The following is a 72,089-nucleotide window of genomic DNA, read 5'->3' on the forward strand; positions in this document are numbered from 1 at the left end:
ATCAGTGCCCACTGTTATTTTCCCTCAACCAGGTATAGGTCACAACTCCTAGTGACTGAAGACTGCCAGGAACTTTGTCCTTACAGCGGACCCAAGATCTGGAGTGACTCGACTGCCAAGTGCACAGCATCATTCAGCACTGGTTGGGACTATTCCTGGAATCTCCTTGCCTGGTTTTTTGTTATTATTCCTTGTTACCAGCAAGTGTCCTGGACGTTTATGTTTCTGGTGAATAAACACCTTTTTGCTTTCATCACTGGTCTGTTTGTTGGTGCCTTGCATTACAGTTACAAAGCAAGGGTTAACAGCCAAACAAAATGTAATATTTATGGCCCTGATTCTGTAGTTTACAGAAACACCCCATATGTGGTCGTAAACTTCTGTATGGGCACACAGCAAGAAGGAAAGGAATGTCATACTTTTTTGGAAGGCAGATTTTGCTGGACTGGTTTTTTGACACCATGTCCCATTTGAAGCCCTAGAGTAGAAACTCTAGAGTAGAAACTCCAAAAAAGTGACCCAATTTTAGAAACTACACCCCTCAAGGTATACAAAACTGATTTCACAAACTTTGTTAACCCTTTAGGTGTTGCACAAGAATTAATGGAAAATAGAGATGAAGTTTACAGAAACACCCCATATGTGGTCGTAAACTGCTGTACGGGCACACGGCATTGCGCAGAAGGAAAGGAACGCCATATGGTTTTTGGAAAGCAGATTTCACTGGGTTAATTTTAAGCTGCCATGTCACATTTGAAGACCCCCTGATGCACCCCTACAGTAGAAACCACCCAAAAAAGTGACCCCATTTTAGAAACTACACCCCTCAAGGTATATAAAACTGATATACAAACTTTGTTAACCCTTTATGTTTTCCACAAGAATCATTGGAAAATAAAGATGAAATTTCAGAATTTTACTTTTTTGGCAGATTTTCCATTTTAATCAATTTTTTCCAGTTACAAAGCAAGGGTTAACAGCCAAACAAAACTCAATATTTATGGCCCTGATTCTGTAGTTTACAGAAACACCCCATATGTGGCTGTAAACTACTGCATTGCGCAGAAGAAAAGGAACTCCATACATTTTTTGGAAGGCTGATTTGGCTGGTCTGGTTTTTTGACACCATGTCCCATTTGAAGCCCCCCTGATGCACCCCTAGAGTAGAAACTCCAAAAAAGTTACCCCATTTTGAAAACTACAGAATAAGGTGGCAGTTTTGCTGGTACTATTTTAGGGTACATATGATTTTCGGTTGCTCTATATTACACTTTTTGTGACAAGAAATAGCTGTTTTGGCACCGTTTTTATTTTCTGTTATTTACAACATTCATCTGACAAGTTTAGATCATGTGGTATTTTTATAGAGCAAGTTGTTACAGATGCGACAATACCAAATATGACAAATATGGTTGTTTGTTTCAGTTTTACATAACAAAGCATTTTTGGAAAAAATATGTTTTTTTTTAGTGTCTCCACATTCTGAAAGCCGTAGTTTTATAAATTTTTTGGGCGACTGTCTTGTGTAGGGGCTCATTTTTTTTCGGGATGAGATGATAGCTTGATTGGTACTACAAGTAAGTCTTACACCATGATTTCCTTTTTGAAACAAAAAAAAATCATGTTTTAGTGTCTCCATAGTCTAAGAGCCATAGTTTTTTCAGTTTTTGGGCGATTATCTTAGGTAGGGTATGATTTTTGCAGGATGAGATGACGGTTTAATTGGCACTATTTTAGAGTGCGTATGACTTTTTGATCACTTGCTATTACACTTTTTGTGATGTGAGGTGACAAAAAATTGTTTTTTTCACACTTTTTTTTAACGATATTCACCTGAGGGTTTAGGTCATGTGATAGCGCAGGTTATTACAGACACGGCGATACCTAATATGTCAACTTTTTTTTTATGTAAGTTTTACACAATAATATCATTTTTGAAACAAACAAAAAAATCGTGTTTTAGTGTCTCCATATTCTGAGAGCCATAGTTTTTTCAGTTTTTGGGTGATTATCTTAGGTAGGGTACCATTTTTGCGGGATGAGATGACGGTTTGATTGGCACTATTTTGGGGTGCATATGACTTTTCGATCGGTTGCTATTACACTTTTTGAGATGTTTTCAACTTTTTTTTTCACTTCATTATTTTGTCCCACTTTGGGACTTCAACTTTTGGGGGTCTGATCCTCTTTACAATGCATTCCAATACTTCTGTATTGGAATGCATTGGCTGTATGTGTAATATACTGTTGATTACTCATACAGCTTCCTACCTGTGAGATCCAGGGGGCTGGATCTCACAGGCTCTCCATCAGAAGGCAGCCTTCCATCCTATCGGGTCCCCATCACAGCAGCAGGGGACCCAATGGCAGCTACGATCACAGCCTGAAATTGCATGTGCCGTGGTCAGCACTGACCACGGCACATGAAGGGTTAATGCGCCGGCATCAGTGATTTCACCGATGCCGGCGTATGCAGCAGGGGTCCGGCTATCAGTGACTTCCAGACCCCTGCCGCTGATTGGGCAGGCGCAGCTCTTGCACCCGCCCGATCACCATGAAGTACATGTCTTTAAGTCCCGAAAATAAATGACGTATAGGTACAGTACAGACCAAAAGTTTGGACACACCTTCTCATTCAAAGAGTTTTCTTTATTTTCATAACTATGAAAATAGTAAATTCACACTGAAGGCATCAAAACTATGAATTAACACATGTGGAATTATATACATAACAAAAAAGTGTGAAACAACTGAAAATATGTCATATTCTAGGTTCTTCAAAGTAGCCACCTTTTGCTTTGATTACTGCTTTGCACACGCTTGGCATTCTCTTGATGAGCTTCAAGAGGTAGTCACCTGAAATGGTCTTCGAACAGTCTTGAAGGAGTTCCCAGAGATGCTTAGCACTTGTTGGCCCTTTTGCCTTCACTCTGTGGTCCAGCTCACCCCAAACCATCTCGATTGGGTTCAGGTCCAGTGACTGTGGAGGCCAGGTCATCTGGCGCAGCACCCCATCACTCTCCTTCATGGTCAAATAGCCCTTACACAGCCTGGAGGTGTGTTTGGGGTCATTGTCCTGTTGAAAAATAAATGATGGTCCAACTAAACGCAAACTGGATGGAATAGCATGCCGCTGCAAGATGCTGTGGTAGCCATGCTGGTTCAGTATGCCTTCAATTTTGAATAAATCCCCAACAGTGTCACCAGCAAAGCACCCCCACACCATCACACCTCCTCCTCCATGCTTCACGGTGGGAACCAGGCATGTAGAGTCCATCCGTTCACCTTTTCTGTGTCGCACAAAGACACAGTGATTGGAACCAAAGATCTCAAATTTGGACTCATCAGACCAAAGCACAGAACTGCTGCTAGAACTCTGTGTGGCATTGACCTGGTCTCTAATCTGAGCTGCTGTTAACTTGCGATTTCTGAGGCTGGTGACTCGGATGAACTTATCCTCCGCAGCAGAGGTGACTCTTGGTCTTCCTTTCCTGGGGCGATCCGCATGTGATCCAGTTTCTTTGTAGCACTTGATGTTTTTTGTGACTGCACTTGGGGACACTTTCAAAGTTTTCCCAATTTTTATGACTGACTGACCTTCATTTCTTAAAGTAATGATGGCCACTCGTTTTTCTTTACTTAGCTGCTTTTTTCTTGCCATAATACAAATTCTAACAGTCTATTCAGTAGGACTATCAGCTGTGTATCCACTGACTTCTCCACAAGGCAACTGATGGTCCCAACCTCATTTATAAGGCAAGAAATCTCACTTATCAAACCTGACAGGGCACACCTGTGAAGTGAAAACCATTTCAGGTGACTACCTCTTGAAGCTCAACAAGAGAATGCCAAGAGTGTGAAAAGCAGTAATCAAAGCAAAAGGTGGCTACTTTGAAGAACCTAGACGATGACATATTTTCAGTTGTTTCACACTTTTTTGTTATGTATATAATTCCACATGTGTTAATTCATAGTTTTGATGCCTTCAGTGTGAACCCACAATTTTCATAGTCATGAAAATAAAGAAAACTCTTTGAATGAGAAGGTGTGTCCAAACTTTTGGTCTGTACTGTACGTCATGGGTCCTTAAGGGGTTAGATTTCTTTTTTCTCACTGGTGGTTTACAATTATTCTTCTCCTGCTGTAGTCAAAATCAGCTGTCCACGTACAAACTTCATGGTGAGCCTGTGATAAACTTGTGAACATACATAGCAGCCAATTTGAGGAGACATAGCTGAAGTAGAGAGAGACTAACAGCCTGAGGAAATGATGAGATAGAATACAATTGTTCTAATCACGTGGCTTAATGGTACTTGTGTTTAAAGAGACAGGGGGCACACCAAATACTGACAGGAGTGCAAAGGGTGGAATAATTACATATGACAAATTATCTGACCCGAGAGAGAGTCAAAAAGAGCCACCCCATAAATGCACATCCAACCATAAAGGGATACAAAAATATATATAAAGTTTATTTAGACACAACAACACACACGCATTAAAAAATTGTATACAATATGGAACAAAGTGCGGTATGCAATAAAATATATGTAACCGACACATACAGGTCCACTGAGTTTATCACATCTGAATATATGTGTAATCAACCAGCATATAAAACAATACAATAAATCACATGTAGCAAATGTAAAGTAAGGTAAGACCACTAGAATTGAAAATGCAGGCAGACCAACATAGGGTCCAATATCAAGAGCCAAACCTACATAGCCAGCTGGTGCAGTGGACCTGGAAACATAACAAGCGCCCAACGCGTGTCGCCGGAGCAATCCGGCTTCCTCAGGGGTAAAGGACTGTGTGTTGGGGCGTCAGTTAATATAGGGTGTAGGATAAGGTGTAACTATGTTCACCTGTGCAGCAGGAACTGTTGTCAGTGTGTGAGTATATTAAACTCCGGTCAAAGCAGGAAACCGGAAGTGTGGATCACATGATCGGCTGGTGGAACGCATGGTGGAACGCATATGCGCTCCACCAGCCAAAACACAGCCACAAGTCAAGGAGAACATGAGGGAGACATAAGTGTATGTTGAATAGTGTTAAGTATAATTGTTAAGAGCCACGAGGACCATGCCAGGCGACCTGGTAAGCAATTGGAGCGATACTTCAAAACCGGATGTGTGTGATCGCAAAACCGGAAGTGAGGTGCCGATGTGGAACGCATGGTGGAACGCATAGTGCGCTCCACTGTGACTGGTGGAGCGCACAATGCGTCCAGCACACGTACATGGGCACGGCAGTCTGCTAGAAGGGACAGAGGAGGTCAGAAACAGAGGAGATGGGGGTGATATGATGACAGTAGGCAGGACAGAACCTAATCTATGTAATATGAGGCAGGCAATACTATACAAGGTCAGACAGGGCCCTAACATGCCCCAATGGTATAATGAATATAAACCCAGCCACTGAAATATGTATAAATAGTGGTAATAATGAATAATGAAATAACAAATACATAGCAATGGACACACTGATGGATGATTGGACATATAAGTATATATATATATATATATATATATATACATATATATGCAAAATTCGTGTATACCATACATGAGAAGAACACAAACATAGACTTTATATAATTGCATATGAAAACATATAAACATATATATCAAGCATACCTGACCAAACACCTATGTTCGTGGTGTTGTCAGTAATCCCAATATACATCTCTACAAGAACCTAAACATTAATAAAGGTGAACAATAATGTACATGTAAATTATGCAAAGTCCATGCATAATAGTAGATGACCCTAATAGAAGATCCAAGATCAATAAAGGACCTGAAAAAGTGTGATAAAGTGAAACCAGCGTGGTACTTGTGCTGCTAGTCCCCAAAAGTGAAGTGGGTATATTCACAAAAAAGTGCAATGCGATAGTGGTGGAACCGCGCTGCTCCTCAATCAAAGGGAACGTTATCCTCTGATGCAGTTATCCACGTCGTCAGAACCAAGATGTCGATACTAGAGATGGCCTTGCGGTTCGCCCAGCGGTCGTTTCGCAGCAATCTTTGCTTGTTCGCGGTTCGCCAAACGGGTGAACATATGGCGATGTCCGCCGGCGCCATATTCTTTTACATTGTGAAGAACTTTGACCCATGACACATCCATCAGGTGGTACAGGACAGCCAATTGGGACGTTTCAGCACATGAACAAGCCCCCTACCTAATAAATAAACCTGATCTGGCCGCCATTTTACATTCAGTCTTTTGCCAGTGTAGGGAGAGGTTGCTGTGTGGAGCAGGGACAGACTGTTAGGGACACCAAACGCTAGCTAATAGGGCCACAAAAGTCCTTTTAAGGACTGGTATAGGTGTGCTAACGATAGGTGTGACTTACTGAGGGGTGTAATTTGCTTATAATTTACTTTCTAACATAGAAAGTATATTGTAGTGCATTTGTATTGTGCAGCAGTTGTGTGCATTTTTGCTGTGATACTGCAGCTGTACAGGGGGGCAAACGCTCTTGAAACAAATAATTTCAACTGGAGTGATATAAAAGTTGCACCCTCAAAAAAGTGATTGAGGCAAGGGTGTAACGATATGTAGAGAAAGCCACGGCACTCCAAATGGATGAAGTAAATTTATTTTTATTACACCTAGTGCAGCAACATTTCAACCAAAAGGTCTTTATCAAGCTCACAGTACAAAAAAAATCACATAGTGAACATTTATATACCTTCCTATGGCCTCGCATTGCTTGCGACTTGGCCCTTCCCCTTAACCCCCTGTATACTTCCTAAAGTATTACACACATTTAAACATCATCTAGTCCTTACTCATATGGCCTCATGTTGCATACCGTACCACCATGCTGTGGGAGCCGCCGTCTGTCCCTCATCGCTCAGGTGTAGCCAGGTATTCACTCATTAGTTGGATCATTGCCGGCGTTCTGGACTTCAGTCTGCGCCTACACTATATCGTCACTTCCGCCCTTCTGCTAGTATTTCCGCCAGGTTCTGCTTTGTTGTCATGCGCCGGATTACCCGAACGCATCACTCTATTCACGTGCATTATATCCCCCACGTGAATAGAGTGATATGGTGTCAGGGCTTGATAATGAAATGGCAGTGCTACCACAAATGTCAGGAAGGGATTGGGGAAACATGGAGGGCTCATCCAGTCATAGGAGTGTAGCCCCCCATTCCCCTATATCCCGCATTGAATGAATGTGAACTTAGGACTGGATGAGCATGTGAACTGAGGGCTGACCCCCTCGGAACATATGCTCTATATACTAGCCAGTAGATGAATGATGGGAGACCTGCTAGAAAGCTATTTAAGTAACACCATGAAGTTCACTCCTAGTAAATGTGATAACAAAGTCGATAATAATGTACCCCTAAAAGATGTCACTGGTGATTCCCTTGATACAGCACCCCGAATGTAGCATTGAACGCAAAATATTATGTTTTTTCTTTTGGTGTATGCCTGACGCTCCGCATCTTGATATTGTAAGTCTACACCGATAGTTTGTCCAGGTATGGTAGGGTTCTAGCGTCTGGTAGCATAGCAACGGTCAGGAAAGACCATGTCACTAAAGGAGGAAGGTCAAGTGATCGAAGTAGAATCATGTGATGAGGTCAGGTGACGATAGAGTCATGCGTTTGGGTAATCCGGCGCATGACAACAAAGCAGAACCTGGCGGAAATACTAGCAGAAGGGCGGAAGTGACGATATAGTGTAGGCGTAGACTGAAGTCCAGAACGCCGGCAATGATCCAACTAATGAGTGAATACCTGGCTACACCTGAGCGATGAGGGACAGGGGCGTCTCCCACAGCATGGTGGTACGGTATGCAACATGAGGCCATATGAGTAAGGACTAGATGATGTTTAAATGTGTGTAATACTTTAGGAAATATACAGGGGGTTAAGGGGAAGGGCCAAGTCGCAAGCAATGCGAGGCCATAGGGAGGTATATAAATGTTCACTATGTGATTTTTTTGTACTGTGAGCTTGATAAAGACCTTTTGGTTGAAACGTTGCTGCACTAGGTGTAATAAAAATAAATTTACTTCATCCATTTGGAGTGCCGTGGCTTTCTCTACATATCGTTGGTTACTACGGGAGCCCCTGGACCAGGATCCAACGCTACGGGCACCACCACACACTGGCAAGTACTGCAACAACGGTGAGTAGTGCTGACCTATCTGTTTTACTATGTTCATTGAGGCAAGGGTGTGATATACTAATAATATACATTCTATATAGTGCATTTGGGTATTGCAGCATTTGTTTGCGCTTCTGCTGCAATACCGCAGCTACACAGAGTGACAAATGATGTTGGAACAAATAATTTCAACTGGTGTGATATACCAGTTGCCCACCAAAAAACCGATTGAGGCAGGGCTATGATATACCAATAATATACTTTCTATATAGTGCAGTTGGGTAGTGCATAGGGATGAGCGAACTCGAACTGTATAGTTCGGGTTCGTACCGAATTTTGGGGTGTCCGTGACACGGACCCGAACCCGGACATTTTCGTAAAAGTCCGGGTTCGGGTTCGGTGTTCGTCGCTTTCTTGGCGCTTTTGTGACGCTTTCTTGACGCTTTTTGAAAGGCTGCAAAGCAGCCAATCAACAAGCGTCATACTACTTGCCCCAAGAGGCCGTCACAGCCATGCCTACTATTGGCATGGCTGTGATTGGCCAGAGCACCATGTGACCCAGCCTCTATTTAAGCTGGAGTCACATAGCGCCGCCCGTCACTCTGCTCTGATTAGCGTAGGGAGAGGTTGCGGCTGCGACAGTAGGGCGAGATTAGGCAGATTAACTCCTCCAAAGGACTTGATTAATCGATCGATCTGCAGCTGTGCATCATTGAGCTGCTGAAATTCAATTGCTCACTGTTTTTAGGCTGCCCAGACCGTTTGTCAGTCACTTTTTTCTGGGGTGATCGGCGGCCATTTTGTGTCTTGTGCGGTGCTGCGACCAAGTGCATCCAAGCTGCGACCAAGTGCATTTAACCCTCAATGGTGTGGTTGTTTTTTGGCTAAAGCCTACATCAGGGTGAAGCTGTCACACCAAGTGCATTAACCAGCAATAGTCTGTCATTTTTTTGGCCATACTAAATCAGGGGCAAGCTGCGCCTGTCACCAAGTGCATTTAACCCTCAATGGGTGGGTGTTTTTGGCTAAAGCCTACATCAGGGTGAAGCTGTACACACCAAGTGCATTTAACCAGCAATAGTCTGTTCATTTTTTGCCATATACTACATCAGGGGCAAGCCTGCGCCCGTCACCAAGTGCATTTAACCCTCAGTAGTGTGGTGGTCAAGCTGTGACACCAAGTGCATTTTAACCAGCAATAGTCTGTTCATTTTTTGGCCATATACTAAATCAGGGGCAAGCTGCGCCCGTACACCAAGTGCATTTAACCAGCAATAGTGTGGTTATTTTTTGGCCATATCCCAGTCTAATTCTGCACTAAATCCATACCGGTCACCCAGCGCCTAAATACTAGGCCTCAAATTTATATCCGCTAAATCTCTGTTACCGCTGTACTGTTGTGGCTGGGCAAGTTATTTAGTGTCCGTCAAAGCACATCTTTTTGTTCAGGGTTGAAATACAATTCCCAATTTAGCAATTTCATAATTTAGTGGTTTCTGCTATATCAGAGCTATTTGAAATCTATCCCTAAAAGGGTATATAATATTCAAGGTGCACATAGGGTCATTCAGAATAACTTCACACACACGCTACTGTGCATTTCCAAGTCTAATTCTGTTAGTAAATCCATACCGGTCACCCAGCGCCTAAATACTAGGCCTCAAATTTATATCCCGCTAAATCTGTCGTTACCGCTGTACTGTTGTGGCTGGGCAAGTTATTTAGTGTCCGTCAAAGCACATTTTTTGTTCTGGGTTGAAATACAATTCCCAATTTAGCAATTTCATAATTTAGTGGTTTCTGCTATATCAGAGCTATTTGAAATCTATCCCTAAAAGGGTATATAATATTCAAGGTGCACATAGGGTCATTCAGAATAACTTCACACACACGCTACTGTGCATTTCCAAGTCTAATTCTGTCACTAAATCCATACCGGTCACCCAGCGCCTAAATACTAGGCCTCAAATTTATATCCCGCTAAATCTGTCGTTACCGCTGTCCTGTTGTGGATGGGCAAGTTATTTAGTGTCCGTCAAAGCACATTTTTTGTTCTGGGTTGAAATACAATTCCCAATTTAGCAATTTCATAATTTAGTGGTTTCTGCTATATCAGAGCTATTTGAAATCTATCCCTAAAAGGGTATATAATATTCAAGGTGCACATAGGGTCATTCAGAATAACTTCACACACACGCTACTGTGCATTTCCAAGTCTAATTCTGTCACTAAATCCATACCGGTCACCCAGCGCCTAAATACTAGGCCTCAAATTTATATCACGCTGAATTTGAATACAATACATTGGGCCAAATAATATTTTTGTTGTTGTGGTGAACCATAACAATGAGGAAAACATCTAGTAAGGGACGCGGACGTGGACATGGTCGTGGTGGTGTTAGTGGACCCTCTGGTGCTGGGAGAGGACGTGGCCGTTCTGCCACATCCACACGTCCTAGTGTACCAACTACCTCAGGTCCCAGTAGCCGCCAGAATTTACAGCGATATATGGTGGGGCCCAATGCCGTTCTAAGGATGGTAAGGCCTGAGCAGGTACAGGCATTAGTCAATTGGGTGGCCGACAGTGGATCCAGCACGTTCACATTATCTCCCACCCAGTCTTCTGCAGAAAGCGCACAGATGGCGCCTGAAAACCAACCCCATCAGTCTGTCACATCACCCCCATGCATACCAGGGAAACTGTCTCAGCCTCAAGTTATGCAGCAGTCTCTTATGCTGTTTGAAGACTCCGCTGGCAGGGTTTCCCAAGGGCATCCACCTAGCCCTTCCCCAGCGGTGAAAGACATAGAATGCACTGACGCACAACCACTTATGTTTCCTGATGATGAGGACATGGGAATACCACCTCAGCATGTCTCTGATGATGACGAAACACAGGTGCCAACTGCTGCGTCTTTCTGCAGTGTGCAGACTGAACAGGAGGTCAGGGATCAAGACTGGGTGGAAGACGATGCAGGGGACGATGAGGTCCTAGACCCCACATGGAATGAAGGTCGTGCCACTGACTTTCACAGTTCGGAGGAAGAGGCAGTGGTGAGACCGAGCCAACAGCGTAGCAAAAGAGGGAGCAGTGGGCAAAAGCAGAACACCCGCCGCCAAGAGACTCCGCCTGCTACTGACCGCCGCCATCTGGGACCGAGCACCCCAAAGGCAGCTTCAAGGAGTTCCCTGGCATGGCACTTCTTCAAACAATGTGCTGACGACAAGACCCGAGTGGTTTGCACGCTGTGCCATCAGAGCCTGAAGCGAGGCATTAACGTTCTGAACCTGAGCACAACCTGCATGACCAGGCACCTGCATGCAAAGCATGAACTGCAGTGGAGTAAACACCTTAAAACCAAGGAAGTCACTCAGGCTCCCCCTGCTACCTCTTCTGCTGCTGCCGCCTCGGCCTCTTCCTCTGCCTCTGGAGGAACGTTGGCACCTGCCGCCCAGCAAACAGGGGATGTACCACCAACACCACCACCACCTCCGTCACCAAGCGTCTCAACCATGTCACACGGCAGCGTTCAGCTCTCCATCTCACAAACATTTGAGAGAAAGCGTAAATTCCCACCTAGCCACCCTCGATCCCTGGCCCTGAATGCCAGCATTTCTAAACTACTGGCCTATGAAATGCTGTCATTTAGGCTGGTGGACACAGACAGCTTCAAACAGCTCATGTCGCTTGCTGTCCCACAGTATGTTGTTCCCAGCCGCCACTACTTCTCCAAGAGAGCCGTGCCTTCCCTGCACAACCAAGTATCCGATAAAATCAAGTGTGCACTGCGCAACGCCATCTGTAGCAAGGTCCACCTAACCACAGATACGTGGACCAGTAAGCACGGCCAGGGACGCTATATCTCCCTAACTGCACACTGGGTAAATGTAGTGGCAGCTGGGCCCCAGGCGGAGAGCTGTTTAGCGCACGTCCTTCCGCCGCCAAGGATCGCAGGGCAACATTCTTTGCCTCCTGTTGCCACCTCCTCCTTCTCGGCTTCCTCCTCCTCTTCTTCCACCTGCTCATCCAGTCAGCCACACACCTTCACCACCAACTTCAGCACAGCCCGGGGTAAACGTCAGCAGGCCATTCTGAAACTCATATGTTTGGGGGACAGGCCCCACACCGCACAGGAGTTGTGGCGGGGTATAGAACAACAGACCGACGAGTGGTTGCTGCCGGTGAGCCTCAAGCCCGGCCTGGTGGTGTGTGATAATGGGCGAAATCTCGTTGCAGCTCTGGGACTAGCCAATTTGACGCACATCCCTTGCTTGGCGCATGTGCTGAATTTGGTGGTGCAGAAGTTCATTCACAACTACCCCGACATGTCAGAGCTGCTGCATAAAGTGCGGGCCGTCTGTTCGCGCTTCCGGCGTTCACATCCTGCTGCTGCTCGCCTGTCTGCGCTACAGCGTAACTTCGGCCTTCCCGCTCACCGCCTCATATGCGACGTGCCCACCAGGTGGAACTCCACCTTGCACATGCTGGACAGACTGTGCGAGCAGCAGCAGGCCATAGTGGAGTTTCAGCTGCAGCACGCACGGGTCAGTCGCACTACAGAACAGCACCACTTCACCACCAATGACTGGGCCTCCATGCGAGACCTGTGTGCCCTGTTGCGCTGTTTCGAGTACTCCACCAACATGGCCAGTGGCGATGACGCCGTTATCAGCGTTACAATACCACTTCTATGTCTCCTTGAGAAAACACTTAGGGCGATGATGGAAGAGGAGGTGGCCCAGGAGGAGGAGGAGGAGGAGGAAGAGGGGTCATTTTTAGCACTTTCAGGCCAGTCTCTTCGAAGTGACTCAGAGGGAGGTTTTTGGCAACAGCAGAGGCCAGGTACAAATGTGGCCAGCCAGGGCCCACTACTGGAGGACGAGGAGGACGAGGATGAGGAGGAGGTGGAGGAGGATGAGGATGAAGCATGGTCACAGCGGGGTGGCACCCAACGCAGCTCGGGTCCATCACTGGTGCGTGGCTGGGGGGAAAGGCAGGACGATGACGATACGCCTCCCACAGAGGACAGCTTGTCCTTACCCCTGGGCAGCCTGGCACACATGAGCGACTACATGCTGCAGTGCCTGCGCAACGACAGCAGAGTTGCCCACATTTTAACCTGTGCGGACTACTGGGTTGCCACCCTGCTGGATCCACGCTACAAAGACAATGTGCCCACCTTACTTCCTGCACTGGAGCGTGATAGGAAGATGCGCGAGTACAAGCGCACGTTGGTAGACGCGCTACTGAGAGCATTCCCAAATGTCACAGGGGAACAAGTGGAAGCCCAAGGCCAAGGCAGAGGAGGAGCAAGAGGTCGCCAAGGCAGCTGTGTCACGGCCAGCTCCTCTGAGGGCAGGGTTAGCATGGCAGAGATGTGGAAAACTTTTGTCAACACGCCACAGCTAACTGCACCACCACCTGATACGCAACGTGTTAGCAGGAGGCAACATTTCACTAACATGGTGGAACAGTACGTGTGCACACCCCTCCACGTACTGACTGATGGTTCGGCCCCATTCAACTTCTGGGTCTCTAAATTGTCCACGTGGCCAGAGCTAGCCTTTTATGCCTTGGAGGTGCTGGCCTGCCCGGCGGCCAGCGTTTTGTCTGAACGTGTATTCAGCACGGCAGGGGGCGTCATTACAGACAAACGCAGCCGCCTGTCTACAGCCAATGTGGACAAGCTGACGTTCATAAAAATGAACCAGGCATGGATCCCACAGGACCTGTCCGTCCCTTGTCCAGATTAGACATTAACTACCTCCCCTTAACCATATATTATTGGACTCCAGGGCACTTCCTCATTCAATCCTATTTTTATTTTCATTTTACCATTATATTGCGAGGCTACCCAAAGTTGAATGAACCTCTCCTCTGTCTGGGTGCCGGGGCCTAAATATATGCCAATGGACTGTTCCAATGTTGGGTGACGTGAAGCCTGATTCTCTGCTATGACATGCAGACTAATTCTCTGCTGACATGAAGACAGATTCTCTGTTACGGGACCTCTCTCCTCTGCCTGGGTGCTGGGCCTAAATATCTGACAATGGACTGTTGCAGTGGTGGCTGACGTGAAGCCTAATTCTCTGCTATGACATGCAGACTGATTCTCTGCTGACATGAAGCCAGATCCTCTGTTACGGGACCTCTCTCCTCTGCCTGGGTGCTGGGCCTAAATTTATGAAAATGGACTCTTACAGTGGTGGGTGACGTGAAGCCTGATTCTCTGCTATGACATGCAGACTAATTCTCTGCTGACATGAAGCCAGATTGTCTGTTACGGGACCTCTCTCCTCTGCCTGGGTGCTGGGCCTAAATATATGCCAATGGACTGTTGCAGTGGTGGCTGACGTGAAGCCTCATTCTCTGCTATGACATGCAGACTGATTCTCTGCTGACATGAAGCCAGATTGTCTGTTACGGGACCTCTCTCCTCTGCCTGGGTGCTGGGCCTAAATTTATGACAATGGACTGTTGCAGTGGTGGCTGACGTGAAGCCTGATTCTCTGCTATGACATGCAGACTGATTCTCTGCTGACATGAAGCCAGATTGCTCTGTTACGGGACCTCTCTCCTCTGCCTGGGTGCTGGGCCTAAATTTATGAAAATGGACTGTTGCAGTGGTGGGTGACGTGAAGCCTGATTCTCTGCTATGATATGAAGACTGATTCTCTGCTGACATGAAGCCAGATTGTCTGTTACGGGACCTCTCTCCTCTGCCTGGGTGCTGGGCCTAAATATATGCCAATGGACTGTTGCAGTGGTGGCTGACGTGAAGCCTCATTCTCTGCTATGACATGCAGACTGATTCTCTGCTGACATGAAGCCAGATTGTCTGTTACGGGACCTCTCTCCTCTGCCTGGGTGCTGGGCCTAAATTTATGACAATGGACTGTTGCAGTGGTGGCTGACGTGAAGCCTGATTCTCTGCTATGACATGCAGACTGATTCTCTGCTGACATGAAGCCAGATCCTCTGTTACGGGACCTCTCTCCTCTGCCTGGGTGCTGGGCCTAAATTTATGAAAATGGACTGTTGCAGTGGTGGGTGACGTGAAGCCTGATTCTCTGCTATGATATGAAGACTGATTCTCTGCTGACATGAAGCCAGATTGTCTGTTACGGGACCTCTCTCCTCTGCCTGGGTGCTGGGCCTAAATATCTGACAATGGACTGTTGCAGTGGTGGCTGACGTGAAGCCTGATTCTCTGCTATGACATGCAGACTTATTCTCTGCTGACATGAAGCCAGATCCTCTGTTACGGGACCTCTCTCCTCTGCCTGGGTGCTGGGCCTAAATTTATGAAAATGGACTGTTGCAGTGGTGGGTGACGTGAAGCCTGATTCTCTGCTATGATATGAAGACTGATTCTCTGCTGACATGAAGCCAGATCCTCTGTTACGGGACCTCTCTCCTCTGCCTGGGTGCTGGGCCTAAATTTATGACAATGGACTGTTGCAGTGGTGGCTGACGTGAAGCCTGATTCTCTGCTATGACTATGAAGACTGATTCTCTGCTGACATGAAGCCAGATCCTCTGTTACGGGACCTCTCTCCTCTGCCTGGGTGCTGGGCCTAAATATCTGACAATGGACTGTTGCAGTGGTGGCTGACGTGAAGCCTGATTCTCTGCTATGACATGCAGACTAATTCTCTGCTGACATGAAGCCAGATTGTCTGTTACGGGACCTCTCTCCTCTGCCTGGGTGCTGGGCCTAAATTTATGAAAATGGACTGTTGCAGTGGTGGGTGACGTGAAGCCTGATTCTCTGCTATGACATGAAGACTGATTCTCTGCTGACATGAAGCCAGATTGTCTGTTACGGGACCTCTCTCCTCTGCCTGGGTGCTGGGCCTAAATATATGCCAATGGACTGTTGCAGTGGTGGCTGACGTGAAGCCTCATTCTCTGCTATGACATGCAGACTAATTCTCTGCTGACATGAAGCCAGATTGTCTGTTACGGGACCTCTCTCCTCTGCCTGGGTGCTGGGCCTAAATTTATGAAAATGGACTCTTACAGTGGTGGGTGACGTGAAGCCTGATTCTCTGCTATGACATGAAGACTGATTCTCTGCTGACATGAAGCCAGATTGTCTGTTACGGGACCTCTCTCCTCTGCCTGGGTGCTGGGCCTAAATATATGACAATGGACTGTTGCAGTGGTGGCTGACGTGAAGCCTGATTCTCTGCTATGACATGCAGACTAATTCTCTGCTGACATGAAGCCAGATTGTCTGTTACGGGACCTCTCTCCTCTGCCTGGGTGCTGGGCCTAAATTTATGACAATGGACTGTTGCAGTGGTGGCTGACGTGAAGCCTGATTCTCTGCTATGACATGCAGACTGATTCTCTGCTGACATGAAGCCAGATCCTCTGTTACGGGACCTCTCTCCTCTGCCTGGGTGCTGGGCCTAAATTTATGAAAATGGACTGTTGCAGTGGTGGGTGACGTGAAGCCTGATTCTCTGCTATGATATGAAGACTGATTCTCTGCTGACATGAAGCCAGATTCTCTGTTACGGGACCTCTCTCCTCTGCCTGGGTGCCGGGGCCTAAATATCTGAGAATGGACTGTTCCAGTGGTGGGTGACGGGAAGCCAGATTCTCTGCTATGGGACCTCTCTCCAATTGATTTTGGTTAATTTTTATTTATTTAATTTTTATTTTAATTCATTTCCCTATCCACATTTGTTTGCAGGGGATTTACCTACATGTTGCTGCCTTTTGCAGCCCTCTAGCCCTTTCCTGGGCTGTTTTACAGCCGTTTTAGTGCCGAAAAGTTTGGGTCCCCATTGACTTCAATGGGGTTCGGGTTCGGGACGAAGTTCGGATCGGGTTCGGATCCCGAACCCGAACATTTTCGGGAAGTTCGGCCGAACTTCTCGAACCCGAACATCCAGGTGTTCGCTCAACTCTAGTAGTGCAGCATTTGTTTGCGGTTCTGCTGTGTTACCGCAGCTACACAGAGTGACAAACGCTATTGGAACAAATAATTTCAACTGGTGTGATATATCAGTTGCCCCCCCCCCCCCCCCCCCCCCCCCCAAAAAGCAGATTGAGGCAGGGCTGTGATATACCTATAATATACTTTCTATATAGTGCATTTGGGTAGTGCAGCATTTGTGTGCGGTTCTACTGCGTTGCCACAGCTATACAGAGTGACAAATGCTATTGGAACAAATAATTTAAACTGGTGAAATATACCATTTGCCCCCCCAAAAAACTGATTGAGGCAGGTGTGTTATATACCAATAATATACTTTCTATATAGCGCATTTGGCTAGTGCAGCATTTTTTTGCGGTTCTGCTGCGTTACCGTAGCTACACAGAGTGACAAACGTTATTGGACCAAATAATTTCAACTGGTGTGATATACTAGTTGCCCCCCAAAAAACTGATTGAGGCAGGGGTGTGATATGGCAATAATATACTTTCTATATAGTGCATTTGGGTAGTGCATTTGTTTGCGGCTGTGCTGCGTTACTACAGCTACACAGAGTTACAACCACTATTGGAACAAATAATTTTTTACTAGTGTGATATACTAGTTGCCCCCCAAAAAAATTGATTGAGGTAGGGGTGTGATATACCAATAATATACTTTCTATATAGTGCATTTGGGTAGTGCAGCATTTGTTTGTGGTTCTGCTGCGTTACCGCAGCTACACAGTGTGACAAACACTATTGGAACAAATCATTTCTACTGGTATGATATACCAGTTGCCCCCCACAAAAAGTGATTGAGGCACGGGTGTGATATACCAATAATATACTTTCTATATAGTGTTTTTGGGTAGTGCAGCATTTGTTTGCAGTTCTGCTGCGTTACTACAGCTACACAGAGTGACAAACGCTATTGGAACAAATAATTTCAACTGGTGTAATATACCAGTTGTCCCTCCAAAAAGTGATTGAGGCAGGGGTGTGATATACCTATAATATACTTTCTATATACTACATTTGGGTAGTGCAGCATTTGTGTGTAGTTCTGCTGCATTACTGCAGATACACAAAGTGACAAACGCTATTGGAACAAATCATTTCTACTGGTGTGATATACCAGTTGCCCCCCCAAAAAAACTGATTGAAGCAGGGGTGGGATATACCTTCTTCCACAAATGCTGCTCTTCTATAGGGACTTTGTCACAGGGTCATTTTTAAAATGACAGGCAGAGGAAGAGGCAGGTCATTCCACAGGGGTGGTAGGGGTCGGAAAGGTGCACCAGGCTGGAGCTGAAGTGGGAAGTTGCATAGGGTGCGTGCGATTACGTCAAAGGACGCACCAGAGTTGGTTGAGTGGCTCACTCAGCCTTCCGCTTCTGCACCCTCCTCATCCTCTCTATCTGCACCCTCTTCACTCTCTGCTGTGTGCACCCCCAAAGACACCAACACCACCATATCTCCTCTGCTCGACCTTACTGATGTTTAACCATTCTTTGCATCGAATTAGGAAGAGCAGATATCAACGGTCGCCACCCAGCAGTCTTACAACAGTACCCAGATCAGCCCAAAGGGGGTGGTCCCAGCTGTTGCTGCCTACTCCGAGATCTCTAATGTCAGTGGTGGTGAAGGTGACGATGATGATGTGTCGATGGACGTCACGTGGGTGCCCACAAGAGAGGAAGAGGAGGGGAGTTCAGAGGGAGTGACAGAGCAGCAGATAGGGAGGAGAAAGAGGAGAAGTAGGCAGAAATTACAGTGCACAGGAGGCAAAAAGAAAACTGCTAATGTATCTGGAACGAGCCATCTACCATGCGCGGTCACATCTGGCGCTTCCAGGACGCCAGCACATGGCTCCGCAGTGTGGGCTTTCTTTAACGTGTCCGCTATTGACAATAATGTTGCCTTCTGCAGCATAGGTCGCGGTAATCTCAACACTCACCTAGAGATGAACGCCTTAAGAAGGCACCTGGCCTCCCATAACCGAGCCCATGTGGACGCTATGAGAAGCGAGGAACCCCTGGACTACTGGGTGTGCAGGCTTGACCTGTGGCCAGAGCTGGCACAATTTGCTATGGAACTCTTGGCTTGTCCCTCGTCCAGTGTCCTGTCCGAAAGGACGTTCAGCGCAGCAGGGGGGATCGTAACCTATAAGCGTACCCGCCTAGCTCACGACAGTGTGGACTACCTCACATTTCTAAAAATGAGGCATGGTTCTCGGAGGAATTCAACACCTGTGACGACCACGTTTAATTTAATTTCCTCATGCCAGCCCATACATATCCTACAATACCAAGAACAAAGAATGGTCCCTGTCTTATGTAAATAATGAGGCATAAAAGGCCTTTTTCTGTCCATTGAATTTTGGGCCTCATGGGAATTCAACACCTTGACAACCACGCTTTCAACTATTATCATTAGGCTTTTTTTAAGGGCGAAAAAAGACATTTGTCCATCCAGTTCGGCCTGTTATCCTGCAAGTTGATCCAGAGGAAGGCAAAAAAAACTGTGAGGTACAAGCCAATTTTCCCCACTTTAGGGGGGAAAAATTCCTTCCCGACTCCAATAAGGCAATCAGAATAACTCCCTGGATCAACAACCCCTCTCTAGTAGCTATAGCCTGTAATATTATTACACTCCAGAAATTCATCCCAACCCCTCTTGAATTATTTTATTGTACTCACCATCACCACCTCCTCAGGCAGAGAGTTCCATAGTCTCACTGCTCTTACCATAAAGAATCCTTTTCTATGTTTGTGTACAAACCTTCTTTCCTCCAGGCGCAGAGAGTGTCCCCTCGTCACAGTCACAGTCCTGGGGATAAATAGATTATGGGGGAGATCGCTGTACTGCCCCGTGATATATTTATACATAGTAATTAGATCTCCCCTCAGTCATCTTTTTTCTAAAGTGAATAACCCTAATGTTGATAATCTTTTAGGGCACTGTAGTTGCCCCATTCCAGTTATTACTTTATTTGCCCTCCTCTGAAACCTCTCCAGCTCTGCTATGTCTGCCTTGTTCACAGGAGCCCAGAACTGAACACAGTACTCCATGTGTGGTCTGACTGGTGATTTGTAAAGTGGAAGGACTATGTTCTAATTATGGGCATCTATGCCCCTTTTGATGCAACCTGATATCTTATTGGCCTTGGCAGCAGCTGCCTGACACTGGTTTTTACTACTTAGTTTGCTGTTTATTAAAATTCCTAGGTCCTTTTCCTTGTCAGTGTTACCCAGTGTTTTACCATTTAGTATGTGTCACGACTAGAGTTGAGCGAACACCTGGATGTTCGGGTTCGAGAAGTTCGGCCGAACATCCCGGAAATGTTCGGGTTCGGGATCCGAACCCGATCCGAACTTCGTCCCGAACCCGAACCCCATTGAAGTCAATGGGGACCCGAACTTTTCGGCACTAAAAAGGCTGTAAAACAGCCCAGGAAAGAGCTAGAGGGCTGCAAAAGGCAGCAACATGTAGGTAAATCCCCTGCAAACAAATGTGGATAGGGAAATGAATTAAAATAAAAATTAAATAAATAAAAATTAACCAAAATCAATTGGAGAGAGGTTCCATAGCAGAGAATCTGGCTTCCCGTCACCCACCACTGGAACAGTCCATTCTCAGATATTTAGGCCCCGGCACCCAGGCAGAGGAGAGAGGTCCCGTAACAGAGAATCTGTCTTCATGTCAGCAGAGAATTAGTCTGCATGTCATAGCAGAGAATGAGGCTTCACGTCAGCCACCACTGCAACAGTCCATTGGCATATATTTAGGCCCAGCACCCAGGCAGAGGAGGGAGGTCCCGTAACAGAGAATCTGTCTTCATGTCAGCAGAGAATTAGTCTGCATGTCATAGCAGAGAATGAGGCTTCACGTCAGCCACCACTGCAACAGTCCATTGGCATATATTTAGGCCCAGCACACACACAGGCAGAGGAGAGAGGTCCCGTAACAGAGAATCTGGCTTCATGTCAGCAGAGAATCAGTCTGCATGTCATAGCAGAGAATGAGGCTTCACGTCAGCCACCACTGCAACAGTCCATTGGCATATATTTAGGCCCAGCACACACACAGGCAGAGGAGAGAGGTCCCGTAACAGAGAATCTGGCTTCATGTCAGCAGAGAATCAGTCTGCATGTCATAGCAGAGAATGAGGCTTCACGTCAGCCACCACTGCAACAGTCCATTGGCATATATTTAGGCCCAGCACCCAGGCAGAGGAGGGAGGTCCCGTAACAGAGAATCTGTCTTCATGTCAGCAGAGAATTAGTCTGCATGTCATAGCAGAGAATGAGGCTTCACGTCAGCCACCACTGCAACAGTCCATTGGCATATATTTAGGCCCAGCACACACACAGGCAGAGGAGAGAGGTCCCGTAACAGAGAATCTGGCTTCATGTCAGCAGAGAATCAGTCTGCATGTCATAGCAGAGAATGAGGCTTCACGTCAGCCACCACTGCAACAGTCCATTGGCATATATTTAGGCCCAGCACACACACAGGCAGAGGAGAGAGGTCCCGTAACAGAGAATCTGGCTTCATGTCAGCAGAGAATCAGTCTGCATGTCATAGCAGAGAATGAGGCTTCACGTCAGCCACCACTGCAACAGTCCATTGGCATATATTTAGGCCCAGCACCCAGGCAGAGGAGGGAGGTCCCGTAACAGAGAATCTGTCTTCATGTCAGCAGAGAATTAGTCTGCATGTCATAGCAGAGAATGAGGCTTCACGTCAGCCACCACTGCAACAGTCCATTGGCATATATTTAGGCCCAGCACCCAGGCAGAGGAGGGAGGTCCCGTAACAGAGAATCTGTCTTCATGTCAGCAGAGAATTAGTCTGCATGTCATAGCAGAGAATGAGGCTTCACGTCAGCCACCACTGGAACAGTCCATTCTCAGATATTTAGGCCCCGGCACCCAGGCAGAGGAGAGAGGTCCCGTAACAGAGAATCTGTCTTCATGTCAGCAGAGAATTAGTCTGCATGTCATAGCAGAGAATGAGGCTTCACGTCAGCCACCACTGCAACAGTCCATTGGCATATATTTAGGCCCAGCACCCAGGCAGAGGAGAGAGGTCCCGTAACAGACAATCTGGCTTCATGTCAGCAGAGAATCAGTCTTCATATCATAGCAGAGAATCAGGCTTCACGTCACCCACCACTGTAAGAGTCAATTTTCATAAATTTAGGCCCAGAACCCAGGCAGAGGAGAAAGGTCCCGTAACAGACAATCTGGCTTCATGTCAGCAGAGAATCAGTCTTCATATCATAGCAGAGAATCAGGCTTCACGTCACCCACCACTGTAAGAGTCAATTTTCATAAATTTAGGCCCAGAACCCAGGCAGAGGAGAAAGGTCCCGTAACAGACAATCTGGCTTCATGTCAGCAGAGAATCAGTCTTCATATCATAGCAGAGAATCAGGCTTCACGTCACCCACCACTGTAAGAGTCAATTTTCATAAATTTAGGCCCAGAACCCAGGCAGAGGAGAAAGGTCCCGTAACAGACAATCTGGCTTCATGTCAGCAGAGAATCAGTCTTCATATCATAGCAGAGAATCAGGCTTCACGTCACCCACCACTGTAAGAGTCAATTTTCATAAATTTAGGCCCAGAACCCAGGCAGAGGAGAAAGGTCCCGTAACAGACAATCTGGCTTCATGTCAGCAGAGAATCAGTCTTCATATCATAGCAGAGAATCAGGCTTCACGTCACCCACCACTGTAAGAGTCAATTTTCATAAATTTAGGCCCAGAACCCAGGCAGAGGAGAAAGGTCCCGTAACAGACAATCTGGCTTCATGTCAGCAGAGAATCAGTCTTCATATCATAGCAGAGAATCAGGCTTCACGTCACCCACCACTGTAAGAGTCAATTTTCATAAATTTAGGCCCAGAACCCAGGTAGAGGAGAAAGGTCCCGTAACAGACAATCTGGCTTCATGACAGCAGAGAATCAGTCTGCATGTCATAGCAGAGAATCAGGCTTCACGTCAGCCACCACTGCAACAGTCCATTGTCATAAATTTAGGCCCAGAACCCAGGTAGAGGAGAAAGGTCCCGTAACAGACAATCTGGCTTCATGACAGCAGAGAATCAGTCTGCATGTCATAGCAGAGAATCAGGCTTCACGTCAGCCACCACTGCAACAGTCCATTGTCATAAATTTAGGCCCAGCACCCAGGCAGAGGAGAGAGGTCCCGTAACAGACAATCTGGCTTCATGTCAGCAGAGAATCAGTCTTCATATCATAGCAGAGAATCAGGCTTCACGTCACCCACCACTGTAAGAGTCAATTTTCATAAATTTAGGCCCAGAACCCAGGCAGAGGAGAAAGGTCCCGTAACAGACAATCTGGCTTCATGTCAGCAGAGAATCAGTCTTCATATCATAGCAGAGAATCAGGCTTCACGTCACCCACCACTGTAAGAGTCAATTTTCATAAATTTAGGCCCAGAACCCAGGCAGAGGAGAAAGGTCCCGTAACAGACAATCTGGCTTCATGTCAGCAGAGAATCAGTCTTCATATCATAGCAGAGAATCAGGCTTCACGTCACCCACCACTGTAAGAGTCAATTTTCATAAATTTAGGCCCAGAACCCAGGTAGAGGAGAAAGGTCCCGTAACAGACAATCTGGCTTCATGACAGCAGAGAATCAGTCTGCATGTCATAGCAGAGAATCAGGCTTCACGTCAGCCACCACTGCAACAGTCCATTGTCATAAATTTAGGCCCAGCACCCAGGCAGAGGAGAGAGGTCCCGTAACAGACAATCTGGCTTCATGTCAGCAGAGAATTAGTCTGCATGTCATAGCAGAGAATCAGGCTTCATGTCAGCCACCACTGCAACAGTCCATTGGCATATATTTAGGCCTAGCACACAGGCAGAGGAGAGGTTCATTCAACTTTGGGTAGCATCGCAATATAATGGTAAAATGAAAATAAAAATAGGATTGAATGAGGAAGTGCCCTGGAGTCCAATAATATATGGTTATGGGGAGGTAGTTAATGTCTAATCTGGACAAGGGACGGACAGGTCCTGTGGGATCCATGCCTGGTTCATTTTTATGAACGTCAGCTTGTCCACATTGGCTGTAGACAGGCGGCTGCGTTTGTCTGTAATGACGCCCCCTGCCGTGCTGAATACACGTTCAGACAAAACGCTGGCTGCCGGGCAGGCCAGCACCTCCAAGGCATAAAAGGCTAGCTCTGGCCACGTGGACAATTTAGAGACCCAGAAGTTGAATGGGGCCGAACCATCAGTCAGTACGTGGAGGGGTGTGCACACGTACTGTTCCACCATGTTAGTAAAATGTTGCCTCCTGCTAACACGTTGCGTATCAGGTGGTGGTGCAGTTAGCTGTGGCGTGTTGACAAAAGTTTTCCACATCTCTGCCATGCTAACCCTGCCCTCAGAGGAGCTGGCCGTGACACAGCTGCCTTGGCGACCTCTTGCTCCTCCTCTGCCTTGGCCTTGGGCTTCCACTTGTTCCCCTGTGACATTTGGGAATGCTCTCAGTAGCGCGTCTACCAACGTGCGCTTGTACTCGCGCATCTTCCTATCACGCTCCAGTGCAGGAAGTAAGGTGGGCACATTGTCTTTGTAGCGTGGATCCAGCAGGGTGGCAACCCAGTAGTCCGCACAGGTTAAAATGTGGGCAACTCTGCTGTCGTTGCGCAGGCACTGCAGCATGTAGTCGCTCATGTGTGCCAGGCTGCCCAGGGGTAAGGACAAGCTGTCCTCTGTGGGAGGCGTATCGTCATCGTCCTGCCTTTCCCCCCAGCCACGCACCAGTGATGGACCCGAGCTGCGTTGGGTGCCACCCCGCTGTGACCATGCTTCATCCTCATCCTCCTCCACCTCCTCCTCATCCTCGTCCTCCTCGTCCTCCAGTAGTGGGCCCTGGCTGGCCACATTTGTACCTGGCCTCTGCTGTTGCAAAAAACCTCCCTCTGAGTCACTTCGAAGAGACTGGCCTGAAAGTGCTAAAAATGACCCCTCTTCCTCATCCTCCTCCTCCTCCTCCTGGGCCACCTCCTGTTCCATCATCGCCCTAAGTGTTTTCTCAAGGAGACATAGAAGTGGTATTGTAACGCTGATAACGGTGTCATCGCCACTGGCCATGTTGGTGGAGTACTCGAAACAGCGCAACAGGGCACACAGGTCTCGCATGGAGGCCCAGTCATTGGTGGTGAAGTGGTGCTGTTCTGTAGTGCGACTGACCCGTGCGTGCTGCAGCTGAAACTCCACTATGGCCTGCTGCTGCTCGCACAGTCTGTCCAGCATGTGCAAGGTGGAGTTCCACCTGGTGGGCACGTCGCATATGAGGCGGTGAGCGGGAAGGCCGAAGTTACGCTGTAGCGCAGACAGGCGAGCAGCAGCAGGATGTGAACGCCGGAAGCGCGAACAGACGGCCCGCACTTTATGCAGCAGCTCTGACATGTCGGGGTAGTTGTGAATGAACTTCTGCACCACCAAATTCAGCACATGCGCCAAGCAAGGGATGTGCGTCAAATTGGCTAGTCCCAGAGCTGCAACGAGATTTCGCCCATTATCACACACCACCAGGCCGGGCTTGAGGCTCACCGGCAGCAACCACTCGTCGGTCTGTTGTTCTATACCCCGCCACAACTCCTGTGCGGTGTGGGGCCTGTCCCCCAAACATATGAGTTTCAGAATGGCCTGCTGACGTTTACCCCGGGCTGTGCTGAAGTTGGTGGTGAAGGTGTGTGGCTGACTGGATGAGCAGGTGGAAGAAGAGGAGGAGGAAGCCGAGAAGGAGGAGGTGGCAACAGGAGGCAAAGAATGTTGCCCTGCGATCCTTGGCGGCGGAAGGACGTGCGCCAAACAGCTCTCCGCCTGGGGCCCAGCTGCCACTACATTTACCCAGTGTGCAGTTAGGGAGATATAGCGTCCCTGGCCGTGCTTACTGGTCCACGTATCTGTGGTTAGGTGGACCTTGCTACAGATGGCGTTGCGCAGTGCACACTTGATTTTATCGGATACTTGGTTGTGCAGGGAAGGCACGGCTCTCTTGGAGAAGTAGTGCCGGCTGGGAACAACATACTGTGGGACAGCAAGCGACATGAGCTGTTTGAAGCTGTCTGTGTCCACCAGCCTAAATGACAGCATTTCATAGGCCAGTAGTTTAGAAATGCTGGCATTCAGGGCCAGGGATCGAGGGTGGCTAGGTGGGAATTTACGCTTTCTATCAAATGTTTGTGAGATGGAGAGCTGAACGCTGGCGTGTGACATGGTTGAGACGCTTGGTGACGGAGGTGGTGGTGGTGGTGTTGGTGGTACATCCCCTGTTTGCTGGGCGGCAGGTGCCAACGTTCCTCCAGAGGCGGAGGAAGAGGCCGAGGCGGCAGCAGCAGAATAGGCCGAGGCGGCAGCAGCAGAAGAGGTAGCAGGGGGAGCCTGAGTGACTTCCTTGGTTTTAAGGTGTTTACTCCACTGCAGTTCATGCTTTGCATGCAGGTGCCTGGTCATGCAGGTTGTGCTCAGGTTCAGAACGTTAATGCCTCGCTTCAGGCTCTGATGGCACAGCGTGCAAACCACTCGGGTCTTGTCGTCAGCACATTGTTTGAAGAAGTGCCATGCCAGGGAACTCCTTGAAGCTGCCTTTGGGGTGCTCGGTCCCAGATGGCGGCGGTCAGTAGCAGGCGGAGTCTCTTGGCGGCGGGTGTTCTGCTTTTGCCCACTGCTCCCTCTTTTGCTACGCTGTTGGCTCGGTCTCACCACTGCCTCTTCCTCCGAACTGTGAAAGTCAGTGGCACGACCTTCATTCCATGTGGGGTCTAGGACCTCATCGTCCCCTGCATCGTCTTCCACCCAGTCTTGATCCCTGACCTCCTGTTCAGTCTGCACACTGCAGAAAGACGCAGCAGTTGGCACCTGTGTTTCGTCATCATCAGAGACATGCTGAGGTGGTATTCCCATGTCCTCATCATCAGGAAACATAAGTGGTTGTGCGTCAGTGCATTCTATGTCTTTCACCGCTGGGGAAGGGCTAGGTGGATGCCCTTGGGAAACCCTGCCAGCGGAGTCTTCAAACAGCATAAGAGACTGCTGCATAACTTGAGGCTGAGACAGTTTCCCTGGTATGCATGGGGGTGATGTGACAGACTGATGGGGTTGGTTTTCAGGCGCCATCTGTGCGCTTTCTGCAGAAGACTGGGTGGGAGATAATGTGAACGTGCTGGATCCACTGTCGGCCACCCAATTGACTAATGCCTGTACCTGCTCAGGCCTTACCATCCTTAGAACGGCATTGGGCCCCACCATATATCGCTGTAAATTCTGGCGGCTACTGGGACCTGAAGTAGTTGGTACACTAGGACGTGTGGATGTGGCAGAACGGCCACGTCCTCTCCCAGCACCAGAGGGTCCACTAACACCACCACGACCATGTCCACGTCCGCGTCCCTTACTAGATGTTTTTCTCATTGTTATGGTTCACCACAACAACAAATATATTATTTGGCCCAATGTATTGTATTCAAATTCAGCGGGATATAAATTTGAGGCCTAGTATTTAGGCGCTGGGTGACCGGTATGGATTTAGTGACAGAATTAGACTTGGAAATGCACAGAAGCGTGTGTGTGTGAAGTTATTCTGAATGACCCAATGTGCACCTTGAATATTATATACCCTTTTAGGGATAGATTTCAAATAGCTCTGATATAGCAGAAACCACTAAATTATGAAATTGCTAAATTGGGAATTGTACTTCAACCCAGAACAAAAAATGTGCTTTGACGGACACTAAATATCTTGCCCAGCAACAACAGTACAACGGTGGGTAACGAGAGATTTAGAGGGAATTAAATTTGAGGCCTAGTATTTAGGCGCTGGGTCACCGGTATGGATTTAGTGACAGAATTAGACTTGGAAATACACAGTAGCGGGTGTGTGTGAAGTTATTCTGAATGACCCTATGTGCACCTTCAATATTATATACCCTTTTAGGGATAGATTTCAAATAGCTCTGATATAGCAGAAACCACTAAATTATGAAATTGCTAAATTGGGAATTGTACTTCAACCCAGAACAAAAAATGTGCTTTGACGGACACTAAATATCTTGCCCAGCAACAACAGTACAGCGGTGGGTAACGAGAGATTTAGAGGGAATTAAATTTGAGGCCTAGTATTTAGGCGCTGGGTCACCGGTATGGATTTAGTGACAGAATTAGACTTGGAAATGCACAGAAGCGTGTGTGTGAAGTTATTCTGAATGACCCAATGTGCACCTTCAATATTATATACCCTTTTTGGGATAGATTTCAAATAGCTCTGATATAGCAGGAACCACTAAATTATGAAATTGCTAAATTGGGAATTGTACTTCAACCCAGAACAAAAAATGTGCTTTGACGGGCACTAAATAACTTTCCCAGCTACAACAGGACAACGGTAACGAGAGATTTAGAGGGATTTAAATTTGAGGCCTAGTATTTAGGCGCTGGGTGACAGGTATGGGTTTAGTGACAGAATTAGACTTGGAAATACACAGTAGCGGGTGTGTGTGAAGTTATTCTGAATGACCCTATGTGCACCTTCAATATTATATACCCTTTTTGGGATAGATTTCAAATAGCTCTGATATAGCAGAAACCACTAAATTATGAAATTGCTAAATTGGGAATTGTACTTCAACCCAGAACAAAAAATGTGCTTTGACGGACACTAAATATCTTGCCCAGCAACAACAGTACAGCGGTGGGTAACGAGAGATTTAGAGGGAATTAAATTTGAGGCCTAGTATTTAGGCGCTGGGTCACCGGTATGGATTTAGTGACAGAATTAGACTTGGAAATACACAGTAGCGGGTGTGTGTGAAGTTACTCTGAATGACCCTATGTGCACCTTCAATATTATATACCCTTTTTGGGATAGATTTCAAAGAGCTCTGATATAGCAGGAACCACTAAATTATGAAATTGCTAAATTGGGAATTGTATTTCAACCCAGAACAAGAAATGTGCTTGAACGGACACTAAATAACTCGCCCAGCTACAGCACTAGGGACAGATTTAGCTGGATATAAATTTGAGGCCTAGTATTTAGGCGCTGGGTGACAGGTATGGGTTTAGTGACAGAATTAGACTTGGAAATACACAGTAGCGGGTGTGTGTGAAGTTATTCTGAATGACCCTATGTGCACCTTCAATATTATATACCCTTTTAGGGATAGATTTCAAATAGCTCTGATATAGCAGAAACCACTAAATTATGAAATTGCTAAATTGGGAATTGTACTTCAACCCAGAACAAAAAATGTGCTTTGACGGACACTAAATATCTTGCCCAGCAACAACAGTACAGCGGTGGGTAACGAGAGATTTAGAGGGAATTAAATTTGAGGCCTAGTATTTAGGCGCTGGGTGACCGGTATGGATTTAGTGACAGAATTAGACTTGGAAATACACAGTAGCGGGTGTGTGTGAAGTTATTCTGAATGACCCTATGTGCACCTTCAATATTATATACCCTTTTTGGGATAGATTTCAAATAGCTCTGATATAGCAGGAACCACTAAATTATGAAATTGCTAAATTGGGAATTGTACTTCAACCCAGAACAAAAAATGTGCTTTGACGGGCACTAAATAACTTTCCCAGCTACAACAGGACAACGGTAACGAGAGATTTAGAGGGATTTAAATTTGAGGCCTAGTATTTAGGCGCTGGGTGACAGGTATGGGTTTAGTGACAGAATTAGACTTGGAAATACACAGTAGCGGGTGTGTGTGAAGTTATTCTGAATGACCCTATGTGCACCTTCAATATTATATACCCTTTTTGGGATAGATTTCAAATAGCTCTGATATAGCAGAAACCACTAAATTATGAAATTGCTAAATTGGGAATTGTACTTCAACCCAGAACAAAAAATGTGCTTTGACGGACACTAAATATCTTGCCCAGCAACAACAGTACACCAGTGGGTAACGAGAGATTTAGAGGGAATTAAATTTGAGGCCTAGTATTTAGGCGCTGGGTCACCGGTATGGATTTAGTGACAGAATTAGACTTGGAAATACACAGTAGCGGGTGTGTGTGAAGTTATTCTGAATGACCCTATGTGCACCTTCAATATTATATACCCTTTTTGGGATAGATTTCAAATAGCTCTGATATAGCAGGAACCACTAAATTATGAAATTGCTAAATTGGGAATTGTACTTCAACCCAGAACAAAAAATGTGCTTTGACGGGCACTAAATAACTTTCCCAGCTACAACAGGACAACGGTAACGAGAGATTTAGAGGGATTTAAATTTGAGGCCTAGTATTTAGGCGCTGGGTGACAGGTATGGGTTTAGTGACAGAATTAGACTTGGAAATACACAGTAGCGGGTGTGTGTGAAGTTATTCTGAATGACCCTATGTGCACCTTCAATATTATATACCCTTTTTGGGATAGATTTCAAATAGCTCTGATATAGCAGAAACCACTAAATTATGAAATTGCTAAATTGGGAATTGTACTTCAACCCAGAACAAAAAATGTGCTTTGACGGACACTAAATATCTTGCCCAGCAACAACAGTACAGCGGTGGGTAACGAGAGATTTAGAGGGAATTAAATTTGAGGCCTAGTATTTAGGCGCTGGGTCACCGGTATGGATTTAGTGACAGAATTAGACTTGGAAATACACAGTAGCGGGTGTGTGTGAAGTTACTCTGAATGACCCTATGTGCACCTTCAATATTATATACCCTTTTTGGGATAGATTTCAAAGAGCTCTGATATAGCAGGAACCACTAAATTATGAAATTGCTAAATTGGGAATTGTATTTCAACCCAGAACAAGAAATGTGCTTGAACGGACACTAAATAACTCGCCCAGCTACAGCACTAGGGACAGATTTAGCTGGATATAAATTTGAGGCCTAGTATTTAGGCGCTGGGTGACCGGTATGGATTTAGTGACAGAATTAGACTGGGATATGGCCAAAAAATGAACAGACTATTGCTGGTTAAATGCACTTGGTGTGACAGCTTCACCCTGATGTAGGCTTTAGCCAAAAAACAACCACACCATTGAGGGTTAAATGCACTTGGTGACAGGCGCAGCTTGCCCCTGATTTTGTATATGGCCAAAAAATGAACAGACTATTGCTGGTTAAATGCACTTGGTGTGACAGCTTCACCCTGATGTAGGCTTTAGCCAAAAAACAACCACACCATTGAGGGTTAAATGCACTTGGTGACAGGCGCAGCTTGCCCCTGATTTTGTATATGGCCAAAAAATGAACAGACTATTGCTGGTTAAATGCACTTGGTGTCACAGCTTCACCCTGATGTAGGCTTTAGCCAAAAAACAACCACACCATTGAGGGTTAAATGCACTTGGTCGCAGCTTGTGCTGGCGCACCACAAGACACAAAATGGCCGCCGATCACCCCAGAAAAATGAGACTGACAAACGGTCTGTGCAGCCTAAAAACAGTGAGCAATTGAGGATCAGCAGCTCAATGATCCACAGCTGCAGATCGATCAGTTAATCAAGTCCTTTGGAGGAGTTAATCTGCCTAATCTCGCCCTACTGTCGCAGCCGCAACCTCTCCCTACGCTAATCAGAGCAGAGTGACGGGCGGCGCTATGTGACTCCAGCTTAAATAGAGGCTGGGTCACATGGTGCTCTGGCCAATCACAGCCATGCCAATAGTAGGCATGGCTGTGATGGCCTCTTGGGGCAAGTAGTATGACGCTTGTTGATTGGCTGCTTTGCAGCCTTTCAAAAAGCGCCAAGAAAGCGTCACAAAAGCGCGAAGAAAGCGACGAACACCGAACCCGAACCCGGACTTTTACGAAAATGTCCGGGTTCGGGTCCGTGTCACGGACACCCCAAAATTCGGTACGAACCCGAACTATACAGTTCGAGTTCGCTCATCCCTAGTCACGACCCATGGTTAAGTCGTGACTCTGTGTCTAGACGTGCGGTTGCTGTTGGCAACGGTGTTTGCATGTGAGGCATTTTCCCTGGGTATGGTGTTCTCCCTGCTTTGGTGTGCACGGGGTTAAACTTGTTGGAATGTGGTGGGTGTGGCCTCAGGCCTCCTTATATGTTGGTGTGGTGAAGCCTGAGGTCAGTTTTGAGGCTTTATAGGGCCAAGTAGCCACACCCACAGTGAGACACACCCAGTACACACACACACTAGGAAGGAAGTTAACCCTTCCAACACCAGGGAAGGGAAGACATCAACTTAAAGGGGAAGTGCACACAACACATGTAACACCCCGTGCACACCGATAAAAGGCACACCTATAAAGAGAGGTTGCCAGGTGCAACCACATGCCTATTGCAGCAAGCTGCCTAGCACCGCTCAGGCTGCTCTGCTGCCACATACACAATGTTGCCAGCGGCAACCACAGGTGAGGCAACATACTATAGCCCTCACCTGTGATTGACAACAACACCAAGACCGCAGGCAACTGCCTGCGGTTACAGGAGTCACGACCATGACCAAGGGTCGTGACAGTATGTACGGGTGATTTGCATTATTCCTTCCCATTTGCATAACCTTATATTTGTCAGTGTTAAACCTCATCTGCCACTTCTCTACCCAAGCCTCTAATCTATTCAGATCCATGTGTAGCTGTATAGTGTCCTCTTCAGTGTTAATTACTTTACACAGTTTTGTGTCATCTGCAAAAGATGCTTTGCTGTCATGCTGTGCAAGCCCTCTACAAGATCATTAATATATAAAATATAAATATAGAAAAGGAGAAGCACAGGATTGATGCAGACCACGGTGGAGGTGCTCTCAGTACAGAGGTCTCACCCTTCCTCTAGTAAAAATTAATGATAAAAGAAATACTGGGCACTCTCCCAATATATGTAGCCACACAGTTTATTAATAACAACCAAGTAATACAATGTATCTCAATTCTAAGAACAATAACAATAACAATACACACACATTGGTATCACATAATATCCTAAAAATCCGGATGAAATATCTGCAGTAATATTCTCTAAAAAATGGAATAAAAAACTGTAAAAATGAAATAAAATATAATGTTCTGGTCCCCGACAATAATTCTAAGGGTTCGGCAATACAGTCCTCCTGTTGATTTATGTCTCCATTAATGTTTATAAATTCCAGAGGAGCGAACCACCTCAAATTTTGCCCTACTAGTGGGGTAACTTATTCAGTGGAGTCACAGGACCAGCACAGTTCTTAGTTACAGTGGTTGGAAAGTGCGGCGTCCCGCTAGTACTCACTGTTTCGCTGCGCTGGATAGGCTCTTCAGACAATTCCACTTGGGTTGATATGCTGGTTGGTCCGGTTCGGGCCTTTGCCGCACTAGTCCCTTTTCCCCTTTGTCACTCTTGTATGCCGCTCTGTACATATTAGAGCCGGCACTTGCTGAGTGTACAGGCTCACCTCTTTGCACGCTGGATCTCCTTTTAAAATGGGTGCACGTGTTGTGCTCCAGCTAGAATCTTATTTGCAGTGTGCGTCGGGTCCTGTATGGGTCAGGGTAAATTTGGGGTCTTTGCGGTACTTCAGCATAAGTTAGCACTATCCATTTGGGGGGGATCTTGGCACCAAACGCATTTCGGGGTCAGTTCTCGCCCCTTCCTCAGTGGTAATAAGTCCCCCTTCACCTTTTCTTTATATAGCCATTGTTAATCAAGTGATTTCTATCTGATGTGTGGTTGGCTTTAACTCCACAAGTCCTGGTATAAATTCTCCAGTGCCGATAATTTAGTATAATCTCCTTAGTGTGCATATTCTCTGGACACATATACCCTATTTTCAATTGTGTGCACATTGTACACTCATCGCAACATCAAATTTAATTTGAGTATCCACCTGCACATTATTTTTCGCATGTTTACGATATACATCCATCCAGAAGTCAAACGCATTCCCTCTAGCGGTACTGGTGCGATTTATGTCATGCACCTTTTCTAAGATGTACTCTATATATATAGCACCACTACTGTCTTACCCTATATTAGTCCATATTCTACCTTATAAATATATAACATTTTCAATATTAAATCTTATTGTATATATAAATTGTTTTATTTATTTATCACTATAAGCCCTTCCCCACGGACAATTCTTTTTATATGATTTTCTTATAAACAATCTCTTTGCAGCAACAATTTTCTTCCATAAAAAATCCCTTGTTTTCCCTGAGTATTCTTATGTACATATTAATTGCTTCATATTTGCATATTATTCTTCGCAATGTAATCATAAAGGGGTACGCAATTCATATATGAAGTATCTCGGATCTTCTATCAAAAGACTGATGGAGGTCAACCACGAGCGACCTGCCCCCCCCCCAGACTAAATACACTGGGAAGGATCCCGTCGCCCGCGGTCGGCCCCCATCCATCTCACAGGAATCCGAATAACTCGAACTCCGCATTCAGACCCTCCGGCACTAGTGTGTTAAATTCATATATTCTTTGCGTCTCCAACCTCGACATTTTACTAATGTGATCTCCACCTCTCCATTCTTTGTTCACCTTATCGATTGCAGCAAACTTTATGCCGGAAGGGTTTTGATTATGTTTCACCTTAAAATGTTTTGACAATACGTGTGTGTCCAGACCTTTTTTAATATTTGCTACATGTTCAGACAGACGTTTTTTTAAAGTTCTTTTCGTCCTCCCTATATATTGTTTCCCACATGGGCATTCTACCATATATATCATGTTCTCTGAGCTACAGGTTAAGAAGTCCTTTATTACATGTGTCTGCTGATTCGTTGTTGATATCACTACTTCTGTTTTTCGTGGGAATGAGGTGATTTAGCAAATTCCGCACTGCCCACACCTGTAGAATCCCTCCATGTGGATCCAATTTTGTACGGAGGATGCACTTTTATTTTTTTTAATTGTAGGTGCCACTTTATTTGCCAAACTTGGAGCTTTCGTAAAGGTGATGCAGGGCTTTGCGGGGATCAAGGGGCCTATTATTTTTTCTTTCTTCAGAATATGCCAATATTTACGGATTATGCCCTGTATTTTTCTGTATTCATTGCTAAATGGGAGTATAATTCGTATTTGGTCATTTTTTACTTCTTTGTCTTCCGCTTTTTTGGCCACAAAAAATTCCTCCCTCTGCATCTCTCTTACTTTGTCTAGGGCTCCCCTAATTATTGCCTCAGGGTACTCTTTTTCCCTGAATGCTTCCATCATTGCTGTCGCCTCTTTCTCAAATTGTTCCTCCACAGTGCAGTTTCGTTTGATTCTCCGAAACTGCCCCTGTGGGATATTTATCAGCCAATTGGGCAAGTGGCAGCTGCTATATAGAATGTAGCTGTTACGAGTAGTGGGTTTGATATAGGTGCAGCTCTTTACAGTACTGTCTTCTACATAGATTTTTAGATCTAAAAATTCTACTGTCTCTTGGCTAATATTATTAGTGAATTTTAGGTTAAAATCATTTACATTAATATTTTTAAAAAAATCTTCCAGACTCCTTCTACCCGATATATAGACGACGTGTCTTTTATTTGGAAATTGGGTAGACGGAGTCTGGAAGATTTTTAAAAAATATTAATGTAAATGATTTTAACCTAAAATTCACTAATAATATTAGCCAAGAGACCCTAGAATTTTTAGATCTAAAAATCTATGTAGAAGAGGAGTTCGAGTTATTCGGATTCCTGTGAGATGGATGGGGGCCGACCGCGGGCGACGGGATCCTTCCCAGTGTATTTAGTCTGGGGGGGGGGCCGGGTCGCTCGTGGTTGACCTCCATCAGTCTTTTGATAGAAGATCCGAGATACTTCATATATGAATTGCGTACCCCTTTATGATTACATTGCGAAGAATAATATGCAAATATGAAGCAATTAATATGTACATAAGAATACTCAGGGAAAACAAGGGATTTTTTATGGAAGAAAATTGTTGCTGCAAAGAGATTGTTTATAAGAAAATCATATAAAAAGAATTGTCCGTGGGGAAGGGCTTATAGTGATAAATAAAACAATTTATATATACAATAAGATTTAATATTGAAAATGTTATATATTTATAAGGTAGAATATGGACTAATATAGGGTAAGACAGTAGTGGTGCTATATATATAGAGTACATCTTAGAAAAGGTGCATGACATAAATCGCACCAGTACCACTAGAGGGAATGCGTTTGACTTCTGGATGGATGTATATCGTAAACATGCAAAAAATAATGTGCAGGTGGATACTCAAATTAAATTTGATGTTGCGATGAGTGTACAATGTGCACACAATTGAAAATAGGGTATATGTGTCCAGAGGATATGCACACTAAGGAGATTATACTAAATTATCGGCACTGGAGAATTTATACCAGGACTTGTGGAGTTAAAGCCAACCACACAGCAGATGGAAATCACTTGATTAACAATGGCTATATAAAGAAAAGGTGAAGGGGGACTTATTACCACTGAGGAAGGGGTGAGAACAGACCCCGAAATGCGTTTGGTGCCAAGATCCCCCCCAAATGGATAGTGCTAACTTATGCTGAAGTACCGCAAAGACCCCAAATTTACCCTGACCCATACAGGACCCGACGCACACTGCAAATAAGATTCTAGCTGGAGCACAACACGTGCACCCATTTTAAAAGGAGATCCAGCGTGCAAAGAGGTGAGCCTGTACACTCAGCAAGTGCCGGCTCTAATACGTACAGAGCGGCATACAAGAGTGACAAAGGGGAAAAGGGACTAGTGCGGCAAAGGCCCGAACCGGACCAACCAGCATATCAACCCAAGTGGAATTGTCTGAAGAGCCTATCCAGCACAGCGAAACAGTGAGTACTAGCGGGACGCCGCACTTTCCAACCACTGTAACTAAGAACTGTGCTGGTCCTGTGACTCCACTGAATAAGTTACCCCACTAGTAGGGCAAAATTTGAGGTGGTTCGCTCCTCTGGAATTTATAAACATTAATGGAGACATAAATCAACAGGAGGACTGTATTGCCGAACCCTTAGAATTATTGTCGGGGACCAGAACATTATATTTTATTTCATTTTTACAGTTTTTTATTCCATTTTTTAGAGAATATTACTGCAGATATTTCATCCGGATTTTTAGGATATTATGTGATACCAATGTGTGTGTATTGTTATTGTTCTTAGAATTGAGATACATTGTATTACTTGGTTGTTATTAATAAACTGTGTGGCTACATATATTGGGAGAGTGCCCAGTATTTCTTTTATGAATATATAAAATATATTGAAGAGAATAGGACCTAATACTGACCCCTGAGGTCCTCCGCTAGTGACTCAATCTGAGTGTGTACCGTTAATAACCACCCTCTGTTTTCTATCATTGAGCCAGTTACTTACCCACATACAGATGTTTTCTCCTAGTCCGAACATTCTCATTTTATATACTAACCTTTTATGTGGTACAGTGTCAAATGCTTTGGAGAAGTCCAGATATACGACATCCATTGATTCCCCGCTGTCAAGTCTAGAACCTACCTCCTCACAGAAACTCATTAAATTAGTTTGACATGACCGATCCCTCATGAAGCCATGCTGATATGATGTTATTTGCTTGTTTTCATTGAGATCCTCCAAGATAGCATCTCTTAGAAAACCTTCAAACAGTTTACCCACGACAGATGTTAAACTTACCAACCTATAGTTTTCTGAGGACTGTTTTTGCACACTTTTTAAATATTGGCACCGCATTTGCAATGCGCCAATCCTGAGGAACACTCCCTGTCAGTATAGAGTCTGTAAATATCAGAAATAAGGGTCTGGCTAAGACATTACTTAATCCTCTTACGATACGGGGGTGTATGCCATCTGGCCTTGGCGATTTGTCTATTTTTATCTTTTTCAGTCGCTGTTGTACTTCTTCATGGGTCAGACAGGACACTTTTAATGGGGAATTAACTTTTACATTCTGCATTTCATCTGACAGTTTATTTTCCTCAGTGAATACAGTGGAGAAAAAAATATTTAATAGCTTTGCATTCTCCTCGTCGCTTTCTGCAACTCCCCCCTCATTGCTCTGTAGAGGGCCGACACCTTCAGATTGATACTTTTTACCATTGATATAATTGAAGAACATTTTAGGGTTAGTTTTGCTCTCTTTGGCAATTAATCTCTCGGTCTCTAGTTTGGCGGTTTTTATTTGTTTTTTACATATTCTATTATTTTCCTGTATTTTTCCTCCCATTTAGTGGCTGTATTTTTATTTTTGAGGACTTTGTTCCAGTTAGGTAGGCCTATGGCCTCTCTTAGTTGGCTAAAGTTTGATTTTTTAAAGTTTGTTATTTTTTTTCCTTCCTGTAGAAATGCTCGTTTGAAGGATAATTGGAACGTGTCCCCCAACCTGCACATCTGTTGTTCTGTCAGGTCTATTGGTTAATACTAAGTTCAGTATGGCCGTCTCTCTAGTAGGGTACTGAACCAGTTAGGAAAGGTAATTGTCTTTGGTTATTGCCAAGAACCTGTTTCCTTTATGAGATATACAGCTTTCAGTTTCCCAGTCTATATCTGGGTAGTTGAAGTCGCCCATAATAACCACCTCATTATGATTTGCCTCCTTGTCTATCTCATTTAGTAGTAGATTTTCTGTGGACTCTGGTATATTAGGTGGTTTATAATAAACTCCTATTAGTAATTTATTATTAATTTTGCCTCCATGTAATTCTACCCACAGTGACTCCACATGTTCATGTCCCTCACTTATATTTTCTCGGACTGTCTCTGGCCATTCCCAATTACTCACTAATTTTTAAATTATGGACATGTTACCAGCATCATAGAGGGCTGTCAGAATGCAGCACTTCCAGGTTTTGCTTCGGAAAAAATGCTGCATTCTGCTTTTACAGGTGCTGGCAGAGGAATTTCCACTCACAGAGAAACAATTGCAGGTACTAATCCAACAGCGCATGCAAGAAGGGGGCAGTTTGAAGATGTGTTGGTCACTTCAGATATAAGATCATTCTTGCAGCCAACTCATCGAAAACCGCCCTCCGGATCCAGCCTCAGGGAACGCCTAGATCTACAGGTGTGCGACTACATTGGGTTAACGGCCGATGTGGACGCTATGAGAAGCGAGGAACCCTTGGACTACTGAGAGTGAATGCTTGACCTGTGGCCAGAGCTGGTACAATTTGCGATGGAACTCTTGGCTTGCCCCTAGTCCAGTGTCCTGTCCGAAAGGACCTTCAGCGCAGCAGGTGGGATCATGAACAATAAGTGCACTCGCCTAGCTCACGACAGTGTGGATTACCTCACATTTCTAAAAATGAGACATGGATCTCGGAGGAATTCAACACCTGTGACGACCACGTTTAATTGAATTTCCTCATGCCAGCCAACACATATCTACAACACCAAGAACAAAGAATGGTCCCTGTCTTATGTATATACAACAGCATAAAAGGCCTTTTCTGTCCATTGAATTTTGGGACTCTGAGGAATTCAACACCTGTGACGACCATGTGTTTCAACTATTATCATTAGGTTTTTTTTCAAGAGGCGGGATTTTGTTAGCCATGTTTTTAATCCAATTTTATATTTTTAGTTCTTTTAAACATATGTATTTGACCTCTATTTGTACTGGCCTTCAGTAAAATTGATATTCATTGACCGTCTAATTTACCTCCATCCACATAATCACTTGATCTTTTCTATACGGTGAATGCATAGTTTTTGGGGCCTGTAATACACTGGCCAGCTTTAAAATTGATATCCAATAACCGTGTAATCTACATCAAACCACATACTGACTTGTTCTTTTCTGTACGCTGAATGCATAATTTTTGGGGCCTGTAGTCCATTGGCCTGCTGTAAAATTGATATCCAATGACCGTGTAATCTACCTCCAGCCACATACTTATTTGTTCTTTTCTTTCTGCTGAATGCATAATTTTAGGGGGCCTGTAGTCCACTGGCCTGCTTTAAAATTGATATCCAATAAACGTGTAATCTACCTCCAGCCACATACTTATTTGTTCTTTTCTGTACGGTGAATGAATAATTGTTGGGGCCTCGGAGGAATTCAACACCAGTGACGACCACGTGTTATCGAATTTCAACTATTATCATTAGGTTTTTTTTCAAGAGGGGGGATTTTGTTAGCCATGTTTTTAATTCAATTTGATATTTTTAGTTCTTTTAAACATATGTATTAGACCTGTATTTGTACTGGTCTGCAGTAAAATTGATATCCATTGACCGTGTAATATACCTCCGGCCACATAATCACTTGATCTTTTCTGTCCAGTGAATGCCTAATGTTTGGGGCCTGTAGTCCAGTGGCCTACAGTAAAAGTTTTATCCATTGACCGCATAATGTACCTCGAGCCGCATAATCAGAATTTCTTTTATGTCAGATGAATGCCTAATTTTTAAGGCCCGTACTCCCGTGGCCTAAAATAAAAAAAAATTTGGGCTCCAACAGGGCATATTTCTGAGAATTTTCCTTTAAGACGCAAAAAAATGTCCCCTGATTAAGATACATATTCTTTGTTGGAATTTTTGTCATTGATCCCCCTCTAGTATGTCACTGTCCATGTTGTGGGACTATTTGTGCACTTCTACTAAGTATTTGGTGGCTGAAAATATGAGCTGAAGGTTTTTCAGGTTCGCCTGACATTAAAGTGAATGAGGTCCGCCACGAACTTGCATTTCACGAACATTTGATTCCATTTGTGCGATTGCATTCGCGAACCTTCCCGGCCAATGTTCGTCCATCACTAGTCGACACTTCCAGCGTTCACTTGGAACAAACCACTACTGGTTCCTCGGCAGAGTGTCAAAAATCACACAATAGTGAGGTACCTTTGATGCATTAAAAATTTAAGATTTCATTATACTCACAACACAAGCATATTAAAATTGCCAGCATATCTTAAAATCAACTTTTCATCACAGCCCGACCTGAGTTTAGCACACGGCTTTGTCAGGGGCAAAATCGAACATTAGTAGGAGCGGAAGCTATTTAACCCCCACCCCTCCCCCAATTCACATGGCCAAGAAAATTACATCACATCCAAATAACAAACAGCACACCTACAAATCAAACAGGTAGAACAGCCCCTAAAACATTTCCCACTCTCCATACAGTATATATTATATAATACCTACACCACATCTAAAAATAAATACTTTCTCCAAATTCTCACCGTTATTCAGCCATTTTATTATTAAAAAGCTCCTCTTTATACCTATCCTATTCCTCCCTATAGTAAAACCCGGTTCTCCATTCATCGATTTGTTACATGTTTCTTTTGACCAATCACAGTACATGTCCTCTCCCCATTCATTACTTCATCACATGTTTCTATCCACCAATAGGAGGCCAGTTTTACACGTCATTCTGTCTCTGGCCATTCCCAATTACTCACTAATTACTCACATTCAGACACAACCAGTAAATATATATACTCCAAATGCGTATGGGTTATTCGAAATTACGTCAAGCATGGTTTTAGATCAAACTCTATATTCATCCAATTAAGTTGCAGGGTATTAAGCTTATAAATCCACTCGCCCTCATGCCTGTTAATTTGTGCTACATGGTCACCACCTCGCCAAAGAGTTCAGCCTCAGATTTTTTTCATAGTACTGTTTAAAATGTAATGAGATGCTGTGCGTGACCAAATCTTTTTTTATGTTTCTTATATGCTACTTATCCTTACTTTTAGTTTTCTCACTGTCCTTCCCACATATTGGAGGCCACAAGGGCACTCCAATACATATATGACCCCCTCATTAGCACAGGACAAACCTCATTTAACTTTAAAATCCTGCCCATTTGCTGTCGATTTTATAGTCTCAACATGCATTGACCTATTTGCGGCAATTCTGTTTTTGCATCCAAGACAGAAACCGTACCATGTGAACCTGTCTATATTTGTTTTTTCTTGTATTGTCGGGATTCAACTGTGTACTAAGTGCATGCGTAGGTTCGGAGCTTTTTTATACACAATCTCGGGACAGTCAGGGATTTCTTTCCCTAATTCTAATAGCATTAAAAAAAAAAAATACATCTGTATTGAACTGTGTCACGAATGAAGGGTGAAAATTCCTTTCTTCTTTCTTTTTTTCCAATTTAGCTACAACATCAGTGCAGTTCTGTGACACCCGTTTGAACTGGCCCTTAGGGATATTTCTCAACCAAGGGTCGTGATAGCAACTAGTTTTGTCAATATACGCATTCACGTCTGTTTCTTTAAAGTTCGTTTTTGTTTTAAAACTCTTGCCATCCAGAAAAATAAATAGATCTAGGAAGTTGATTGAGGAATTACTAATACTACTGGTAAGTGGTAAAATGCAAATGCCAGCAATTTTCATTCAAACCAGTTATGACTTCCTCTAAACCCCTTCTTTCCCAAACCCAGAAGTTCCCAAAATGCCATCGTACTTGAACGATACCAGTAGTGTATTAGAACTCATAAAAAAATGTAGGTCCCGAGGAAGAAAATACATGGTTGGCCACTGAAGATGTTACATCAATATATATAGCTATTCCGAAAACATTGGGGTTGAAAGCCTTAGGCCTCTTTCAGACGGGCGTTGCGGGAAAAGGTGCGGGTGCGTTGCGGGAACATGCGCTATTTTTCCACGCGAGTGCAAAATATTGTAATGCGTTTTGCATGCGCGTGCGAAAAATCGGCATGTTTGGTACCCAAACCCGAACTTCTTCACAGAAGTTCGGGCTTGGGATCGGTGTTCTGCGGATGCGGTGCGATTTTTACGCAAGGTTGCTAGGAGACGATCGGGATGGAGACCCGATCATTATTATTTTCTCTTATAACTCGCCCGTGTGAAATTCGCCCCCAGTTTCGCCAATCTATGGGTTATGGGAGGAGGAAAATATTAGTCCTTTCTTATGTAATTTTCAGGGGAGAGCTTACGCTTTGGAAGAGATTTATTGATGATTGTCTGCTAATTTGGGTTGGGGAAAGAAGGGGTTTAGAGCAGCGGTCCCCAACCGCCGGGCCGCGGCCCAGGACCGGGCCCTGGAATATGGTTTGCCGGGCCGCGGCGATCAGAGCAGTCTTTAACGCTGTACTAATGAAGCGCTTCATTAGTACATAAGGACCAGGAAGCGGTGAAGGATCTGTACTCACCGCTTCCTGGTTCACGGCTCGGCTATCGGCTGTGCAGGGTTGCGCACAGCGTGAGGTCTCTCTGTGACCTCACACTATGCGCCGCTATACAGTACACAGCCATCCGACAGCAGAATGAAGAGGATGCCGATGGTGACCAGGAGCAGGAGAGGTAAGTGTTTTTTTTATTTTATTTAATTTGCACTGTGGGCAGATGGCTGACCTGGGGGACATGGGGCACATGGGGCAGACATGAGGGGCTTATGGCTGACATGACAGGCTAATGGGGGCTTATGGCTGACATGAGGGTCTAATGGGGGGCTTATGGCTGAGAAGAGGGTCTAATGGGGGCTTATGGCTGACATTGGGGGGCTTATGGCTGACATTGGGGGGTTTATGGCTTACATTGGGGGAGGTTTATGGCTGACATTGGGGAGGTTTATGGCTGGCATTGGGGAGGTTTATGGCTGACATTGGGGAGGTTTATGGCTGACATTGGGGAGTTTTATGGCTGACATTGGGGAGTTTTATGGCTGACATTGGGGAGTTTTATGGCTGACATTGGGGGGGTTCATGGCTGACATTGGGGGAGGTTTATGGCTGACATTGGGGGAGGTTTATGGCTGACATTAGGGGTGGTTTATGGCTGACATTAGAGGGGTTTATGGCTGACATTGGGAGGGTTTATGGCTGACATTGGGAGGTTTATGGCTGACATTGGGAGGTTTATGGCTGACATTGGGAGGTTTATGGCTGACATTGGGGAGGTTTATGGCTGACATTGGGGGCTGATAGATGGCTAAAGGTTTGAGGGTTGATCTTAGCCATTGGGGGTGTGATCTGAGGTCTGATTGCTGGTCTGACCTGAGGTGTAATGAAAAATATTTTTTTATTATTGTTCTCCTCTAAAACTAGGTACATTTTAATGGGTCGAAAAATACGGTACAGTGCAGCATAGACCAGTGCAGCAGAGACCATAGTCAGTTTCTATAGTCGTTATATAGTGTTATATATTTTAATATGCGCCTTATGTTTTGCTATGCGCGTGAATCAGTCAGCCCCGCCCACCTCCTAAGCCCCGCCCCCTTCCCTCCCTCCACCTGGTCCCTGGGAAAATTGTCTTGCATGAAACTGGTCCTCGGTGCAAAAAAGGTTGGGGACCACTGGTTTAGAGGACTTAATAACTGGTTTGAATGAAAATAGCTGGAATTTACATTTTACCAGTCGTATTAGTAATTCCTCAATCAACTTCCTAGATCTATGTATTTTTCTGGATGGCAAGAGTTTTAAAACGAAGACGCACTTTAACCACCTCCCGACCGCTGTACGCATATATGCGTCCGGGAGGTGGTTGCTTTATTCCTCCTGGACGCATATACGCGTCTTCTCGCGAGACGCGAGATTTCCTGTGAACGCGCGCGCACAGGTGCGCGCGCTCACAGGAACGGAAGGTAAGCGAGTGGATCTCCAGCCTGCCAGCGGCGATCGCTCGCTGGCAGGCTGGAGATCCGAATTTTTTAACCCCTAACAGGTATATTAGACGCTGTTTTCATAACAGCGTCTAATATACCTCCTACCTGGTCCTCTGGTGGTCCCTTTTGTTAGGATCGACCACCAGAGGACTCAGGTAGGTCAGTACAGTCGCACCAAACACCACACTACACTACACTACACCCCCCCATCACTTATTAACCCCTTATAAACCCCTGATCACCCCTGATCACCCATGATCACCGCATATAAACTCCCTGATCACCCCCCTGTCATTGATCACCGCCCTGTCATTGATCACCCCCCTGTCAGGCTCCGTTCAGACGTCCGTATGATTTTTACGGATCCACGGATACATGGATCGGATCCGCAAAAAGCATACGGACGTCTGAATGGAGCCTTACAGGGGGGTGATCAATGACAGGCGGGTTATCACCCATATACACTCCCTGATCACCCCCTGTCATTGATCACCCCCCTGTCATTGATCACCCCCCTGTAAGGCTCCATTCAGACGTCCGCATGATTTTTACGGATCCATGGATACATGGATCGGATCCGCAAAACACATGCGGACGTCTGAATGGAGCCTTACAGGGGGTGATCAATGACAGGCGGGTGATCACCCATATACACTCCCTGATCACCCCCCTGTCATTGATAACCCCCCTGTAAGGCTCCATTCAGACGTCCGCATGTGTTTTGTGGATCCGATCCATGTATCCATGTATCCGTAAAAATCATGCAGACGTCTGAATGGAGCCTTACAGGGGGGTGATCAATGACAGGCGGGTGATCACCCATATACACTCCCTGATCACCCCCTGTCATTGATCACCCCCCTGTAAGGCTCCATTCAGACGTCCGCATGATTTTTACGGATCCATGGATCGGATCCACAAAACACATGCGGACGTCTGAATGGAGCCTTACAGGGGGGGGTGATCAGTGACAGGGGGGTGATCACCCTGATCACCCCCTGTCATTGATAACCCCCCTGTAAGGCTCCATTCAGACGTCCGCATGTGTTTTGTGGATCCGATCCATGTATCCATGGATCCGTAAAAAATCATGCGGATGTCTGAATGGAGCCTTACAGGAGGGGTGATCATTGACAGGGGGGTGATCACCCTGATCATCCCCTGTCATTGATAACCCCCCTGTAAGGCTCCATTCAGACGTCCGCATGCGTTTTGTGGATCCGATCCATGTATCCATGGATCCGTAAAAAATCATGCGGATGTCTGAATGGAGCCTTACAGGAGGGGTGATCAGTGACAGGGGGATGATCACCCTGATCACCCCCTGTCATTGATAACCCCCCTGTAAGGCTCCATTCAGACGTCCGCATGTGTTTTGTGGATCCGATCCATGTATCCATGGATCCGTAAAAATCATGCGGATGTCTGAATGGAGCCTTACAGGGGGGTGATCAATGACAGGGGGGTGATCAGGGAGTCTATATGGGTGATCACCCCCCTGTCATTGATCACCCCCCTGTCATTGATCACCCCCCCCCCCCCCCCCCCTGGTAAGGCTCCATTCAGACATTTTTTTTGGCACAAGTTAGCAGAAATTTTTTGTTTGTTTTTGTTTTTTCTTACAAAGTCTCATATTCTACTAACTTGTGTCAAAAAATAAAATCTCACATGGACGCACCATACCCCTCACGGAATCCAAATGCGTAAACATTTTTAGACATTTATATTCCAGACTTCTTCTCACGCTTTAGGGCCCCTAAAAAGCCAGGGCAGTATAAATACCCCACATGTGACCCCATTTCGGAAAGAAGACACCCCAAGGTATTCCGTGAGGGGCATATTGAGTCCATGAAAGATTGAAATTTTTGTCCTAAGTTAGCGGAAAGTGAGACTTTGTGAGAAAAAAACCAAAAAAAATCAATATCCGCTAACTTATGCAAAAAAAAAAAAATTCTAGGAACTCGCCATGCCCCTCATTGAATACCTTGGGGTGTCTTCTTTCCAAAGTGGGGTCACATGTGGGGTATTTATACTGCCCTGGCTTTTTAGGGGCCCGAAAGTGTGAGAAGAAGTCTGGGATGCAAATGTCTAAAAATGCCCTCCTAAAAAGAATTTGGGCCCCTTTGCGCATCTAGGCTGCAAAAAAGTGTCACACATGTGGTATCTCCGTACTCAGGAGAAGTTGGGGAATGTGTTTTGGGGTGTCATTTTACATATACCCATGCTGGGTGAGAAAAATATCTTGGTCAAATGCCAACTTTGTATAAAAAAATGGGAAAAGTTGTCTTTTGCCAAGATATTTCTCTCACCCAGCATGGGTATATGTAAAATGACACCCCAAAACACATTGCCCAACTTCTCCTGAGTACGGCGATACCACATGTGTGACACTTTTTTGCAGCCAAGGTGGGCAAAGGGACACATATTCCAAAGTGCACCTTTCGGATTTCGCAGGCCATTTTTTACACATTTTGATTGCAAGGTACTTCTTACACATTTGGGCCCCTAAATTGCCAGGGCAGTATAACTACGCCACAAGTGACCCCATTTTGGAAAGAAGACACCCCAAGGTATTCCGTGAGGGGCACGGCGAGTTCCTAGAATTTTTTATTTTTTGTCACAAGTTAGCAGAAAATGATGATTTTTCTTTTTTTTTTCTTTTTTCCTTACAAAGTCTCATATTCTACTAACTTGCAACAAAAAATAAAAAATTCTAGGAACTCGCCATGCCCCTCACGGAATACCTTGGGGTGTCTTCTTTCCAAAATGGGGTCACTTGTGGCGTAGTTATACTGCCCTGGCAATTTAGGGGCCCAAATGTGTGAGAAGAACTTTGCAATCAAAATGTGTAAAAAATGCCCTGCAAAATCCGAAAGGTGCACTTTGGAATATGTGCCCCTTTGCCCACCTTGGCAGCAAAAAAGTGTGACACATCTGGTATCACCGTACTCAGGAGAAGTTGGGCAATGTGTTTTGGGGTGTCATTTTACATATACCCATGCTGGGTGAGAAAAATATCTTGGTCAAATGCCAACTTTGTATAAAAAAAATGGGAAAAGTTGTCTTTTGCCAAGATATTTCTCTCACCCAGCATGGGTATATGTAAAATGACACCCCAAAACACATTCCCCAACTTCTCCTGAGTACGGCGATACCAGATGTGTGACACTTTTTTGATGCCAAGGTGGGCAAAGGGGCACATATTCCAAAGTGCACCTTTCAGATTTCACGGGTCATTTTTTACAGATTTTGATTGCAAAGTACTTCTCACACATTTGGGCCCCTAAATTGCCAGGGCAGTATAACTACCCCACAAGTGACCCCATTTTGGAAAGAAGACACCCCAAGGTATTCCGTGAGGGGCATGGCGAGTTCCTAGAATTTTTTATTTTTTGTCGCAAGTTAGTGCAGTCACAAAAACCATCAAGCGATACAAAGATACTGGCTCACATGCGGACCGCCCCAGGAAAGGAAGACCAAGAGTCACCTCTGCTGCGGAGGATAAGTTCATCCGAGTCACCAGCCTCAGAAATCGCAGGTTAACAGCAGCTCAGATTAGAGACCAGGTCAATGCCACACAGAGTTCTAGCAGCAGACACATCTCTAGAACAACTGTTAGGCCTCTTTCACACTACAGTTTTTTGCGTTCCGTATACGGTCCGTTTTTTGCGTTCCGTATACGGTCCGTATACGGAACCATTCATTTCAATGGTTCCGCAAAAAAACGGAATGTGTTCCGTATGCATTCCGTTTCCGTATTTCCGTTTTTCCGTTCCGTTGAAAAGATAGAACATGTCCTATATTTGGCCGCAAATCACAGTCCGTGGCTCCATTCAAGTCAATGGGTCCGCAAAAAAAACGGAACACATACGGAAATGCATCCGTATGTCTTCCGTTTCCGTTCCGTTTTTTGCGGAACCATCTATTGAAAATGTTATGCCCAGCCCAATTTTTTATATGAAATTACTGTATACTGTATTTGCCATACAGAAAAACGGAACGGAACAACGGAACGGAAACTGAACCACAACGGAAGCAAAAAACGGAACAACGGATCCGTGAAAAACGGAACGCAAAACACTGAATTCAACATACTGTAGTGTGAAAGAGGCCTAAAGAGGAGACTGTGTGAATCAGGCCTTCATGATAGAATATCTGCTAGGAAACCACTGCTAAGGACAGCCAACAAGCAGAATAGACTTGTTTGGGCTAAAGAACATAAGGAGTGGACATTAGACCAGTGGAAATCTGTGTTTTGGTCTGATAAGTCCAAATTTGAGATCTTTGGTTCCAACCACCGTGTCTTTGTGCGACGCAGAAAAGGTGAACGGATGGACTCTAAATGCCTGGTTCCCACTGTGAAGCATGGAGGAGGAGGTGTGATGGTGTGGGGGTGCTTTGCTGGTGACACTGTTGGGGATTTATTTAAAATTGAAGGCATACTGAACCAGCATGGCTACCACAGCATCTTGCAGCGGCATGCTATTCCATCTGGTTTGCGTTTAGTTGGACCATCATTTATTTTTCAACAGGACAATGACCCCAAACACACCTCCAGGCTGTGTAAGGGCTATTTGACCATGAAGGAGAGTGATGGGGTGCTGCGCCAGATGACCTGGCCTCCACAGTCACCGGACCTGAACTCAATCGAGATGGTTTGGGGTGAGCTGGACCGCAGAGTGAAGGCAAAAGGGCCAACAAGTGCTAAGCATCTCTGGGAACTCCTTTAAGACTGTTGGAAGACCATTTCAGGTGACTACCTCTTGAAGCTCATCAAGAGAATGCCAAGAGTGTGCAAAGCAGTAATCAAAGCAAAAGGTGGCTACTTTTACAACCTAGAATATGAGATATTTTACGTTTTGCACTTTTTTTGTTATGTATATAATTCCACATGTGTTAATTCATAGTTTTGATGCCTTCAGTGTGAATTTACAATTTTCATAGTCATGAAAATAAAGAAAACTCTTTGAATGAGAAGGTGTGTCCAAACTTTTGGTCTGTACTGTATATTTACTGGTTGTGTCTGAATGTGAGTAATTAGTGAGTAATTGGGAATGGCCAGAGACAGAATGACGTGTAAAGCTAGCCTCCTATTGGTGGATAGAAACATGTGATGAAATAATGAATGGGGATAGAACATGTACTGTGATTGGTCTAAAGAAACATGTAACAAATCAATGAATGGAGAACCGGGTTTTACTATAGTGAATAGGATAGGTATAAAGAGGAGCCTTTTAATAATAAAAGTGGGGGAAAACAGTGAGAATTTGGAGAAAGAATTTATTTTTAGATGTGGTGTAGGTATTATATAAGATATGTTGTATGGGGAGTGGGAAATGTTTTAGGGGCTGTTCTACCTGTTTTATTTGTAGGTGTGCTGTTTGTTATTTAGATGTGATGTAATTTTCTTGGCCATGTGAATTGGGGGAGGGGGGAGTTAAATAGCTTCCACTCCTACTAATGTTAGATTTCGCCCCTGACGAAGCCGTGTGCGAAACCCAGGTCGGGCTGTGATGAAAAGTTGATTTTAAGATATGCTGGCAATTTTAATATATTTGTGAGTATAACATAATCTTGGATTTTTAATGCATTGAAGGTACCTCACTATTGTGTGATTTTTGACACTCTGCAGAGGAACCAGTAGTGGTTTATTCCAAGTGAACACTGGAAGTGTCGACATCTTGGGTCTGACGACATGGATAACTGCATCAGAGGATAACATTCCCTTTGATCGAGGAGCAGCGCGGTTCCACTACTATCGCAATGATGAGGTAGAGGGCGTGTCTTAGACTACACATACATCAGACTGCCTATAAACACTTTCGCTAAGCTGTGGTCATTTATTGAGACCTTCTAGTCTGCTTCACGTTGCCAGACAGGTTCTGTTAAAGGGGCTGTTCCACAAAAAATATTCCTCATTTTTTAAACCAGCACCTGGTTCTGAACACTTTTGTTATTGCATGTAATTAAAAATGTAGTATAGCCCATGAGTTATTCAATAAAATGTATCTGTATAGCGCCACCTGTTGTTTTCTCTTTTTCTCTTTTCTTTGTCCTGCTCACCGAGATAGAATCACATTCCATCTATCATCCGCCACCAAGTGCAGTAGAAAGGACATGCCCCTGAGAAAGTGCATGCCCCTGAGCTGCCAGCTTGAAAAATATATCTAGCAGAGCAATTGTAACAATGAATGGGGATATCTGTGAATCAATGTAAGAAACAGGGCTTTTTCTTTGTGTCATGTCATGCACTATATGATATTGAATTTTCATTTTTTACTTTAATCATGGCATAACTCCTTCAAGTGATGTAACAAGCCTGTAATCATTACCTGGTGTGGCTAGTGAAAGGGAATCCAATTGTCAATTTAATTTGGTTAAGTGGATGAGTTAGTAGGTAATGGAGCAATTGCTTTTTCACATAGTTGCCAGGTAGGGCTAAACAACATTTTTAATTCAATAAATGAGTTCATCGTTTAAAAGCAGTATTTGGGTTGTTTTTGTCAAACATTGAAAGTAGTTTGTGATCCAAAACTTTCAATTTGACAACTATGAAAAAACTGAATAAATAGGTAATGGGCAACTCATTTTTCACAGCACTATACCTATACCATTATACTAAGGACAGGCATTCATCTGTGGATTCAGACACAAGTGCGTGAATACAAAGAAGAAGCTGTACAGAAGTACCAGACACTTGTTTTAATATCATCAACTCTATTTGAAAATGATTCGCAGGATCAAGGTATCAGACAGAAATACTGTTTTTACAATAAAAGTAGTTTTTTCTGCTGTCTGCTAACTTGAGTCAGCAAGTGCTTAGCCGTGAATCTATGTACCGTATTTCTTTTAAGAGAAAGGCATTAACAATGTAGTTATAAACCAGTGTATCGCATTTTGTGAAAAGTCAGTACTTTATGCACAATGGAGGTCTAAAAAGTCATCATAAATGCTTTTATTACATTTCTGAGGTTTGCAGAACTTTTAAAGTTCATATTTTTGAAACCAAAGTTAGACTGAACGAGGCCTGAAACGACCAGACACTCTTTTTTATTTGCTTATTAATATACTTTTTTAGAGAATTATTTTTCTGTTTTAGTTTTAGAAGTGGAAAGCAAGAACATTTTTATTTTTTTCTAGACTACAACTCCTTATTTTTTAAATATGCAAACTGACACCAAAATAAATTATTTAAATGGGTTCCCTATTACATGTGTCACTTTGATATGTAATTTGTGTAGTTTCACAACAATGGCGACAGTTTCAGTTGTTGTGGGCATTTTTGGTCTTTATTTTTTATTAATTTTTTTGTATTGTATTATATATTTGTACTTATTTTTTTTTTAGATATATATATTTTTTTGCCACATATTATCTCCCCTAAGAGGTCATTAAAAGTTGTCTGGGGGACATTGACACTTTTTTTCTTTATTTTTCACTTTTGAATCCACAGGAGTCCCAGTTGCAGAGAAAACAGCCCTTTGTGGGTGCATTTTACCTAATCACTAAGAGACTACAAGTACACATATGCAGCAATTACTTATCGAGTAGGCTCAGATCTCAGGAATTTTTTTAGTCATTGTTCTAGGTGCTAGATTTTGTTTACTGGTGTTATTTTAATATGGAATATAAAGAACAAGAAGGGTGGCTATAAAATGTAAGCACACCTAGAAATCTATAAAAATATAAGCTTTATTACATAATGACCATATACAAACAAAAGCATGACATAAAAAACATTAAAATCACATAAACCATATGAAGCACACTGAAGGGGGGCCCTGATAACCACACATCCCCCTTTATAAGAAATCATTGTATTTCCAAGCCAACAAAAGGTGTGCAAATACACATCAGTTACAAACAATAAATGAACGATAGATACAGTCAGATCCATAAATATTGGGACATCGACACAATTCTAAGATTTTTGTCTCTATACACCACCACAACTGCAGACTGTGAGCTTTAATTTGAGGGTATTTACATCCAAATCAGGTGAACGGTGTAGGAATTACAACAGTTTGTATATATGCCTCCCACTTGTTAAGGAACCAAAAGTAATGGGACAATTGGCTTCTTGGTTGTACTATGGCCAGGTGTGTGTTATTCCCTCATTATCCCAATTACAATGAGCAGAGTTATTTTCAAGTGTGCTATTTGCATTTGGAATCTGTCGCTGTCAACTCTCAAGATGAGATCCAAAGAGCTTCACTATCAGTGAAGCAAGCCATCAAAAGGCATAAAAAACACAACAAACCCATCAGAAAGATAGCAAAAACATTAGGCGTGGCTAAAACAACACCAAAAGACCCGGAAGACCACGGAAAACAACTGTGGTGGATGACCGAAGAATTCTTTCCCTAGTGAAGAAAACACCCTTCACAACAGTTGGCCAGATCAAGAACACTCTCCAGGAGGTAGGTGTATGTGTGTCAAAGTCAACAATCATAAGAAGACTTCACCAGAGTGAATACAGAGAGTTCACCACAAACCATTGGTGAGCCTCAAAAATAGGAAGGCCAGATTAGAGTTTGCCAAACGACATCTAAAAAAGCCTTCACAGTTCTGGAACAACATCCTATGGACAGATGAGACCAAGATCAACTTGTACCAGAGTGATGGAAAGAGAAGAGTATGGAGAAGGAAAGGAACTGCTCATGATCCTAAGCATACCACCTCATCAGTGAAGCATGCTGGTGGTAGTGTCATGGCATGGGCATGTATGGCTTCCAATGGAACTGGTTCTCTTGTATTTATTGATGATTTGACTGCTGACAAAAGCAGCAGGATGAATAATGAAGTGTTTCGGGCAATATTATCTGCTCATATTCAGCCAAATGCTTCAGAACTCATTGGATGGCGCTTCATAGTGCAGATGGACAATGACCCAAAGCATACTGTAAAAGCAACCAAAGAGTTTTTTTAAGGGAAAGAAGTGGAATGTTATGCAATGGCCAAGTCAATCACCTGACCTGAATCCGATTGAGCATGCATTTCACTTGCTGAAGACAAAACTGAAGGGAAAATGCCCCAAGAACAAGCAAGAACTGAAGACAGTTGCAGTAGAGGCCTGGCAGAGCATCACCAGGGATGAAACCCAGTGTCTGGTGATGTCTATGCGTTCCAGACTTCAGGCTGTAATTCACTGCAAAGGATTTGCAACCAAGTATTGAAAAGTGAAAGTTTGATCTATGATTAAGGCCTTATGCACACGGCCGTGTTCCGCGGCTGAGAGCGGACCGTGGAAACCCGGCCGGGATTCCTGCTGACAGCATGAGCGCATGGTGTCATTGGATGCTATGACGCTGTGCGCTTCATGCAGCCGCTGCTGTACAGTAATACACTAGTATAGTATTATAAAGTTACAGGTAGGATAAAGTAGGATAAAGCTACAGGATTCAATAAATGAATGATAGATATAAGTTCAATAAATTAACCTAATACCGTAATAACTTAATTTATGGCACCTTATACAGTCAGGTCCATAAATATTGGGACATTGAAACAATTCTAACATTTTTGGCTCTATACACCACCACAATGGATTTGAAATGAAACGAACAAGGTGTGCTTTAACTGCAGACTGTCAGCTTTAGGCCTCATGCACACGGCCGTGTTCCGCGGCCGAGAGCGGACCGTGGAAAATAGACACAATATAAACATGGAAAAACATGACAACATGGCGAGATGAGGTTTTGAAGACAAAGCCATGAATGGATTCAAAAAGAGAAAAGGAAGATTTATTAATCAAAATGTATCCAAATTATTATTAAAGCGTCATTGTACTAGAGAATGATGTAACTAGCAAATTTCTAAATCACTTCATTTAAAAAATATGCCTGCATCCATCTGAAAAAAAAGTTGTAAAATCATGGCCAATAGGGGTCTCACTTCCACCTAATTAACAGTCCACTGCCTGTTGTCAGGCAAGATCCATCCTTAGTAACAGAGACACAGAAGATGAGTTACAGGAATTGGGGGGTGTCAGAGCTAGCTGAGATCCTCAGCCTGATAAAAGAACTGTTTCAACACAGCTTTTGAAGATTACAGGAGCCTTTTGTGTGTCTGTAAGTGTGATTTCACCATCCTTATTTGTTCTTTGAGCTCTAGTGCTAAAAACAAACATAGTGGAATGTAAGGAAAAGGATGTCAGAACAGTGCTGGCAGATTCCACAGAAGGAAGGCACCTTCTGCTTCGAGTGAAATGCATCTAGCTGTGCAGCTGAAACAGGGAATAATATGGCTGAAGCAGACATTAGGAAAGCCCCAAAAAGACCTGCGCGTTCACAGTTATGATTGTACACAGAAGCACAGCCATTAGGCAAACGTATTTTTTTTAAACTCAGGGGCACTTTACGATTTATTTTAAAACACCAGGTGCTATATATATGAATTTGGGAATACATGCATAATATAAAACAAAAACAAGTACAATAGGCATCGACAGACTGGCACCAAATACATTATTTATCTACCTACACTTGCTCACATCTGCCTTGGAGGCTGCGTTTGGAGCCTATGCTGCAGATTCTGTCTAAAGACCAGACAAAAAACCCTTGTATGCAGCACTTTTTTGGTCTGGTAAAAAGACAGGCTCGTGAATGAAAAATGAACGGACTCCATAATAGTAATCGGGGTCTGTTCAGCTTCTTCCCTGTCAGTTAGGCGGGGTTCACATGACATTTTTGCCATATTTTTGCTGTATTTAATGTACACACAAAAAACTTATATATACTAACAGACGCCTCAGACAGACGCCATACTGTGGCATCTGTCACCATAGAATTCCATTGTTCAAATAAATAATAATACGTTAGCCTATATGTTTTTTTGCTGGACTTTGCAGGATGGAAAAACATGGTACACTACACTTTCCCATCCTGCCAAGTACTTGGCCTAAGAGGTGGGGATTTATGCAGGGGACCATTACTGATCTAAATAACATCAAGCTATTATAGCAAAGTTATAAAGTCCAGTCCAATATGGCGGATCCTACTTGTACTTTACCACTTGGCTATAATAGCCTGTCTGCATTCACTACGTACTGCACCACATACATGAGTGTGATGTACTGTACCTGCTTCCACCACAAAATACTGATTGAGGGGTGTGATACACCAGCTTCCATAAAATATTGATTGAGGGGTTTGATTTACCGTCTTCCAGCAAATACTCATTATTGGGTTCTATATACCTGTTTCCACAAAATACTGATACAAAGTATTAATATACCGACTTCCCCCAAATATTGATTGAGGCCTACAATACACCAGCTTCCACCAAATATTTATTATGGGGTTTGATTTACCGGATTCCAGCAAATACTCATTATTGGGTTCTATATACCTGTTTCCACAAAATACTGATAGAGGGGATTGATATACCGTCTTCCACAAAATATTCATTGAGGCCTGCGATATACCTGCTTCCACAAATACTGCTCTTCTATAGGAACTTTGTCACAGGGTCATTTTGAAAATGACAGGCAGAGAAAGAGGCAGGCCATTCCGCAGGGGTGGTAGGGGTTGGGCAGGTGCACCAGGCCGGAGTCTATGTGGGAAGATGGAGAAGGTGCATGCGATTACGTCAAAGTACGCACCAGAGTTGGTTGTGTGGCTCACTCAGCCTTCTGCTTTTACACCCTCCTCACCCTCTGTATCAGCACCCTCCTCACTCTCTGCTGTGTGCACCCCCAAAGACACCACCACCACCATAGCCCCTCCACTCGAGTCAGAGGAATTATTTTCCCATCCATTCCTAGACCTTACCGATGTGCAGCCATTCTTGGCAACAGATGGGGAAGAGGAGGTAGCAAAGGCCGCCACGTGGCGGTCTGACGACAGTACCCAGATCACCCCAAGGAGGGTGGTCCCCTTGGGCTGTTCTGGGTACTGTCAGCCCAAGGGGACAACCCTCCTTGGGCTGATCTGGGTACTGTCGTCAGCCCAGATCAGCCCAAGGAGGGTGGTCCCCTTGGGCTGATCTGGGCTGACGACAGTACCCAGATCAGCCCAAGGAGGGTGGTCCCCGCTGTTGCTGCCTACTCCGAGATCTCTAATGTCAGTGGTGGTGAAGGTGACGATGATGACGTGTCGAAGGATGTCACGTGGGTGCCCACAAGAGAGGAAGAGGAGGGGGGTTCAGAGGGAGAAACGGAGCAGCAGATAGGGAGGAGAAGGAGGAGAAGCAGGCAGAACTCGCAATGCACAGGAGGCAAAAAGCAGACTGAAAGTGTATCTGGAGCGAGCCATCCACCATGCACAGTCAAATCTGGCGCTCCCAGGACGCCGGCACATGGCTCTGCAGTGTGGGCTTTCTTAAACGTGTCAGCTGCTGACAATAGTGTTGACATCTGCATCCTGTGCTGTCAACGCATAAGTCGCAGTAAGCCCAACACTCTCCTAGGGACGACCGCCTTAAGAAGGCACCTGCCCTCCCAACACCGAGCCCAGTGGGAGCAACACCGTCAGAACTCACAAAGCCACACTCCCGGTGCTCTATGTCCTGCCTCTTCTCCTTCTGCTCTCTCCTCCCATTTGTCCTCCACTCCACCTTCCACCTTGCCGTTGTCGCGTTCATCTGGCACAAGTCAGGCTTCCGTGACCCAAATGTTCGAATGTAAAAAGTTGATGACGCCGGATAACCCTCTTGCCCAACAGCTGACTGCCGGCTTGTCAGAACTGCTAGCCCGCCAACTACTGCCAAATAAATTGGTGGACTCTGAGGCCTTTAGAAAATTTGTGGCCATTGGCACACTGCAATGGAAGGTCCCAGAAAGGAAATATTTCTCCCAGAAAGGCATCCAAGAGCTATATGGCCATGTTCAGCGGCAAGTGAATGTATCTATGGCACACAGTGTCGGTGCCAAGATACATCTGACCACAGACACGTGGTCTAGCAAACACGGGCAGGGAAGGTACATAACTTTTACTGCCCACTGGGTGAACCTTTTGGCGGCTTTTACACTACTACCGCCTCTTTGGCTGCACCACCCAAGCTCCCCAGAACCTATTTGACGTGCCAGGTGAGACATTGCCATGCTGTGCTGCGGCTGTTGTGCCTGGAAGACAAGAGCCACACCGGTTCTGCGCACCTTTCAGCTCTGCAGTCACAGGCCGATCAGTGCTCAATTTGACAGTTGGTAAAGTGGTGCGCGACAACGGTGCCAATCTGCTGAGCGCGCTGAAACAGGGCAAAATTACACATGTGCCATGCATGGCTCATGTCATGAACTTTGTCATGCAGCGATTCATTGCCAAATATGTATTGCGGCAGGCCAGGAAAATCTCTGGCCATTTTAGATCTTACACGGCCATGGCTCGCCTTGCTGATGTTCAGCGGCAACACTACTTGCCAGACGTCTGATTAGTGACTGCCCGACGCGCTGGAACGCCACCTTGTATATGTTTGATAGGCTGCTTCAGCAGAAACGTGCCAATAACAACTACCTGTACGAACTCTGCGGCAGGCCAGGTTCTGGGGAGCTTGTTTTTTTTTCACCGCATCAGTGGATGTGCGACGCATGCAGACTTCTGCGGCCATTTAATGAGATCACCAAACTGGTCAGTTGCAGCCAGGGCACCATCAGTGACATCGCACCTTACGCCGTACCTTACGCATGGTGTGCATGCCGTTGAGGTGCAGGAGCAGGAAGATGAGGAAGTCGCAATGCTGAATGAATTCCCAGGGGGGCTACCCAATCTGAGACAAGTCAGCAGGAGTCTGAAGAGGAGTCAGAGAAGGATGGTGTAACGGATCTCCTAGCACCCCGACCGGGTACCTCCGTCGATAGATGCTCCTAGTGCTTTCCGAGGACTCCAAGCACTCCACTTGACACCGTACACCCTGCAGACCCCACGAACCGCCGCAGCTTGGTTGGGGTCTCACCGTCCTCCACCCACGCTGGACCTACGACAAGGCTCCAGTGGGTGAACCTCTCCTACAGCCAGAGAGCAGGAACAGCTCTTACAAGAGCTAGTAGTTATGCCAGGGGAGTATAGCAAATCTTCAGCGTATAGCAATCCCCCAGTTTTGATCAGTTATCCAAACACCAGTCTAAACATGATGAAGGATAAAACAGGAACACTTTATTGAGGGCTACCCGCCCGTATTTATGCAGGTCCCCATCTGGTGGACACGCCCCCAGGGGACCAGAATGGAGACTGCGACACAACGAACAGATACAACACAACCCCACAATGCATCATGGTTTCCTCCTCTCTGCCCCAGAGACAACCGAGGGATAATCCAATTATCTCTCAGGACAAAGGGGAGATCGCCAATACACATGTGGGGACAACAGGACAGAAATCACCATTTAAACACACAATGTCACACCCTCCCAGCAACCACAGACATTTAACATATTCCCAGATAGCTCAAGTCTGAGTGCATATCATTAGGTGAATGGCACTCAGACCACACGAATACAATTAAACTAGCCATCTGGGTACCCTCACATAACAAAATACAATTCCAAAGACAGATTTAAGCTGTGCGGCCGGCCTGTCTTCTTTAAAGTTAGTATGGGCCATAATCCTGAGGCAGGAGGCTGGCAACCAGCCCCCTCCAAAACACTGTGGCGAGGTTGGTTTCGTCACACATCTCCTCCTTCCAGGGAAGACTAACCAGATACCTGACCTCACGGTCAGTACCTGAGTTAGTCTGGCAGTCCAACCACAACCCCATACTGGACCTGTTGAATTTTGGGGCCTGGCTCTGTTCTGTATGTCCCCAGCTGTTGAGTGGGCATCTGCGACTCCTTGCTGCCTTGTGGTTCTCCAGCTTGGAGCTGTAGGTACTTGGTGGGCAGAGGCCGACTGCGCTCTGCCCAGATGCCAGCTCTTCCGCGGGGGTAGCCTGTGGCAAGTCCGGCTCTGAAGAAGAGGGTAGGGGAGGGCAGAGGCCGACTGCGCTCTAGTAAATATAAGTTCCTTATGGAAATCCTAAACCATTGGGAACTCGCTACACCATAGTGCGTTTTCTATACCACAGATTTCCATACCAGTGAAGGTTGCAAAGTTGGTCTGTGATCCCAATGGTTTAGGATTTCCATAAGGAACTTATATTTACAAGAAGATTTTTTTCCTGCAGCGCAATCCTCCTCCACATTTATCTACATAGCGGACTTTTCCCACATCGTCTTTTGGATTTGCAGCGCTAGAGAGAACAAGTATTTCAAACAGAGACTCATATCTTTTTATTGCTGACTGCGCTCTGCCCAGATGCCTGCTCTTCCGCTGGGGTAGCCGGTGGGGAGTCCGGCTCTGGAGAAGAGGATAAGGGAGGGCAGAGGCCGACTGCACTCTGCCCAGATGCCAGCACTTCCGCTGGGGTAGCCTGTGGGAAGTCCGGCTCTGGAGTAGAGGATAGGGGAGGGCAGAGGCCGACTGCGCTCTGCCCAGAGGCCAGCTCTTCCGCTGGGGTAGCCTGTGGGAAGTCCGGCTCTGGAGTAGAGGATAGGGGAGGGCAGAGGCCGACTGCGCTCTGCCCAGATGCCAGCTCTTCCGCTGGGATGGGATCAGGAAATCCTATCCCCAGGACCTTGTTGCAGATCGGCTGTGGAGAGGAGGAATCGCTTACCTCCTCCTCCAGGCATTCCTGCAGGGTTGGTGGGGGATCTGAACCGGCCGTCCAGTATCCTGGTAGGCCTGGTGCAGAGACCGCGGTCCCATCTGCACCATCGAAGTTAGGGGTGCTGTCCCCCTGTGGTTGGGGATAGAGACCGGTTGTCTCTTCTCTCTTTACAACACACTGCTGCTGGGGAGTCAGACCGACTGTCTCAACTCTCTGTAACGCTGCCTGGTGCTGGGTAGCTGGTGCGACCATCTCCACTCCTAGTAATGCTGGTTGCTGCAGGGACAGGGAACTGACAATCTCCTCTCCCTGTGATCCTGTCTGCCGCTGGGGAGAGAGACCGGTTGTCATCTCTCCCTGTAAGTTAAGCTGTCGATGGGAAGTCAGACCGACTGTCTGGACTCCAGGTAATGCTGGCTGTAGTTGGGGATCTGGGCCGGCTACCCAGCATCCCTGTAGGGCCGGTGGAGAGACTTCGGTCCCATCTCTACCTGCCGTCGGGACGTCTTCCCAGAACCAGTCAATGAAGTTCCCTACTTTGGGAGTTGGTAGGGAAGCAGGGGGTATCGCCGGCAAGTCTTCCCAGTTGTAGGAGGGCAGATCTGGCTCTACTTGTCTAGTAGGTTGGGGATGAACAGAGCTGAGCAGGTGTTGGTAGGTCTGCTCCAGCTCCCACTCCCTTGTTACCAGGTGGATCATGTCTTTGCTCACCTCCCTTCCGTCAGCATAATCATGCATGCCCATCCGGTAGTCGTAGATGTCCCAAAACCTAGACTCCTCCGTGCTGCCAAGATCAATGTCCTCCTCCAAGGCATCCCATAGTAACCCAGGTCCATCATAATCCTCACCCTCGGGTCTGTCGTGCTCAGCCATCCAGGGGGAATGTTGAATGACATGCCACCTTAGGGCCTGGTAAGCGTCCTCTAGCCAAAGCTCCTTACATACCAGGTTCTGGAGCTCTGTTACCCAGTCATCCAGGGGCTGCTCTCCCAAGAGACCCATCCGCATCGCCACACGCTTTTGTAGCCGCTGCTCATAACTGGGGAGACTCTCACCTCGCCGCCGCTGGGCATTTTCCAGGGCATCATACCAGACTTCCTTTCTGTCTGCATCCCTCCAGTCCGGGTCATCATCCTCCTCGTAGTGGAATGCTGTTCGAAGACTAGCCGATTCCATCCTGCTGTAGCCAGGGGCGCTGTACGGATACTAGCGTTGCCCTCAATATACTCCACGAACGGTGTCTCCGAGCTGCTTCTCCTCACACTAGGACGCCATCCCACTGCTTGCCACCAATGTAACGGATCTCCTAGCACCCCGACCGGGTACCTCCGTCGATAGATGCTCCTAGTGCTTTCCGAGGACTCCAAGCACTCCACTTGACACCGTACGCCCTGCAGACCCCACGAACCGCCGCAGCTTGGTTGGGGTCTCACCGTCCTCCACCCACGCTGGACCTATGACAAGGCTCCAGTGGGTGAACCTCTCCTACAGCCAGAGAGCAGGAACAGCTCTTACAAGAGCTAGTAGTTATGCCAGGGGAGTATAGCAAATCTTCAGCGTATAGCAATCCCCCAGTTTTGATCAGTTATCCAAACACCAGTCTCAACATGATGAAGGATAAAACAGGAACACTTTATTGAGGGCTACCCGCCCGTATTTATGCAGGTCCCCATCTGGTGGACACGCCCCCAGGGGACCAGAATGGAGACTGCGACACAACGAACAGATACAACACAACCCCACAATGCATCATGGTTTCCTCCTCTCTGCCCCAGAGACAACCGAGGGATAATCCAATTATCTCTCAGGACAAAGGGGAGATCGCCAATACACATGTGGGGACAACAGGACAGAAATCACCATTTAAACACACAATGTCACACCCTCCCAGCAACCACAGACATTTAACATATTCCCAGATAGCTCAAGTCTGAGTGCATATCATTAGGTGAATGGCACTCAGACCACACAAATACAATTAAACCAGCCATCTGGGTACCCTCACATAACAAAATACAATTCCAAAGACAGATTTAAGCTGTGCGGCCGGCCTGTCTTCTTTAAAGTTAGTATGGGCCATAATCCTGAGGCAGGAGGCTGGCAACCAGCCCCCTCCAAAACACCGTGGCGAGGTTGGTTTCGTCACAGATGGTGTCTAGGGGGAGGAGGAGGAGGAGGAGAAAGACAAAGAAGAGCAGGCTTTAAACTTTCCTGGGATCCCTGGTGTTGTCCGTGGCTGGGGCAAGAAGACCGAGGACGACATGCTCCTGGGCGATGAGCAGAAGCCAGGGCGCTTCACCACTTTCAATTTATTGCAAATGGGGGTCTTCATGCTCCAGTGTTTGAAGAGGGACCCCCGTATAAAAAGCATAAAGGACAAGGACCAGTACTGGGTGGCAACGTACTTAGACCCTCGGTACAAACACAAAATGGCGGACATGTTACCAGCATCACAGAGGGCTGTCAGAATGCAGCATTTCCAGCCCTTGCTTTGAAAGATGATGCATTCCGCTGTTGTGGGCGCTTGCAGATTAATTTCCATCCACAGAGAAACAATTGAAGGTATCAATCCAACAGCGCATTTAAGAAGAGGGCAGTTTTAAGATGTGTTGGTCACTTAGGATTTGAGATCATTCTTGCAGCCAACCCATCGACAGCCGCCCTCCGGATCCAGCCTCAGGGAACGCCTAGACCAACAGGTATCCGACTACATCGGGTTAACGGCCGATGTGAACGCTCTGAGAAGCGAGGAACCTGTGGCCAGAGCTGGCACAATTTGCGATGGAACTCTTGGCTTGCCCCTCGTCCAGTGTCCTGTATAAAAGGATGTTTAGCGCAGAAGGGGGATCATGACCAATAAGCGCACTCGCCTAGCTCACGACAGTGTGGACTACCTCACATTTCTAAAAATGAGGCATGGATCTCGGAGGAATTCAACACCTGTAAAGACAACGTTTAATAGAATTTCCTCATTCAGGCCCACACATACCCGCCACCACCCAGAACTAATAATGGTTCCTGTCTTAAGCAAATACAGCGGCACAAAAGGCCTTTTTTGTCAGGTGAATGCCTAATGTTTGGGGCCACAGAGGAATTTAACACCTGTCACGACCAAGTGTTATCGAATTTAAACTATTATAATTTGTTTTGTTTTTTCAAGAGGGGAGATTTTGTTAGCCACGTTTTTAATCCAATTTTATATTTAAATTGATATCCAATGACCGTCTAATATATCTCCAGCCACATAATCACTTGTTCTTTTCTGTCAGGTAAATGCCTAATGTTTGGGGCCTGTACTCCACTGGCCTGAAGTAAAATTGTTATCCAATGTACATCTAATATACCTCCAGCCACATAATCACTTGATGTTTTCTGTCCGGTGAATGCCTAATGTTTGGGGCCTGTATTCCACTGGCCTGCATTAAAATTGATATCCAATGACCGCCTAATGTACCTTCAGCCACATTATCGATATTTTTTTTCTGTACGATGAATTAATAATTTTTGGGGCCTGTAGTCCACTGGCCTGCAGTAAAATTGATATCCATCGACCATCTAATCTACCTCCAGACACATAATCACTTGATCTTTTATGTACGGTGAATGCATCATTTTTGGGGCCTGTAATCTAATTGGCCAACAGTAAAATTGTTATACGGTGACGGCCTAATGTACCTCCAGCCACATTATCAACTGTTCTTTTCTGTACAGTGAATGAATAATTTTTAGGGCCTGTAGTCCACTGGCCTGCAGTAGAATTGATATCCATTGACCGTCTAATATACCTCTAGCCACATAATCGCTTGATGTTTTCTGTCCGGTGAATGCCTAATGGCCCCTGATTAAAATACATATTTTTTGTGGGAGTTTTGACCTGAAGGTTTTTCAGGTTTGCCTGCCATTAAAGTGAATGGGGCCCGCAGCGAACCTGTGGTTCGCGAACATTTGATCGCATTTGCGAATCTTCCCTGCCGATGTTCGTCCATCACTAATATTAAATACCTCCGAGATCCATACCTCATTAATTTTAAAAATGTGAGGTAGCCCACACTGTCGGGAGCTAGACGAGTGTGCTTATCAGTTACGATCCCGCATGCAGCGCTGAACGTCCTTTCGGACAGGACACTCGACGAGGGGCAAGCCAAGAGTTCTATGGAAAATTGTACCAGCTCTGGCCACAGGTCAATCTTGCACACCCAGTACTCAAGGGGTTCGTCGCTTCTCAGAGCGTCCATATCGTTGGTTAACCAGATGTAGTCGGACACCTGTCGGTTTAGGCGTTCCCTGAGGCTGGATCCGGAGGGCAGCATGAAGGCCCCCATTTGCACTAAATTGGAAGTGGTGGAGCGGTCTGGCTCCTGCTCATCGCCCAGGAGAATGTCATTCTCGGTCTCCTTCCTCCAGCCACGGACAACACCAGGGATCCCCGAAAAAAGTTTAAAGCCTGCTCTACTGGCTCCTCCTCCTCCCTCAAGCCACCATCCTCCTCTGACTCCTCTTCAGACTCCTGCTGACTTGTCTCAGATGGAGTAGTCTTCCCTGGGAATTCATTCAGCATTGCGACTTCCTCATCTTCCTGCTCCTGCTCTTCGATGGCTTGATCAATGACACAACGTAATGCACGTTCTAGAAAGAAGGCGCAAGGTACGATGTCACTGATGGTGCCCTGACTGCGACTGACCAGTTTGGTGATCTCATCAAATGGCCGCAGAAGTCTGCATGTGCCTCGCATGAGCAGCCACTGGCACAGTGAAAAGAAACCAAGCTCCCCAGAACCTGTCCTGCCGCAGAGTTCGTACAGGTAGTTGTTAATGGCACGTTTCTGCCTAGCAGTGTATCAAGCATATACAAGGTGGAGTTTGAGCGCGTAGGGCAGTCAAAAATCAGACGTCTGACGGGCAAGTGGTGTCACCGCTAAACGTCAGCAAGGCAAGCCATGGCCATGTAAGATCTAAAATGGCCAGAGATTTTCCTGGCCTGCCGCAAGACGTCCTAGACCCTGGGGTATTTGGCAACAAATCACTGCACGACTAAGTTCATGACGTGTGCCATGCACGGTACATGTGCCATTTTGCCCTGTTTCAGCGCACTCAGCAGATTGGCACCATTGTCACACACTACTTTACCAACTGTCAAATTGAGCTGGGTTTTCCACTGATCGGCCTGTGACCGCAGAGCTGAAAACAGTGCAGGACCAGTATGGCTCTTGGCTTTCAGGCACAACAGCCGCAGTACAGCATGGCAACGTCTCACGGGGCACGTCGAATAGGTTCTGGGAAGCTTGGGGGGTGCAGCGGAAGAGGCGGTAGCAGTGGAAAAGGAGGAGTCATCGAGGAGAAGATGGAGGATGGAGTAGGAGGAGGAGAAGAAGAGGCAGGCCTGCATGCAATCCGTGGCGGTAAAACCAAATCCACTCAGGTGTCACAGATTACATGCTTTACGGCTGTCAAAAGGTTCACCCAGTGGGCAGTAAATCTTATGTACCTGCCCTGCTGTGTTTGCTAGACCATGTGTCTGTGGTCACATGTATCTTGGTACCAACACTGTGTGCCAGAGATATATTAACTTGCCGTTGAACATGGCCATATACTGCAGAGAGTGAGGAGGGTGCAGATACATAGGATGAGGAGGGTGCAGAAGCGGAAGGCTGAGTGAGCCACTCAACCAACTGCGTCCTTTGAAGTTATCACACGCGCCTTCCCGAACTTCCCACTTAGGCTCCGGCCTGGTGCACTTGCCCGACCCCTACCATCCCTGTGGATCGGTCTTCCGCACGCTTCAATCAGTATTTGGCGGAAGCAGGAATATAGCCCCCCTCAATTAGTATTTGGCAGAAACATATATATGGCACCCCTCAATCAGTATTTTGTGGAAGCAGGTGTATCGTAGCCCTCAATCAGTATTTGGCGGAAACAGGTATATAGCAATAGCATCCCTCAATCAGTATTTTGTGGAAAAATGTATATGGCACCCCTCAATCAGTATTTGCGGAAATGGGTATATAGCACCCCTCAATCAGGATTTGGCGGAAACTGATATATAGCACAAATAGTCTAGTTTCCTAGACTAATAGGCTCCCGTTTCTGGTCAGATTAAGACATAACGTTTATTTTATTTGTTAAGAATAATATAAAACGGGAGAAAAAATAAAATTCCAGGTGTAGTAGGACTCTATAGGCAGAGATAGGGGTTGCTTCACCCATATATTCTGCTACCATAGCCTACATCCATCTATCTTCAACTTTGTATTTTGGCGACACACTTTTTTCGCCTTGATGGAATTTGATGTAAGGAGGTCACCTATTCAGTCTTTTTTTATCATTGATATTCGATTTATATCTGGTTTTCACATGACTCTCCACCACTGTGGTCAAGGTTTAGAGGAGTCTGCAGTTACTCCTCGCCGTGACACTAGTCCTACCTAACCTAATCTAAAATCTTAAGGCTAGAGCTCCCCCAACATGTTTCACCACTACACATGGCTTCTTCAGGGGAATGGAGCTACTATCAACAAGAATGCTTTCCAAAATTGCTCTTTTAACCTCTGTGGGTGGAACATTCGGTATGCTGCGGCCAACCGCTGCTAGGCATCTTGATTGACAGTCTGGTGGCCCAATCAGAGACTTCATTACTGTGCTTTCGTCATATTTTTGCATCTTGCGTTCATTACTGCGTATTGCGCATGCGCAAAAAAATGTATATTATATTATATGAGCATGCGCCTATACTTAGATGTTTCAGCTCGTATTCATGTTCTGTCATATTTTCGCATCCTGCATTCATTCCCGCACACTACGCATGCGCAAGAACTTTAGTTCTATAATCGGAAATGTGACTGTACTGGGCATCCGCCTATACTTAGGCATCCCAGCTCGTGTCCATGTTTATCTCCTCATCACTATTTCATCTTGCATTCATTCTTGCGCATTGCGCACTGGGCATGCGCCTATACTTAAGCATTTCAGTTCATGTTAATATTTTCATCATATTTTCGCATCTTGCATTCATTCTTGCGTACTCCGACACTGAACATACGTCTATACTTGTCCGTTTCCTTCGCATCGTTCCTTGGTATGTATATGATGCGTTTATACTTATATATTCAGAGCTATGCATATGCGAAAACTTAGATAACTAGAGATGCTAAACGTATATCTGTACTCATTTATTTTCGCATCGCTCCTTTACTATACATATAATGCACATGCGCAAAAAGACCCGACCTTTAAATCCAGAACCCATCAGTGTAGTACATATATCTGTAATTAGATTTTGGCATCCTATATTTGCCAAGGGGTTGGTACACATGCCATGGGCCACTGAAACTTTTTCTTCCAGGTAAGTTATATTTATTCTCTTTTTCATAATTATAATATTAGTTTACTTCTTATGGGGTACTTCCCAATATTATAAGAAGGCTGTGAAGGAAAAACCTTCATTGAGGCCTTGTGGACTCATTGTACCTAGTCTATGAATCCAGCGAGCCTCACTCTGTAGCAATTTTTTATCTAGATTCCCCCCTCTTGGTCCTAGGGATATTTTCTCTATGCCCCAGAATCTCAGGACAGAGCTCTTGTTGTTATGAAAATATCTTATATGTCTGGCAATTGCTGTATCTTTTTCTGTTTCAATAGTGCTAATATTCCCTGAGATACGACGTCTCAACTCTTGTACCGTTTTGCCCACATATAATTTAGGGCATGGGCAAGAAGCCAGATACACCACCCCCTGAGTCTTACATGTGATAAGTTGTTGTATTTCGTATTCCTTTTTATCTATAGGGTTGATATACTTTTTAATACGGGGAACATATCTACAGAAGGAGCACTCTCCACATGGTGATGATCCTCGGTATCTTTCAACAGGTTTTCCAGAGTTTATCCCCTTCTCCGTCAAGTGGCTATGCACCAACTGATCTTTTAAATTAGTGCCCCTTCTGTATGTCACTGATGGATTCGGGGTGAGTACCATATTTAAATCTCTGTCTGATTTTATTATATGCCAATATTTCCTCGAAATTCCATATATTTCTTTATTGTATCCATCATAGGTACCTATACATCTGATGACATCACTTTTTTGGGGGGGGTTCTTTAAGAAGGTCTTCTCTCTTAACTCTATTGGCTCTATTGTATGTATTTTTTAGAGGTTTCTTCGGATATTCTCTCTTCCTAAATCTCTGAAGAAGTTGTCCACTCTCTTTGGAAAACGAGGCCTCACCTGAGCAATTGCGACGTGCCCTCAAGTACTGGCCTACAGGTATTCCCTTCTTAAGAGAAGTAGGATGCCAGCTATCCCAATGCAGGTAACTATTCATTGCCGTTGGTTTTCTGAAAACCTCTGTCACTAGATGGCCACTCTCTGTCTTTTTTATTTTTAAGTCTAGGAACACAATCTCATTTTCCTGAATCTCATAGGTGTATTTCATACCTATACTGTTCTCATTTAATTTCTGAGTGAACTCTTGAAATAATGAGTGACCCCCATCCCATAGGATGAGAATGTCGTCTATATATCTGCCCCAGTAAATAATGTGGCAGATATATGGCGACATTCCCTCCGTAAAAACGTGATTATTTTCCCACCACTCCAAAAACAAATTTGCATAAGTGGGGGCACAAGACGTCCCCATAGCGGTCCCATTACTTTGTTTATAGAATTGCCCCTGAAAAATAAAATAATTGTGCTCCAAAACAAACCTAAGTGATAATAATACAAATTTATTGTGCTTATGGAAATTTTTGCTTCTAGTGTTTAGATAAGACTCTACTGCGTGTATTCCCAGTGAATGTTGGATGTTGCTGTAGAGCGATTCAACATCCAAGCTTGCTAAAATCGTGTCTGGTGTTATTATGATATCATTGATCTTTGAGAGAAGATCTTTGGTGTCCTTAATATAGGATGGGAGGGAGGTCACGAAAGGTCTCAGTATTTGGTCAATATATTCACTAACAGATTGTGTGAGATTGTCGTTACCTGACACAATTGGTCTTCCTGGGACAGGTTGTTTACCCTTGTGCACCTTAGGGAGGGCGTAAAAAGTGGAGATCATTGGGTCTTTATTATAAGAGGTATTTGAATTCATCCTTTGTTATAATATTCTCTTGAAGTGCTTAAATTAATAGTTTTTTGAGTTCATTCAGGAAAACATTTGTAGGGTCACTCGTCAGGGGTTGATATGTCTGTTTATCTTTTAATTATATTTTTAATTATATGTGGGCAAAACGGTACAAGAGTTGAGACGTCGTATCTCAGGGCATATTAGCACTATTGAAACAGAAAAAGATACAGCAATTGCCAGACATATAGGATATTTTCATAACAACAAGAGCTCTGTCCTGAGATTCTGGGGCATAGAGAAAATATCCCTAGGACCAAGAGGGGGGAATCTAGATAAAACAATTGCTACAGAGTGAGGCTCGCTGGATTCATAGACTAGGTACAATGAGTCCACAAGGCCTCAATGAAGGTTTTTCCTTCACAGCCTTCTTATAATATTGGGAAGTACCTCATAAGAAGTAAACTAATATTATAATTATGATTATGAAAAAGAGAATAAATATAACTTACCTGGAAGAAAAAGTTTCAGTGGCCCATCACCTACTGGACATCATATATATTGGATCCTAAGTACACATACAGGGAAAAATAGAGAAAATATTAGGATCAATATATCTACATACAATAAAATAAAATCAAAACATGTGATGTAAAGTAATTTTCAGAGCATCAAGGAATGTCTTTGGATAGGCACCTTTTGAGTCCTGGCATGTGTACCAACCCCTTGGCAAATATAGGTCTTTTTGCGCATGTGCATTATATGTATAGTAAAGGAGCGATGCGAAAATAAATGAGTACAGATATACGTTTAGCATCTCTAGTTATCTAAGTTTTCGCATATGCATAACTCTGAATATATAAGTATAAACGCATCATATACATAGGAACGATGCGAAGGAAACGGACAAGTATAGACGTATGTTCAGTGTCGGAGTACGCAAGAATGAATGCAAGATGCGAAAATATGATGAAAATATTAACATGAACTGAAATGCTTAAGTATAGGCGCATGCCCAGTCCTGCTACTTTTTACTATAAAACTTAAAGTTCCTGCGCAGGCGCAATGCGCAAGAATGAATGCAAGATGAAATCGTGATGAGGAGATAAACATGGACACGAGCTGGGATGCCTAAGTATAGGCGCATGCGCAGTACAGTCACATTCCCGATTATAGAACTAAAGTTCTTGCACATGCGTAGTGTGCGGGAATGAATGCAGGATGCAAAAATATGACGGAACATGAATGCGAGCTGAAACATCTAAGTATAGGCGCATGCTCAGTAGCGCTATACCTCAGAATATAAAATTATACGCAGTAATGAACGCAAGACGCAAAAATATGACGGAAGCACAGTAATGAAGTCTCTGATTGGGCCACCAGACTATCAAGATGCCTAGCAGCGGTTGGCCGCAGCATACCGAATGTTCCACCCACAGAGGTTAAAAGAGCAATTTTGGAAAGCATTCTTGTTGATAGTAGCTCCATTCCCCTGAAGAAGCCACGTGTAGTGGTGAAACATGTTGGGGGAGCTCTAGCCTTAAGATTTTAGATTAGGTTAGGTAGGACTAGTGTCACGGCGAGGAGTAACTGCAGACTCCTCTAAACCTTGACCACAGTGGTGGAGAGTCATGTGAAAACCAGATATAAATCGAATATCAATGATAAAAAAAGACTGAATAGGTGACCTTCTTACATCAAATTCCATCAAGGCGAAAAAAGTGTGTCCCTAAAATACAAAGTTGAAGATAGATGGATGTAGGCTATGGTAACAGAATATATGGGTGAAGCAACCCCTATCTCTGCCTATAGAGTCCTACTACACCTGGAATTTTAAAGTTTTCTTTTTTCTCCCGTTTTATATTATTCTTAACAAATAAAAAAAACATTATGTCTTAATCTGACCAGAAACGGGAGCCTATTAGTCTAGGAAACTAGACTATTTGAACTATATATTTTTTGAATCTCCTGGGTCTAAAGGGTCTTTGAAATATTTGATATATAGCACCCCTCAATCAGCATTTTGCAGAAACAGGTATATAGCACCCCTCAATCAGGATTTTGTGGAAGAAGGTATATCGCACCCCTCAAGCAGTTTTTTGGAGGGTAATAGGTATATCATACCCATTGCAATTAGTTTCTTCAATATCGTTTGTCCCTCTATCTAGCTGCAGTATCTCAGCAGAACTGCACACAACTGCTGCACAATACAAATACACTATAATATAATTTTATGTTATAAAGTATATTATAAGTATATTACACCCCTCTATAACACACCTATCGATTGTGGCCCTATTAGCTAGCGTTTTGTGTCCCTAACTGTCCCTGCTCTAAAATGCAACCTCTCCCTGCACTGGTTGTTGCTAGATTGGGTTCTGTTATAGGGATGGGGGGTGTCCATGTGCTGAAACATCTCAATTGGCTGTTCTGTCCCACCTGATGGATGTGTCATGGGTCAAAGTTCGGCGCTATGCAAAAAAATATGGCGCATGCGAATATCGCCATATGTTCGCATGATCGGCGAATCGCAAATGAGCAAAGTTTGCCGCGAAACGACCGCTGTGCGAACCGCAAGGCCATCTCTACTATGCAGCATCTTCAGTGATTGATTGGGTTATGATAAGGCACCTCCACACTTTTATATTAACTCACAACCCCCCCTCCCCTTAGCGAGTTTGCGCCACCCAAATATGAAATATTGCCAATCGCTCTCTAGTCACCAATTATGACAGTTATACTATCCAATAAATTGCTAGTTAAACATAAACTGGCATATAGCCTTTGTAAATGGCCCATAATTCCCTTTGTGGTCGGACAGAGGTTCGTATAGAGTCAGAATTATG

The sequence above is a fragment of the Bufo gargarizans genome, chromosome 5 (assembly GCF_014858855.1).
Source record: "Bufo gargarizans isolate SCDJY-AF-19 chromosome 5, ASM1485885v1, whole genome shotgun sequence".
Lineage (NCBI taxonomy): Eukaryota > Metazoa > Chordata > Amphibia > Anura > Bufonidae > Bufo > Bufo gargarizans.